The sequence below is a fragment of the Chelonia mydas genome, chromosome 8 (genome assembly GCF_015237465.2).
Source record: "Chelonia mydas isolate rCheMyd1 chromosome 8, rCheMyd1.pri.v2, whole genome shotgun sequence".
NCBI classification, from domain to species: Eukaryota; Metazoa; Chordata; order Testudines; family Cheloniidae; genus Chelonia; species Chelonia mydas.
Genome location: NC_057854.1, coordinates 52,847,771 through 52,903,892, shown reverse-complemented (window position 1 = coordinate 52,903,892; position 56,122 = coordinate 52,847,771). Strand labels below are relative to the sequence as shown.

General features: G+C 46.2%; 2 protein-coding genes across 10 annotated transcripts; both read right to left on the bottom strand.

The window, feature by feature from the left end:
- Positions 1-4,205: 4,205 nt before the first annotated feature.
- LOC102945640 (zinc finger and SCAN domain-containing protein 22) lies at positions 4,206-36,468 on the bottom strand. Of its 5 annotated transcripts, none has more exons than XM_043552579.1 (4): positions 10,851-11,000; positions 10,450-10,525; positions 9,530-9,826; positions 4,206-6,105 (listed from the first exon to the last, which is right to left on the bottom strand). In XM_043552579.1, exon 4 carries the CDS (start codon positions 5,992-5,994, stop codon positions 4,837-4,839), a length of 1,158 nt encoding a protein of 385 aa, XP_043408514.1. In that variant the 5' UTR covers positions 5,995-6,105; positions 9,530-9,826; positions 10,450-10,525; positions 10,851-11,000; the 3' UTR covers positions 4,206-4,836. The 5 variants fall into 5 exon arrangements, with proteins under 5 accessions (XP_043408514.1, XP_037763988.1, XP_043408513.1 ...); XM_037908060.2 differs by having other exon boundaries at positions 9,530-9,821; XM_043552578.1 differs by lacking the exons at positions 10,450-10,525; positions 10,851-11,000 and adding an exon at positions 36,222-36,450.
- On the bottom strand, positions 13,889-21,689 carry LOC102945871 (zinc finger protein 92). 5 transcript variants are annotated; one of them, XM_043552580.1, is made up of 4 exons: positions 20,759-21,688; positions 20,317-20,392; positions 16,902-17,137; positions 13,889-15,798 (listed from the first exon to the last, which is right to left on the bottom strand). In XM_043552580.1, exon 4 carries the CDS (start codon positions 15,681-15,683, stop codon positions 14,523-14,525), a length of 1,161 nt encoding a protein of 386 aa, XP_043408515.1. In that variant the 5' UTR covers positions 15,684-15,798; positions 16,902-17,137; positions 20,317-20,392; positions 20,759-21,688; the 3' UTR covers positions 13,889-14,522. The 5 variants fall into 5 exon arrangements, with proteins under 5 accessions (XP_043408515.1, XP_037763985.1, XP_007061210.2 ...); XM_037908057.2 differs by having other exon boundaries at positions 20,628-20,764; XM_007061148.4 differs by lacking the exon at positions 16,902-17,137.
- Positions 36,469-56,122: the final 19,654 nt, after the last annotated feature.

Sequence of the window (56,122 nt, the reverse complement as noted above, 5' to 3'; positions counted from 1 at the left end):
ACCGTCCATTGCCAGCTAGTGCCTGCTAAACCAACTGGCCACAATTTCTGTATATAATGAGCGTGGAGTGTGGACTTCAGTGGTGGTTAAAGTTAGAGGTTGCTGAATGAGAGAGAGAGAGAAAATTGGTTTTAAGTTGGGAGGGGGGAGTGTTGAACTGCTACCACACCAGGGCGTTGCACGGATTTAGCTCAACCATTTTTTCTACCAAGTTAGTTAAATCTGAAGACGCTCAGGTTAGACCAGGGGCAGGCAAACTTTTTGGCCTGAGCGCCACATCGGGTTTCCGAAATTGTATGGAGGGCTGGTTAGGGGAGGCTGTGCCTCCCCAACAGCCAGGTGTGGCCCGACCGCCCCTGCTTCTCGCCTCCTGACAGCCCCCCCCCCCCCCCGGGACTCCTGACCCATTCACACACCCACCCTGCTCCCTGTCCCCTGACTGCTCCCCACCGCCACTGCATCCAACCTCTCCTCTCATTCTTGACTGCCCCCCTGGGACCCCTGCCCCATCCAACCACCCCTTCTCCCTGACTGCCCCCGGAACCCCTGCCCCTGACTGCCCCCCACCACCCCATTCAACCCCCCCATCCTTCCTGACTGCCCCCCAGGACCCCTGCCCCCATTCAACCCCCCTGTTCCCCGCCTTCTGACTGCCCCAACCCCTATCCACACTCCCACCCCCTGACCAAGCCCCCTGCTCCCTGCCCTCTTACCGCGCTGCCTGGAGCACCGGTGGCTGGCAGCACTACAGCTGCACCACCCAGAGCACCAGGACAGGCAGCCGTGCCGCCCAGCTGAAGCCAGCCACGCCACCGCACAGCACAGAGCACCAGGTCAGGCCACGGCTCTGCAGCTGCGCTGCTGCCCAGAGCACTGTGCCGGTGGCACAGTGAGCTGAGGCTGCAGGGGAGGGGGAACAGCAGGGGAGGGGCCGGGGGCTAGCCTCCCAGGCCAGGAGCTCAGGGGCCAGGCAGGAGGGTCCCGTGGGCTGGATGTGGCCTGTGGGCCGTAGTTTGGCCACCCCTGGGTTAGACAAATCCTAAGAGCTAGCCCCAAAATTTCTTGAACCACAGCTGAACTACAGTATCAAATGCCTGTACGGCCCTACGTACATTGTCCATAACTGCAAAATGTGCCACTGTGACTTCTCACTAGAAACCATTTATATCGGTCTTTAAATATCTACTGAAATCCAACGTTATTCTGATTTGCCATCCATTTAGACTATGAACTAAATGACAGAATTTTAGTGCTATTAAAATGGCTGTAGACTACAGTTCTTGTTTACAAGGGATAGGATATCCATGCATGTGGTGTGGCAGTTGGTAGAATGGGTATTGTGCCGATGAGAGCGTGACAGTGTTGAAAGTGTTCCAAACATTATTTAATCGGAGAATTAAAAGTTTAGCAAAATGAAACCTTTACTAAGCATAATGAACAGGTTAATAAAAAGAAACCTGTCTGGTGCTTTGACTCCAAAGCGAGATGCTTGGGCATGTGAAAGTGCCAATTAACCAAGAATACGATGACTCTTGTGAACAGTATGTTCAACCCCATCCAAAGAAAACGCCCATGACTGCAACTCAAGGAATCAGAGGTACAGGAACTCTCCAGCCTGAGCTGTGAAATCTTACCTAGAGGAATTTACAACATGTGGTTAAAGTCATCTGATCCGCAGAGTGTCTGATGTTTATCGAGCTGAGTAGAGAAGGCTCTGAAATCACTTCCAAACCCTGAATCTGTCATGTGGCACACTAGGACACCACCAAAGTCACCCCATGCTGTTTACGTGGCCAGTTACAATAATAAATAGCTAAAATGGGAGGAGAGAGGGCAAATATAATTACAGTAAAAGCTGTTTTATCCGGCACTTCACCAACCAGAAAGCTCTATAACCTGGCATTTCTGATCTTCATTGAAATTCCAGTTTATAGTCTGGTTTGTGCAGGGCTGATAGGGGGTTGGGGTGCGGGACGGGGTGTGGGCTCTGGGAGGAAGTTTGGGTGCGGGAAGGGGCTCGGGGCAGCAGGTAGGGGCGCGGGAGGGGATGTGGGGTGCTGGATTCGGGGGCTGCTCACCTCAGGTGGCTCCCCACAAGTGGCGACCTGTCCCAGCTGCTCCTATGCGGCTCTGTGCACTACCCCAGCCCTGAGTGCTAGCTCTGCAGCCCCCATTGACTGGGAACTGTGGCCAATGGGAGCTACGAGGGGGGCACCTGCGGGCAGAGGCAGTGCGCAGAGCCACCTGCCATGCCTCCGCCTAGGAACAGTCGGAACAGGTCTCCACTTGTGGGGAGCTGCCCAAGGTGAGAGCCTCCCGGATCTGGCACCCTGCGCCCCCTACTGCTGCCCCGAGGCCCCTCCCATATCCAAACTCCCTCCCACAGTCCACGCCCCGCACGCCCTCCCGCACCTCAGCCCCCAGCCTCGCACCCCCTCCAGCACGAAAACTCCCTCCCTCTTAGTTAACTGGCATTTTTCACTTACCGGCACCCCCCATTTCCCCAACATGCCAGATACAACAGCTTTTACTGTAGTTGGCAGCTTCACTTTCTTTAGGAGGAAGCTAGTGGCCTCCACAGAAATTATTTTTGTTTTGTCCAAATTTGCCAGAGTCCCTCTAGCTCTGGGTCCGAAATGTTCAGAATATCAGTGTCTAAAAGATACGGAAGGACACAGCAATTTCCCTCATTAATACTGTGCTATATGGAGGACTTGTCCAACACACATAAACATACTTTCAATTCTGGGACATTACTGGAAGCAATACAAGAAGGGATAAATTCAGCATCTGAGCCCTGAGCTGGAGAAGTAATCCTGGCTGTATGCGCACTTGGGGTTGTTAGATCAGACTTATGAAGAGTGAAGTATGGCAATTTACTCTGACCTATGCTTTATTTTCTCAGGCTAGCTGCTCTTTTTCTCCTCAAGCCTTACAGTCATGGTTTTACTAGTGATTTTGGGAAGCTCAGAATTTATATTCCACAGTGCCCAGCAGTGTTCCTAGGAGCTGTGGTACTGGCTAATTTTCTAATGCCAGTAACTACTTTGTGGGATGAAATTAAAATGAATTTGAGAAACTAATGGTTGACATCCCATCCACAATCAAGATAAATCACTGTAGATTAAAGCAGTTAAGATTGATCTGAGCTCAGGACCCCATTCCACACACAGCAACAATCTAGCATGACCAAGGTTTGTAAAACAGTTGGGATGGCTGTTTTACGGATACAAGGTATTGTATAGGCATAGCCCATGCCATGAACTTTGCAGCAAGTTTAACCTAAATTCGGTGGCAAGGGGCTTGGAGTCCACAGCTCTTCAGTGAAGCAGAATGGAAAATCAGATCAGTTTAAAAATCGGTATTTTACTAAATTGAATATGCAAATGAATAATACAATCAGTACAGTATCCCTTATGTTACTTGAATTGATACTAAATGTAAGTAACATTATGATTCCCCAAAATTTTACATTGTCAATGTGCTGCAGAACTTCATATTGAAAATGCGTAACTGCACTGTATAATTTGTTGAGGGAAGCCAGTAATTTTGGGATACCAGTATCTTTTGGCATGGGAGGCAGTTTGGAACTGTGGGATGAATACATAAACTGGATGTTCCTGCTAAAATGATCAGCCATTAAATATTTAAATGTTAACATTTTAATGTCCATCATTAGGTTTCAAAGTCAACAGATCCCCTAAGATGAATTGCGCAGTTCAGACCTCCTTTAGAGTTATTGTTTCAAGTATTTGCAGACTCCGGCAGATCTCACTGAGAACTAGGTTTTATTGGGACTTAATTTTTAAAATGACAGCTAAGATTCTAGTGAACACTCTGTGCAGCACACAAGGCCCTAGGTACAGGCACTGTTGAGTTCATGGCATTCAAATGATTTGTTATGATGAATTTCCTCATGCTCACAGGGCCCCAGAAACAAGGAAATTTAAATAAAAATGTAATAATCAGCAAGACGTAATTTTCACTCTGTTGTTTTGCCACTCTTCTGATTTTAAATTCTCAAACATTTGTTACTGTAATGCAGTAGCTGGGAATGGTCTCTCCTCCACTTAGACACAAGTGGCACAGATCCATACAAACAATCCACTCTTCCACACACTTCACAGCCACTCATACAAGTCTCTTTCCACCCACCGATATACATACATAACCATGGACAAAAGAATATGTATTGGCTTCAGCTGTTTAATTAATTGTCAAATTTATTAGGGTCCTGGATTTTTACAGCCAACATACTTCTCTCCCAAACAAACATACTTCAATAAAAACATGACAGAATGCACAGAGAGAAGGTATGGATTGGCCAGCTCTGACTAAATGGACTGTGCAGTCTTTGCAAAGACTGCAATGACAGATCTCCAAATCCAGTGCTGAAGAGCAGTCACAATCAGTTCAGTCCAGGACTGCAGTAGGGCTCCATTTAACATACCAGACCTAGAGAAAAGCTCAACTTAATGCACCCCAAGAAAAGTCCAGCTAGTTATGACAATGCTCACTACCTTGTAGGAGCTTCACTTCCATATATGTCCTTTGACTTCTCTGACCTCATTATTTAATGGACATGGAGCTTTTTCCTATTGTGATTCCAGAGGACAGGTGCCAGGCCGGTCAGTATTGACTACCTGCAGGGATCACGGAGTTCCTTACAAGGCAATATCTCCATAATAGACTTATACAGGCCCTCCTTCAGGAAGAGAGTTGTGGACCAGTTTGTGTGTGTGTGTGGGGCTGGGAGCAATTTCTCTAGGATAACTGAACAGTTCTCGTTCTAGTGACAGGCAAAGAATGGTGACCACAATCATAGAGCCCTAAACACTAAGATTTGTCCACTTTGTGTGTGCGCTCATGCCTCCTTAGAGTGCCTGACTCTGTGAAGGAATGACCGCAGTAAGCACAAGAGTAGGGTTTTTCTCCAGTATGGATCCGCTGATGGCGCTGTAGTGATGCCAGTCTTGTGAAGGTCCCTCCGCACTCCTCACAATAGAAAGGGCGCTCTCCAGAGTGAGTCTGTTGGTGCCGTTTCAACCTCAGTAGTTGGACAAAGGCCATACCACATTCTTGACATTTATATGGTTTGTCCTCTCGATGGATCACTTTGTGTTTCGACAGCAGATTAGGTTTACGGAAACCTTTGCCACACATTGGACAGATGTAAGGTTTAGACTCTTCTTCCCCAGGCTTTTTATTTTCTGAACACTGCTGGTCAGTGTTTCTACCGCCATGCTTGTTTTGGTGCAATGTTGACCATGGGTTCCTAACCATTCCATTTCCCAAAACTACCTTGGAGCGCTCAATCTTGTGCACATTGCGTAGGTGCCTCCAGACATCAGCCGTGCGGATGAAACCCTTGTCACACTCCGGACACTTGTGTGGCCTGTCACTAGAATGAATGAGCTTGTGCATTCGCAAGTTTGCAGCACGGAAGAACTCTTTGCCACAGATGGGGCATTGGTATGAATGCTCTGTCAGATGGATATGTTTGTGTTCTTGTAATTCACCCAGATCCTGGAAAGAGACACCACACTTCTTGCACCTATAAGGCAAAGCTTCTCCAGAGATGGGCTCCAGGTCCTCCTCATCAAAAGCATCAACAAGAATAATGTTTTCATCATCCTCACTTAATCCTCCCTGAGGTTCCTCAGAGGAGTAGAACTCCAGATCCTCATCTTCACATTGCAGGTCAAAGTTGGTGTTGGAAGTGACAAAGACCCCAGCTGTAGTCTCACCTCGCTTCTGGTAGTAGGTCTCATAGGTTTCCTCGTCTTCACACTGCAATTCTACAGGGAGTTCTTGCCTACCTGAAGGTCCAGCAGGGCTACAACCAGGACTGCATGGTTGAGAGTAGTCTATGTCTACCTCCAACTGGAGACTAGATTTGCGACCCACCCGCTCAGAGGAATGACTGGAGTCATCTGAATGCTCCTCACCTGTGTCATAAGTGTCGTTATCAGACTCCCAGTCCACCTCGTCCATCCTGTGGTGTCATATACGGAGAGTGTATATGGCTTACTGTGGATGTAAGTATACTATGTTCTTATAGTCCTTCATGATTGGCTCATCTCGTTCTCAACTCCAATCACAGCCCTTCCGAGAAAAAACAGGTGATGATTTCATTAGCCAACTCGCCAACATTCACATTAAGTAAAATGAAACAACCACAACAGAGATCTTTTTCTGGTGAACAGAATAATACTGAGACTTTGTACATTAGTTTCACTGTAGGGGACACTGGGTAGTTTACTATGATCATCAAATGGAACATTTCTATATCTCCATAAAATTAAATCCTCTATTTTAATTGGATCCTTTTGGCAAATCTGAATAATTAAGGTAACAATTACTCATTTCTCTAGTCTTAAAAAAAAAACCATTAAGAATTTCTACAATTTCTGTTTTAGAATTTAATAATGTGGATGCATCCACTTCACATATTTGGTGATCAGAGATTTGGTTTTGAGTTTTCCCTTGTTTTGTAATATGATTTAGAAACTATTCCCACACTTCTTTGAACCCTTCTACATCTATTCTACTCTTCTCCACAATATGTATATCATGATAAGATGGGACTTGTTAGATCTGAAATTCATTTTCCCTGGTAAACATTGATCCTGACAAACTTTTCCACACAAATAAACCACATGCCCTTTTCATATTAAACGCTCAGTAATGACCAACAGCCTGCCAGGCTACTTAACAGAAGCAGCAAGAACATTTTATCATCTATTTTTGATGCTGTTGTTCTTGGGCCACTCCAAAACATTACTGTACTCTAATTGCTTTCTACTTTTCTAGTCTAGATCATTGTCTCCTTGCTTCGAGCTAGTAGAAGTCCTTCTGGGGTCTAGTACAATTTATAAAATATTTTAAATTGCATCTCTTCAATATTTAAATCCCTGCCAGCCATGTTGCTTCTTTTACGTTATTTGGCCTATTTCTGTGTCAGCCATCTAAAGTTTCCACATCAGATAGCCCTAGCCAATCCTGAGAGAACAGCAAACATTTTTCTTCCTTTAAACATGGGCGGGACTGAGATATTCAAACTTATTCACTTAACTCCCAGGACAGACTCTCTTCACTACACAGGGCTTTATCAGAAGATTCATATTAAGTGTTCTCTTTGCATTGCTAGAGATATATAATTATGTATGAGTGACCACCAGGCACTTTATTTCCCTGTGCCCTGAACCTGCTCCCCAGCAGGAGCGCCAGGCAAGCCTCCATTCCCTGGCAGGAGTGCTAGGTGGGGGAAGCCCCCATGCCCCAACCCCATTTCCCAGCAGGAGCGCTAGAGGGGTGGGGATTGGGGGGGGGGGGAGGGGCCGAGGAAAGTGCAGGCGGAAGGGGTGGGGAGGGGCCCACACTTGCTCTGGCCCAGTGCCCCACAAAACTGTAATCCACCTCTGAATACCAAATCAACAGTCCCCTCCCCCAACTCACTGACTTTCCTCATACATACCCTTCTACTCATTCTCTTACGTATAGTATGTGATTTGCCCCTTGCGTGCCCCATCACCTTCCTTTTCTGTCCCATCTTTCCCCCCCGCTACAGGTGATTCCCCACCTCCACCCTTCCACATCCTCATTTGTATGTATTTGGTGTTCAATGCCCCTTCACTTGAATCCCAGCACTTTCCTGTGTGCCCAGTAACCTCCACCCATCCTAGTTCATTCTTTTTATTGCCTACCCATTTTCTCATTCTCCCACATATGTTATCATCCCATCTTCTTCCACACATTCACATACCTCACAGGGCTAAACCTGGAGCAGTAAATTGTTTAAGGATGTGGGAATGATGTGCCATCCTAACTCAGTATTGTGTGTCACTTACTCCCCTTGGAAGAATCTGGTGCCATACCCCAGTGGAGAACTGCTCTAAATACTGCTTACACTAGACATCTTGTGCTGAATGCACTGCTAGCATATATTAAACAATAAACTAATCTCATAAGAACAGTCATACTCGGTCAGACCAATGGTCCACCTAGCCCAGTATTCTGTCTTCCAGCATTGGCCAATACCATATTCTTCAGAGGCAATAAACAGAACAGGGCAATTTATCGAGTGATCCATCCCCTCTTGTCCAGTGCCAGCTTCTGGCAGTCAGAAGTTTAGGGACCCCTAGAACATGGGGCTGTGTCCCTGATCATCTTGCTAATAGCCATTGATGAACCTATCTTCCATGAACTTGTCTAATCCTTCACAACATCCCCTGGCAACAGATTCCACAGGTTGACTGTGCATTGTACGACGCCCTTCCCTTTGTTTGTTTTAAACCTACTGCCTATTAATTTCATTGGGTGATCTCCTGGTTTTTGTGTTATTTACCCCTTCATATAATACTTCCTTATTCACTTTCTCCACACCATTCATGATTTTATAGACCTCTATCGTATCCCCCCTTTGTTGTCTCTTTACTAAAATGAACAGTCCCTCCTTTTTAATTTCTCCTCATATGGAAGCTGTTCCATCCCTCTAATCATTTTTGTTGCCTTTTGTTGTACTTTTTCCAATTCTAATATATCTTTTTTGAGATAGGGTGACCAGAACTGTATGCAATATTCAAGGTGTGGGCATACCATGGATTTATATAGTTGCATTATGATATTGTCTGTCTTATTATCTAACCTTTTCCTAATGGGACTTATATTCTGTTGGCTTTTTTGACTGCTACTGCACACTGAGCTGATGTTTTCAAAGAACTATCCATAGTGACTCCAAGATCTTTTTCTTGAGTAGTAATAGCAAATTTAGACCCATAGTTTTGTATGTATAGTTCGGATTATGTTTTTCAATGTTGATTGCTTTACATTTATCAACACTGAATTTCATCTGCCATTTTGTTGCCCAGTCACCCAGTTTTGTGAGATCCCTTTGTAACTCTTCACAGTCAGTTTTGGCCTTAACTATCTTGAGTAATTTTGTATCATCTGCAAACTTTGCCACCTCACTGTTTACCCCCTTTTCCAGATAAATTATTAATATTTTGAACAGCACTGGTCCCAGTACAGAGCCTTGGAGGACCCTGCTATTTACCTCCTTCCACTGTGAAAACTGACCATTTAGTCCTACCCTTTGTTTCCTATCTTTTAATTAGTTACTGAGCCATGAGAGGACCTTCCTTCTTATCCCATAACAGCTACTTTGCTTAAGAGCCTTTGGTGAGGGACCTTGTCAAAGACTTGCTGAAAGTCCAAATATACTATATTCACTGGGTTACCCTTGCACACATTTGTTGACCCTTTCAAAGAATTCTAACAGATTGGTGAGGCACAATTTCCCTTTACAAAAGCCGTCTTGATTCTTTGCCCCCAACACATCATGTTCCTTTATGTGTCTAATAATTCTGTTATTTACTATAGTTTCAACCAATCCGCTTTGTACAGAAGTTAGTCTTACTGGCCTGTAATTGCCAGGATCACTTGTGGAGCCTTTTTTAAAAACTGGCATTACATTAGCTATCCACTAGTCATCTGTTACATAGGCTAATTTAAGCAATATATTACATACCACATTTCTGCAGTAGTTCTGCTATTTCATATTTGAGTTTCTTCATAACTCTTTGGTGAATACCATCTGGTCTTGAGGACTTATTACTGTTTATCCATTTGTTCCAAAACCTCCTCTATTGACACGTCAAGCCAGGACAGTTCCTCAGATTTGTCACCTAAACATTCTCTGCAGTGAAGACCAATGCAAAGAATTCATGTAGCTTGTCCACAAGGCCTTATCTTCCTTGAGTGTTCCTTAAGCACCAAAATTGTCCAGTGGGCTCACCGATTGTTTGGCAGGCTTCCTACTGCTGTACTTAAAAAAAAAAAAAAAATGGTACTGTTAGTTTTTGTGTCTTTTCCTAGATGCTCTTCAAATTATTTACTGGCCTGCCTAATTATACTTTTACACTTAACTTGCCAGAGTTAATGCTCCTTTCTAGTTTCCTCAGTAGGATTTGACTTCCAATTTTTAAATAACATCTGTTTGTGTCTAACTGCATCTTTTACTGCTGTTTAGCCATGGTGGCATTTTTTTCAGCTCTCTTGTTTTTTTTTTATTTGATGCACACACATAGTTTGAACCTCTATAATGGTGTTTTGAAAAAGTTTCCATGCGGCTTGCAAGCACTTCACTCTTGTGACTGTTCCTTTTAATTTTCCGCCTCAACCGTAATCTCAGTAGTACAACTACCCCCACAACACTAGTAGTAGTTCCAAAATCAGACACAATAAGTATAGGGAAGCGGAATATAGGAGAGAAAAAAAGGCGAACAGGAGGGGGAAGAGACCAGAGGGGACTGTGGCTGGAGATGCTGAAGGAAGGTGGAGAAAAGACAGCAGGAGAAGGAGGAGGAGGAGAAATCAAGGGAGAAAGATGCCATGCCAAGACACAGAGAAGAAAGTTCCCACCGCGCCAGGCCCGCCCACCAGACACACCTGCCTCCAGCACAGCTCCCTGCAGTCCCGTTATCAGGCAGCGGCTCCAGGGACGGGGCGGGCTACATCCCCCGACCTAAGAGACAGACACCGACAGGGAATGAGCCTTGCGGGGCCGGTCCCCGCGCTCCCTGCAGCACCGTGACCCGCCCCGCCCGGGCCAACACGCTCCCTCTGGCGGCTGGTCCCCGCGGAGCGCTGCCCCCCGGCTGCGGTGGAGCGAACGCCGGCCATTCGCTGCCCCGCCCCGCCGCTGCCCGCAGCGCTCCTCGCCCGGACCCGGCCGCCTCCCGGGCGTGTCCTGCCCCGGCCCCTCCCCCCGCGGGGCGGAGCCCGCCCTGCGCTCACCCGGCCCGGGGCAGCGGGCGCTGCCGGCAGGGGGCTCTGGCCCCGGGGCTCACCGTGCGGGGCGGCCCCGCGCCTCAGCCCGAGGCTGCCGCCCGGAGCTCTAACGGGGCCGGCCCAAGCGGGAGAACGGAGCGGGGTGAGCTCCCCATGCCGCGCCGGGGGGCCGGAACCCTCCGCCCCACTGCGCAAGCGCCGAACTGCAGGAGCGCATGCGCAGCGGCCGCCCCGAAGCCCCTGGCGCGGCTGTTACTGCCCGAAGTCCAACAAGCCGCGGGGGCTCCCCGGGCACGGCGGGTGGGGGTGCCGCCTGCGTGCGCTCGGAGAGTGGCGGTGCCGGCGGGCTCGGGAGAAGGCGGGGTCTGAAGTGGTGCTGGGCTTTTTGACGTGTTATTTTTTGTTTAGCCTTCCCGGTGCTCGCATCAGCTGTGGGCACCGCTTCCCCCCGGGGCCCTCCCGCGGCCAGCCTCTCGTCTCTGTCCACATCCCTGTCTTGGTGACTGCAGCAGCCCCCCGCCCGCGAGTGCTCCACAGACAAGCCCCCCGCCCGGGAAAATACTCTTTGTTTGAGGTCTTTGATCAGCGGTCTTCTTAGTTTTACCCCAACTGGTACCTTGACTCCAAACTTTCTTTTCCTGCTCTATCACCAATCACAAGCTGCTGTCCTAGGGCACAGCCACGCACTGCCCCCCAAAATGTACAGGCAGGGATAGTATTCGCCCACGCTGAATGTTACTTCCAATTTCGGTTGTGTAGTCTCCCCCTCTTTAACCCCTGGGAAGCAGAGGAAAGGTCACTGGCCCCTGCCTCCCTATTTAAGGTGGGCACTTTAGCACATACCTAAGTCCCAGTGAGGCCAATGGAACTCCCACCCATGCTTAAAGTCAAGCATATACTAAGCTGCTTGCTTGAATCTAGACCTCAATGAACTGATTAAACTATATTCTAGTGCCTTTCTTAATGCATATTCGAGGGGTGGATGTATATAAACTATAATTGCAAGGATGACTATAACCATCCATTAGTAAATTTCACCACAAAGATCACCATACTACAGAACTAGAACTTTAACCATTTTGTCCAAATATTGGGAAGTTGTTATATGTTTTCCTCAAGAATCATGTGTGTCCTTCCATCAGCATGATAAACTAACACAAATGTTGATTTCCCTTTTCATAGCAGAAACAAGTGGCCTTTCCACCACTGGTTTGGATGACTATCCATAGGGAAACCTCACTCAAACTCACAGTAATCTCTCTTTGTCCATATTTAATGACACTTCAACCAAAGAAGTGGCATTCCTGGATGAAAAATAAAACCTTCAAAGAGACCAGTTTTCATGACTGCATTTAGTCTCTCCCTTTCAACTGTTAGGGCCATTAACTGTTGCAGGGTAATATTTTCTGGTGACCCTAAACATTTGTATTTTCATTCTGTAAAAATGCAAACAGGATGCTGAAAACTACCCATGGCAACCAGAGACATTATTTCGTGCAACCCCACTTCAAATCTAAGGGAGCCCAGAAGACAAATACAAATGCCTCACACTACAGAAATATATAGACTTTTTTTTATATACAAACAGTGTTTCATAAAAAAAATATATACCATCCCTGCATACTGCAGCTAGATCCATACTTCAGCCTTAGGGGAAAGAACAAGTATTGTGAAGGAGGGTAGCTCAATGAGCTGGAGCAAGAGGACAGTAGAAAATATTTTCATCACAGGCACTGTCTCCATCCACAACCATTCATGGCAATTAGAACAACAAACCCACTAATGATGAGCTGAAATAAACTCTAAAACAATGCATTTTTAGAGTATGAATGTGTAATATAAGCTTATAAGGAATTTTACTCCTAAAGTTTTCACCTTAAATCACTTTTTTTCAACTAGGTGGGCAACAGACTAGACAAGGGAGGGCATGAGAAGAAGACAGGAAAACTGGGGGCATTTTTACTTCATCTGTCCCACCACTCACTGCAAAGAGTTCCTACAACCATGGGTAAAATAGCAGACACCACCTTGGAAGCCATCCTGCTCCCACAGTCCCTCCCCATAATATAGCCAGCTACAGGAGCAGTTGGCATATACAATGTTGCAAGCAGAGGAAGCACAGGTGTGGCTTAAAGGGACATTTATCAATTACATGCTCTCATTAACATCCCTACCTACTTTTAAGATATCTAATAGGCCCTACATAATGGTACTAACTGCTTAGCTGAGTGATTTGTGGGACACTATCAACCTGAAATAATGATTACAGCTAACAATTTTGTACTTACTGTAGTTACAAGTAACTCCCAAGATTTATAGGACTTAAAAATGATTGTTCACACTTGTTTAGTTTACACAAAGTGTTGTCAAATGCCCAAAGTAGAGAGAGTCAAGTTCACTGTTTTTGTGAACAACATTCTCAGAAATTTGAAAAAAAATGGGTGGTTAGCAGTAACAGCAGAAGCAGAGCTGAAATGAAAAAAAGAGAACAATCAGCACACAAGTGAAGTAAAAGGATACAGGAGGAGAGGTGTTCCTCTTAGGCCAACCCAAAAGACCCTTCTGGGACCACCCCCCCCAAAACATAGCAAACCAGAAACCACATTTAAAACATGTTAAAAAACTTTAAAAGGCATGCTATTTTAAGGGTTCAGTAGCTGAAAATTTGGCAAGGGGAGCTAATTAGTCAGTTTAGAAAAGAAAATTAAGTTGACACCATCCCTTTAAAAGTGCCCTAGAATTTCTAATAAAGACAGATACTGCTTAGCATATTGCATCTTCTAGAGTGAGGAACCTTAAATCTAAATATTAACAGTGTAAAAATCAGGAGTATTCTCCTTACTTTTATTAGCATTTTCTGATTTTAAACTTTCTGACATTTCTTACTGTAATGCAGTGGCTGGGAAGGGGAAAGGCTCTCCACCTAGCCACAAGTGGCACAGATCCATACAGGCAACCCACCATACTCATATGCACTATCACAGTGAGCCATACAACACTCTCTCCGTTTATCAATATACATATATAGGACATGGGTTATGTAAGCACATCAAAGATCAATAAATCCACTGGCAAGTGCATGCACAAAGGATGCAACTGAATTAATTATCCGGTTTAATAAAGTCCTGGATTTTTACAAAACAACATGATCCCTCTCTTCAAAATAAAGATACTTCATTAGAAAACACGACAGAACAAACAGGGAGAAGGTACGGATGGGCCAGCTCTGATTAAATGAACTGTGCAGTCCTAGCAAAGGCAAAAAAAATGACATATCTCCAAATCAAGTGCTGGAGAGCAGTCACAATCAGTTCAGAGTCCAGGACTGCAGAAGGGCTCCATTTAACCCATCAGTCCTAGAAAAAAGCTCAACTCGATGCACTCACAGAAAAGTCCAGCTAGTTATGACAATGCCCTGTACCTTCCAGAAACTTCACTTCCATATATATATCCTTTGACTTCGCTGACCTCATTATTTAATGGAAATGGAGCTTTTTCCTCTTGTAACTCTAGAGGAAGGTGCAGGGCCAGTCAACAAAGACTACTTGTGGAGATCATGGAGTTCCTCATGAGGCAATGTTTTCATATTAGAGTTATGCTGGCCGTCGTTGGAGAAGGGGGCTGTGGACTGACCTGTGTGTGTAGGTTGGGGTAGTTTCTCTAGCAGTCTTGAGCAGGTCTCGTTCAGGTAACAGCAAACAACAGTGACCACAACCATGAAGCCCTAAATACTACGATTTGTCCACTTTATGTGTGCGCTCATGCTTCCTTAGAGTGGCAGACACTGTGAAGCGACGACCACAGTACGCACAAGAATAGGGTTTTTCTCCAGTATGGGTCCGCTGATGGCACTGTAGTGTCACCAGCTGTGTAAAAGTCCTTCCACATTCCTCACAGTAGAAAGGGCGCTCTCCAGAGTGAATCTGCTGGTGCCTTTTCAACTTGAGCCGCTCAACAAAGGACTTCCCACATTCTTGACATTTATGTGGTTTGTCCTGTCGGTGGATCACCTTGTGTCTGGACAGCAGATTAGGTTTACGGAAACCTTTGCCACATGTTGAACAGATGTAAGGTTTAGACTCTTCTCCCACAGGCTTTTTATTTTCTGAACACTGCTGGTCAGCATCCCCACTGCCATGCTTGTTTTGGTGCAATGTTGACCCTCGGTTCCTAACCATACCATTTCCCAAAACACCCTTGGAGCGCTCAATCTTGTGCACATTGCGTAGGTGCCTCCAAACATCAGCTGTACAGATGAAACCCTTGTCACACTCTGGACACTTGTGTGGTCTGTCACTAGAATGAATGAGCTTGTGCATTCGCAAGTTTGCAGCATGGAAGAACTCTTTGCCACAGATGGGGCATCGGTATGAATTCTCTGTCAGGTGGATCTGGTTGTGTTCTTGTAATTCACCCAGATCCTGGAAAGAGACACCACACTTCTTGCACCTATAAGGCAAAGCTTCTCCAGAGATGGGCTCCAGGTCCTCCTCATCAAAAGCATCAACAAGAATAATGTTTTCATCATCCTCACTTAATCCTCCCTGAGGTTCCTCAGAGGAGTAGAACTCCAGATCCTCATCTTCACATTGCAGGTCAAAGTTGGTGTTGGAGGTGACAAAGACCCCAGTTGTAGTCTCACCTTGCTTCTGGTAGTAGGTCTCATAGGTTTCCTCATCTTCACACTGCAATTCTACAGGGAGTTCTTGCCTACCTGAAGGTCCAGCAGGGCTACAACCAGGACTGCACGGCTGAGAATAGTCTAAGTCTAACTGCAGCTGGAGACTAGATTTGCGACCCACCCGCTCAGAGGAATGACTGGAGTCATCTGAATGCTCCTCACCTGTGTCATAAGTGTCACTATCGGACTCCCAAACCACCTTCACCTCCATCCTGTGGTGTCATACACGGGGCTTATATATGGCTTATTGTGGATGTAAGTATACCATGTTCTTATAGTCCTTCATGATTGGCTCATCTCATTCTCAACTCCAATCTCTGCCCTCCCTAAAAAAAACAGGAGATGATTTCATTAGCCAATTTGCCAACATTCACATTAGGTAAAGCTAACAACCACAAGAGATCTTTTTCTGGTGAACAGAATACCACTGAGACTTTGTACATTAGTTTCACTGTAGGGGACACTGGGTAGTTTATTATGATTATCTAATGGAACATTTCTATATCTCCATAAAGTTAAATCCTCTATTTTAATTGGATCTTTTTGGCAAATTTGAATAATTAATGTAACAACCTCTGGCTTATCTAGTCTTAAAAAAAACCATTAAGAATTTCTATAATTTTTGTTTTAGAACTTGATAACATGGATCCATTCACTTCAAATATTTGGTGATCTGAGATTTGGTTTTGAGTTTTCCCTTGTTTTGTAATATGATTTAGAAACTATTCCCACACTTCTTTGAACTCTTCTACGTCTATTTTACTCTTCTCCACAATATATGTTGTCATAAGATGCGGCTTGATAGATCTCAGATCTATTCCTCCTGACAAACTTTGTTCCTGACAATCTTTACCCCACAAATAAACTAAATGAAATCCACCTGACCATTTCATAATATGGAGCATTCATAATGTTCCATAGTGACAAGCAGCCTGCCAGGATAATATAAGAGAAACTGCAAGAACATTTTTATTTTTGTTGTTGTTGTTCTTGGGCAATTCCAAAACATTCTATACTCTTATTTTCTTTCAGCTTTTCTAGAACACATCATCATTTCTCACTCCTAGCCAGTGCAAGTCATACTAGGATCTAGTATAATTTATTAAATATTTTAAATTGTATTCATTCAATATTTAAATCCCTACCAGCCACTTTGATTCTTTTACATTATTTGACCTATTTCTTTTCCAGCCATCTAAAGTTTCCACATCATACAGCCCTAGCCCATCCTGAGCGAACAATGAACATCTTTCTTCATTTAAACATGGGCTGGATTGAGATATTCAAACTCATTCAAGTGAAGGTCTTAGACTTAACTCCCACCACACTTGGTTTTGTCGGACGTTTCATATTAAGTGATCTCTTTGCATTGCTAAAGATATTTAATTTTGTATGAGTGAACACCAGACTCTTTCTTTCTGACACTGACCACATAATCATGCAGCAAGCACCAACATCAGGCACACCAAACAGCCAACCATATAGCAGTAAGCAGCCATGTGTGGGGTGAGGGCCGAAAGAAACTGCAGAAGCTCATGTTGTTCACTCTCAAATCACCAGGAACAAGAAAGCATTGTGATTTCTTTAGCCACCTCCAGCCTGTCATCATAACTTGCGTTATTGTGAAGCTCTCCAGGATCTTCCACACTCTTGGGTAACCTCCAGCTGATGCCACAGAGAGAAAACATTTTGGAGAAATAAGTAGGGCAAGGAAAGGATTCTGAACTATCCCCAGAGACAGGTAAAATTACAGTATACGGCCAAGCTGCAAATAGCAAGAAAGATTTTTCAAAGAAAGCTAGCAGAGTGAGGAGGGGACAGTTATAAGGATCAAATCCAGTTCTTAGGTTGAGGAGTTTCTACAATTCTGATCTTTTTGATCAAAAATGTGGGGTTATTTTATCAATATTTTCCTTTCAAGACGATATTCTTTGATGCTGCAGTGTTAGACCACTTTGATCATCCTTTCCACAACAGCAGTAAAAAGTACTTACACTGGCACCATTTGTCAAGAATCAAGTAGTGTGACAGAATTTAGATTAATTCCTGCTATCTTTTTAATGTTGACGGGCTGATAACAGCATCTTGAGAAATAATCCCTACTGCACTGGTTAATTGGGATTTTATTTCCTGAGGGCTAAAATAAATCCTAAATCTCAGAGATTGAGCCAAGATTAATCCAGTAACCAAGATAAATTTTTCACCGTTGCCAATCTATAAAAGAAAGTTTGCAACTAAACCTATGTGCATCATAAACACAGCTGAAAATCCTTTAGCACTGGCCCAAATGAAATAGCTTAATACTCTCTGAAGAAACTCCCTTTACAAATAATTTTCACTGGCAGTGGGTACAGCCTGTCTGAACTGGTCAAAATCAATCTCCCTGATCCATATAAGCTTCTTGTAAGGAATGCACTCACTTTATGCCACATCAAAGTGTGGTTTTGAAGGACATTTTCCAGACCTCCCCCAGCAAGTTCCAGCACCTATCCCACTCCCTCTGCAGTTTCTTTTATTTTCCTGACATTTCCCTCCCACCCCATTAACACTTTTAGTCACCCAGATTTAAGACTGAGCTCCACTCAAATTGCCAGTATAGCCCAGCAAGTGCATCTATACTATTATCCCAGCTGCCCTTGGCCTGTGAAACGAGCTCTTTTCACATTCCTCTTTTCCTTTGCTCTCCTCTCCTTTTCTCCTCCCTTTATTCCCCAACTCTCTCTCCAGTTCCTCTTGATCAACTTTGTTCAGGTTCCACTCAAAATCATTAAGGTTTCTCTGGCTGCAAGTGATTGTGATCTTACACATAAATATCAAGCCCAGGCCAGTCTCATTAATTACACTTGGTGTTTTTCATATCTCAAGATAACTTAATGTATTTAGGTTGAATGCCTTAACTTACACAAGTCTTAAGAAAGACTTGTTTTATTCACTAAACAAACTGATCTTTGTTACTATTTTTCTAATGAAATATTAAATCTCTTCAACTCTTCATTAGTCATAGCCTGGGAAACAAGGGGATAATTTAAGCAGGGCCAGGATTTCACCCAAGGTCTTTATCCAGAATGATCACAAAAATAATAAACCAAAACACATGCACTCCTTCTCAGTATACAGAATATATATTTATTCCAGCAGAGAAAAAAAGAAAAAAGTTATGCCCAAATAATTCTACCTATACAGTACTGCAACAAATCCCTCTAACTACAATATGAGCTCAAATATGCACTTCAGATGCACATAGAGGGGGGCAGTCTTTGTTGACACTATACTTTCCAACAGATAACTACAAAATCAACAGCCTCTCAACTCACTGACCTTTCCCATAATACCCATCATCTCCTCATTCTCTTGCATATAATACGTGATTTGCCCCTGGGTTGCCCTATCACCTTCCTTTTCTGTTTCATCTTTGTCCCCCTATTTCAGGTGATTCCCCAGCTCCACCCTTACACATCATTATTTGTATGCATTTGGTGTTAAATTGACCCTTCACTTGAACCCCAACGTGCGCCTACTAACCTCCAGCCATCACCCACCTATCAATTGCACAAATACAAAATGGGATATGACTGCCTAGGAGGAATTACTGCCAAAAAAAACCACACACACACACCCCATCACGATCTGGCGATTATAGTGGATCACAAATTAAATACGAGTTAACAAAAATACTGTTGCAAAAAAGGCAAAAATCATTCTGGGAAGTATTAGCAAGAGTGTTGTACGCAAGACATGAAAAGTAATTCTTCTGCTCTGCTCAGCACTGATAAGGCCTCAACAGGAGCATTGTGTCCAGTTCTGAGCACCACACTTCAGGAAAGATGTGGACAAACTGGAGAAAGTTCAAAAGACAGCAACAAAAATGATTAAAGGGCTAGAAAACATGACCTCCAAGAAAAGATTTAAAAAACTGGGTTTGTTTAATCTGGAGAGAGAAAACTGGGGGGGAGGGGGGGAGATAACAGCCTTGAAGAACGTAAAAGGTTGTTATAAAAAGAGGGTGATGTCCTGTCTTGAGCGGATAAGGAGAACAGTTTAAGGAATGGGATTAAACTGCAGCAAGGGAGACTGAGTTTAGACATTAGGAAAAATGTCTTCCTTAGGTAATTTGTTCCAGTGCTTAACTACCCTAGCATGTTGTGGAATCTCTGTCACTGGAAGGTTTTAAAAAAAAGTTGGACAAACACATGTAAGTGATGGTCCAGATAATACTTAGTCCTGCCTCAGCACAGGGACTGGACTAGATGACATAGTGGGATCCCTTCAGTCCTACATTTCTATGATTATATTTCATTCTTTTTATTGCCTACACATTTTTTCATTCTACCATGTATGTTATCATCCCATCTTCTGTCACCATACCCACATACGTCACAGGATAAAACCTGAAGCAGTAAATTGTTTCAAGATGTGCACTGCACACACTATCCTAACTCAGTAATACGTATCTCTTACTCCCCTTGAAAGAATCTGATGCCATGTCCCAGCAGTGAATTGCTCTAGATACTAACACTAGACACATCATACTGGATGCACTATAAGCATATATTACAGAGTAAACTAATCCCAACCATAATCTCAGTAGTACAACTACCCCCGCTACAACACTAGTAGTAGTTCCAACATCGGACACTAAAGTATAGGGAAGCGGAATATGGGAGAGAAAAAAAGGCGAACAGGAGGGGGAAGAGACCAGAGGGGACTGTGGCTGGAGATGCTGAAGGAAGGTGGAGAAAAGACAGCAGGAGAAGGAGGAGGAGGAGAAATCAAGGGAGAAAGATGCCATGCCAAGACACAGAGAAGAAAGTTCCCACCGCGCCAGGCCCGCCCACCAGACACACCTGCCTCCAGCACAGCTCCCTGCAGTCCCGTTATCAGGCAGCGGCTCCAGGGACGGGGCGGGCTACATCCCCCGACCTAAGAGACAGACACCGACAGGGAATGAGCCTTGCGGGGCCGGTCCCCGCGCTCCCTGCAGCACCGTGACCCGCCCCGCCCGGGCCAACACGCTCCCTCTGGCGGCTGGTCCCCGCGGAGCGCTGCCCCCGGCTGCGGTGGAGCGAACGCCGGCCATTCGCTGCCCCGCCCCGCCGCTGCCCGCAGCGCTCCTCGCCCGGACCCGGCCGCCTCCCGGGCGTGTCCTCGCGCTCACCCAGCCGGCTGCGGCCCCGCGCCTCAGCCCGGGGCTGCCGCGGGGCCCGGCCCAGGCGGGGGAACGGAGTGGGGGAGGCCCCCCCAGATACCGCGCCGGGAGTGGCAGGACCTCCACCCACACAAACTCACCCTTCGCCTTAGTGCGCAGGCACTTAACTGCAGCAGCGCATGCGCATTGTCCGTAGCGAAGCCGGTTGCGCGCCTGCTGATGCCCAGGGTTCAAGCAGCTCTGGGGCTGGGCGTGGGGGTGGCGCCCCCGGCCGGGCGGGCGGAGAGACAGTGCCCGCGGATGCGTGGGGACGGGCGGTTAACGGAGGGGGACGGAGCCCGGTGGGGGTATGCACAGAAGGGGGGCCCCTGTCGCTGCTGGACAGAGAGATCTGGTGTCCGGTTTTTCCACTTGCTAATTAGCTTTAGCCTCTTCAGGGCTCGCAGCAGCCGTGGGCATCGCTTCCAGCCTGCAGCCCTCAGCCTCTGCCAGCCTCTCGTCTCTTCCCACATCACTGTCTTCTGGACTGCATCCGCTGGCTGGCTCAACTCAGGGCGGCTCTACCTTTTTTGCCGCCCCAAGCAGCAAAGCAAAAAAAAAAAAAAAAACGGCCGGCGAAGAAGAAAAAATTTAAAAAGCTGCCGCCGAAGAAAAATAAAGCGAAGGGCCGCCGACGAAGGAGCGCCGCCGCCCCAAGAACGGCCGAAGTGCCGCCCCTTCTGACTTGCCGGCCGGGCTCCAGCTTACTTAGCTGGTGCCTAGAGCCGGCCCTGGGCTGAACAAGAACTTCCTGCGAGTTAGTGCTCCACAGACAAGCCCCCCCGGCCTGGGAAAATATTTTTAGATCCTTGATCAGCGGTCTTCTTAGTTTTACACCAAGCAGCACCATGACGCCAAACTTCCTTTTCCTACTCTACCACCAATCACAAGCTGCTGTCCTAGGTCGCAACCACGCACTCTTCCCCCTCTACCCTCAGACTGAAAAAATGTAGTCAGGGATAGTGCTTGCCCAGTATGAATGTTACTTCAAAATTTGGCTGTGTAGTCTCCCTCTCCTTAACCTCTGGGGATCAGAGGAAAGGTCACTGGCCCCTGTTTTATCCCTCTTCCCTTGGGTGATGTCTGCCCTCTCTAGCTAAGATCCCATTGAAGTCAACAATACTCTCACTCATGCATAGCCAAGCATATACTATTTTCTTGAATCAAGGCCTCAATACACTGATGAAACTATAGTCTAGTGCCTTTCTTAATGCATGTTAATGAGAGGTTGGTGTGTATAAACACCAATTCCTAGACGGACCTTTGGTCTGACCCAGTATAGCCATTTTCTCAATTGTGACCATTACTATAACAGACAGCTATGACAGGACAGGTTTCTGTCTATTTGTAAATTTCACCACAAAAGTTGCCACACTACAGAGCTAGAACTTTCACCATTTTGTCCAAATGGAAATTAATATTGGGAAGTACCATAGTTACAGGTTTCCCTGAAGAATCATGTGTTTCCTTCCATCAGCATAATAAATACACAGATGGTGATTTCTCTTCTCATAACAGAAACAGGTGGCCTTTCCATCACTGGTGGATGACCATTTGTAGGGAAACCTACCAAAAACCTCACAATTCTTCTTTATCCAGATTTAATAATTCCACTTCAACAAAAGTCATTTCCACTTTATGAAAACTGATCTCTTTGAAGAGCTTATATATTTTCATCCATGGCACATTAATACAGTTGCTATCCATTTAGATCAAGAGCAGAAGTTCTGAGCTTTCACATAAAGATGAATTTCTTGCTTCAACCCCACCACTTCTTTCCCTCCCCTCAGCATGCTGCACGATATTTATTGACAAAATGAGTGAGTGCTTGGACTGTTTTAGACAGTAATGCTATCGAGTCAAAACAATTCAGGTTGTACGATTCTGGTTAAGAAAATCACATGCTCATGTCTGTATTCAACTCTAGTGCCTACTTTCTCATCAGAAGATTACTCTAGTAACTGGAAGAAATAGGTCACAAACTGATTTTCCCCACCCGTTTCCCCCAAGCAGTCTAGATACTGTGAACAAAGTTGATGCAAACACTTTCCTTCAGTCAGCCTCGTGCTAAAGACAGGATCAGAAATCAATTCAAGGATTTAGATCTGACTGCATATAGTCTCCTCCTTGCAGGGCCATTAACTGTGGCAGGGGAATATTTTCTGATGGCCGTAAACATTTGTATTTCCATTCTGTAAAAATGCAAACAGAATGCTGAGAACTCCTCATGGCAACCAGACTTTCAAAAAGTTAGGAGGCATTATTTCATGTGACCCCTCTGCAAAGCTAAGGGAACCAAGTGGATATACACAGATGCCTCACTGTAGCAACACAGACACACAACTTGTATATAAAGAATGGTCTTAAATTTAAAAAATACCATCCCTGGATACTGCAGCTAGGTCTAAGATTCACGTTTCAGCCTAGCCTAGGGGCAGAGCAAGTATTGCAAAGGATGGTAGGTATATCAGCTGGAGAAAGAGGACAGTAGAAAATAATTTTCCATGTCTGGCTCCATCTACATCCATAACCATTCATGGCAAGTAGAACAACGAACCCACTAGTCGTGAGCTTGAGTCAACTCTAAAACAATGCATTTAAGGAATATGAGAATACCAGTGTGTGTAATATACGCTTATAAGGAAGTTTAGGGATAAAGTGTTCATCTTAAGTAAGCGTTTTGTAACCAGATGTGCAACAGACTAAATGAAGGAGGGTTTGGGAACAAAAGAGGAGTAGTGGGGGTGTTTTCACTTCATCATTCAGATCAATCCCACTGCTAGAAGAGCTCCTACAGCCATGGGTAATGCAGCAGGAAACTTCTTGAAGGGCACCTGCCTTATCACCATGCTCCCACAATTCCCATTATACAGACAGCTACAGGAGCAGTTGGCATATCCAATGTTGGAAGCAGAGGCAGCAACAGGAAGGTCAGGTGAGGCTTAAGGAGACTTTTACCAATTACAAGCTCCCTCATTCAAGTCCCTACCTACTATTATGTTATATAAAAGGCCTTACATAATGGTACCAATGGTTAGCCGAGTGATTGAGGAGACACTATCAACTTGAAATTACAAAACTGTTGTATGTAATCGTTCTTACTATAGTTATGAGTAACCCCCAAAATTACTATGACTGAAAAGAGATGGTTCACACTTTTTTTGTTTATTTACCTGTGCATTTGACAACATGTAGTGAACCTGATCTTATGCAGTTTTTGTGAACAACATTCTCAGACCTTTGAAAAAAATGGGTGTTTAGCAGTAACTGCAGAAGCAGAGCCGAAATGAAAAGTGAACAGTCAGCAAACAGGTGTACACATATACAATGAAAGAGCATGCAGAAGGAGAGGTGTTCCTCTTAGGCCAACCCAAAAGACCCTTCTCAAAAAACAAGGTGGGGGAAAAAGCCAGAAGCCATCACATTTTTAAAAAAAGAATGTTTTAAATATTCAAAGGCATGCTATTTTAAGGGTTCAGTAGCGCAAAATTGAGGATTTTTAATTAGCCTGTTCAAAAAAGAAAATTAAATTGCCAGGATCCCTTAAAAAATGCCCCAGAATTTGTGATAAGGACAGATGCTACTTACCATATTGGATCTTCTAGAGTCAGAGCTAGAATCAGGAACCTTTAATCCAAGTACTAAACAGTGTAAAAAACAGCACTATTTTCCTTATTTTTTTTTTAATTAGCATTTTTGTGATTTTAAATTCTAAAACATTCGTTACTGTAACACAATAGCTGGGCAGGGTAAAGCCTCTCCACCTAGACACAAGTGGCACAGATCCATAGAGACAACCCACTGTTCCCATATGCATCATCACAGCGAGCCATCCAACCCTCTCTCCATGCACCAATATACATACAGGTGCCATGGGTTATGTAAGCACATGAAGGATCAGTATATCCATAAGCAAGTGTGTGCGCAAAGGGTACAACTGTTAATTAAGTTTCCAGTGTATTAAAGTCCTGGATATTATTTTGCAACTGACATGATCCTTCTCTTTCAAATAAAACTTCACTAAAAACCATGAAAGAATGCACAGAGGTGTGGATGGGCTACAGCTGACTAAGAACTGTGCAGTCCTGGCAATGGCCTGCAATGACAGATCTCCAAATCCACTGCTGGAGAGCAGTCACTTTCTAGACAGTAGTACCCATCAGTTCAGGGTCAGGACTGCACCAAAGCTCTATTTAAAACATCAATCTTTGGGAAAAACTCAATCTGACACATCCCAAAAGAAATCCAGCTACTTATGACAATGTCCAGCACCTCCAAAGGGCTTCACTCTCCACATTTGTCCTACAGCTTCTCTAACCTCATTCTTCAGTGGCACAGAAGCATTTTCCTCTTCACTTATGTCTTTACTTGTAGAGATCATGGAGTTCCTCCTGAAGCTCTGCTTCCTTATTAGAGTCATATTGGCAACATTTGGGGAAGGTAGCTGTGGAATGACCTATGTGCATAGAGTATGGAGGTTTCTTAAGAAGCATGGACAGGTTTCACTCAGGTAAGAAGGGAAACAAAACAACCACTACAGCAGGTGAGGTATTATAAATTCTAAGACGTCTTCACTTGGTGAGTGCGCTCATGTCTCCTCAAGGAGCCTGACTCCGTGAAGTCTTGAGCACAGTAAGAGCAAGAGTAGGGTTTTTCTCCAGTATGGATCCGCTGATGACGCTGTAGTGATGCCAGCCGCGTGAAGGTTCCGCCACACTCCTCACAGTAGAAAGGGCGCTCTCCAGAGTGAGTTTGCTGATGCCTTTTCAACCTGAGCAGCTGGATAAAGGACTTTCCACATTCTTGACATTGATACGGTTTGTCCTGTCGGTGGATCACCTTGTGTTTGGACAGCAGATTAGGTTTATGGAAACCTTTGCCACATGTTGGACAGATGTAAGGTTTAGGCTGTTCTCCTCCAGGCTTTTGGTCATCTGAACACTGCTGATAGGTATCTCCGCCACCATTTTGGTTCTGGTGCACTGAAGACCATGGGTTCCTAACCATACCATTTCCCAAAATTTTTGAACGTTCAATCTTGTGGACATTGCGTAGGTGCCTCCAGACGTCAGCTGTGCGGATAAATCCCTTGTCACACTCCGGACACTTGTGTGGTCTGTCACTAGAATGAATGAGCTTGTGCATTCGCAAGTTCGCAGCACGGAAGAACTCTTTCCCACAGATGGGGCATCGGTATGAATGCTCTGTCAGGTGGATCTGTTTGTGTTCCTGTAATTCACCCAGATCCTGGAAAGAGACACCACACTTCTTGCACCTATAAGGCAAAGCTTCTCCAGAGATAGGCTCCAGGTCCTCCTCACCAAAGGCATCAATAAGAATGATGTTTTCATCATCCTCACTTAGTCCTCCCTGAGGTTCCTCAGAGTGCTCAGAGGAGTAAAGCTCCAGATCCTCATCTTCACATTGCAGGTCAAAATTGGTGCTGGAGGTGACAAATACTGCAGCGGTGGTTGAATCACGCTTCTGGTAGTAGTTTTCATAGGTTTCTTCCTCTTCACACTGCAATTCTACAGGGAGTTCCTGTCTAACTGAAGGTCCAGCAAGGCTGCGAGCAGGACTAGATGGTGGTGAGTAATCTTCCTCTACCTCCAGCTGGAGGCTGGCTTTGCGACCCATCCGTTCAGAGATATGGCTGGAGTCATCTGAATGCTCCTCACCGGTGTCACAAGTGTCATTATCAGACTCCCAGTCAACCTCCACATCCATCCTGTGGTGTCATAGAAGGTGCTTACTGATGGGTAATCATGGAGACATGTACATATGTTCTCTCATGATCAGACCTTTTCATCTTCCACTCCAATTGCAGCCTCCTGGGGAAGGAGAGAGAGGGGGAAGGGGGAGCGGGGCAAGGAGAGGGAAAAAATATTTCGTTACCTGACTTGCTGAAGTTGATGTCAGGAAAAGTGAACAAACGATACTGAGACATTTGCCTGTCTAAAAAGAAAAGGAGTACTTGTGGCACCTTAGAGACTAACAAATTTATTTGAGCATAGGCTTTCGTGAGCTACAGCTCACTTCATTGGATGCATTCAGAGGATACCCTGCTATTTTACTACACTGGCATATGGAAAATTCTTTTAATTGAAATATTTAATTTGTTTTATGATAAAATCTCATTCTCTCTTATACCTGGATGACCCATATGCAACTACCTCAAATACTTGGTGATGTGGTATTTTGCACCTTCTAATTTTTTTTCTTTTCTAACAATTATTTAGAAGTTAGTCCCACCTCTCTTTGAGCACTTCCGTTTCCATTCTCCATACCCGTATTACATTTTCATAAAACGTGCCTTGTTAGATCTGAACTCTGCTGGCCCAGATATATTGCTACACGATCTCCCCACTTTTCTGACAATTAAGCTAAGTAAAGCACTTTTCTAGCTGTAGTGCATACATGGTCCCCATTAATATTACATCAGTGTCTGAGCACAGTGTCTAACTCTAACATTCATCCTTACAATACCCTGTGAGGAAGGGAAGTGCTATCACCACCATTGTACAGATTGACAACTGAGGCACAGAGAGGCTAAGTGACTTGCCGAAGTTCACAAAAGAAGTCTGTGATGAATCAGGGACTTGAACCCAGACTGCCAAAATCCTATACTAGGGACCTAACCCGCTGACCGTCGTCATTAACCACTGTCTGTTTGTGAAGTGTGTGTCAGCGTACACAGTAGAAGCAGCAGGTACATTTTCTTTTATTATTATTTTATTCTCTGTAAGATTTGAACACTTATTTTTTTAATCTCAGGCAAATCCAAAACCATGTCTGAGTTCTCCATTTTCTTTGAAAGTTCCCCACAAGATATCATCTCTCATTGCTAGCTGGTGCAAGTCAGACTGGGGGCTAGTACTGTATAATTTATGAAATATTTTAAACTACATTCAATCGAGAGCTGCAATCCCTACTGACCATGCACCTTCTTCTACCCACCTGGCCTATTTCTTTTCAGAATATTTTAAAATTTTCATATCAGAGAGCTCCAACATCTGAGCAATTAACAAATGGGTCCCTTTCAGCAGGAGCCAGCTTGAGATATTCAAACTCACCAGGCCAGAACCATAACAAGAGATTTTAGTGCTCAGGGCAAGCAAGCTTATTTGCGCCCCCTAAAGGCAACGTATATGGGGGGGTCACGTGCCCCCCAGATTTCTGCCTTCCATTTAGCACAGAGATTTTCAAACTATGGAGCATGCCCCCCAGGATGCCCATCCCACATTTTGAAAACCATTGCCTCCTGCCAGGAACCGGTGAATCGGAAGCTGGTGGGAGCTGCTGGCCCACTCAGGCCCCTGGCTCTCTGCGCTGTGGGGGTCAGGGTGCCAGCTGACTGCCCTCCCTCCCTTGTTTCCCAAGCTGGGCCACCTCTGCACGGCTGGGCGTTCCCCAGGCAAGCATGGCAGCAGTCCAACCTGTGCCTCATTTGCTCTCGTTTCTCCCCCGAAGGAGCCTGGCGCCGGCCGCCATGAGATGTTCCTGGAGGCAGTCACTGGCTGCTGCCCTGGCACTCCTGGGTCTGTTGCTGCTGAGCAAGTGCCTGGCTGAGCATCTCATGATAGCTGGGCTCCGCAAGCAGGGGTTGGCTCCAGAGGGCGTTGCTGGCTGGCGCGGGCTCCTTCGGGGAGAGGCGTGTGTCAGGGGTTTACTTGGAGCTGTGCCACCCATCCTGCCTGGGGAGCACCTGGCTGTGCAGACGTGGCCTGGCTCAGGGAGTAGGGCAGAGAGGGCTACCAGGCAGCCAGCCAGCGCCTCGGCTCCCACAGCAGAGAGCCAGTGGTCTGAGAGGCTTCCACCAGCTTCCCATCCACTGGCTCCTGGCAGGAGGTGACGGTTTTCAAACTCTGCTAAATGGAAGGCAGATCTTGGCGGGGGGGGGGGGGGGGGGAGAGAAAAGAGGGGGGCACCTGACCCCAGCCTGGTTACTGTCCTGAATTAGGCTACAGCAGCATTTCTCAAACATGGCCACCAGGAGATTTTTGTGTGGCCATGACAGCTTCCAAAGTATGGGCAGAGATGGGGGGGGGAGGGGCATACGTGCAAAGCAGCAGCCCTCCCTGCAGCACCCAGATGTTGCTCCTGAATAGCCATTACCAAGGGCAGCAATGCACAGTCTCGGTGTTTGTGCTGGCGCCGCCTCTTCGGAGGCTCCAGGCTGCACCTCTGGAGACACGTGGCGCCAGTGTGCACGACGTCAGCTCTTCTCAGTGGAGGTGGCTACAGTGTTTGGTCACCAGGGCACTCCCCTGTTCCTGCCTGGGGCACAGGGAGTCTGGGACTCCGCAGGTAACTGGTGAAATCCTGACCCACCTTCCCCGGGAAGAGCTCTTGTGAATGGCCGCGGGAGGCAGGGACAGAGAAACAGGGCAGGGCTTCCCCTTCCGGGTCCACACTCACTGTTTACAGTTGCTGTAGCTACCCCAGCAGCTCAGTGGCTTGGCAGTTCCCCAGCAGGATGAGGGGCTCCCTCTCCATGACAGGCTCTGAGCACGAGAATAGGAGCAAAGTCCAGGTGCACTGAATGGGGAGCTCTACTTCCTACGCCCTCCTACTACATAAATAAATGACAATGATTTGGATGTGTATATATGCATATTTATTCATTTTCCTAAAGTTAATTAAGTACTTTAGGAAAAATTGTCAGTGATCACCAGCAAGAATTGGCAGCTGCACTCTGAGGCCACCAAAATTTTTGTTGAGAACCCCTGGGCTAAAGATCTAATCTTTAATTCCCAGGAACAGAACTCCCAGAGGAAGACAAGCTTCTTTCAGCAAACAGGAGAAGAAGATTCATGTTAAGTATGTTACTAGAGATACAAGGTGAGCGAGGTTTCAGAGTAGAGCCGTGTTAGTCTGTATCCGCAAAAAGAAAAGGAGTACTTGTGGCACCTTAGAGACTAACAAATTTATTTGAGCATAGGCGTTTGTCAGCTCACTTCATCGGATGCATGCAAAAGCTTATGCTCAAATAAATCTGTTAGTCTCTAAGGTGCCACAAGTACTCCTGTTCTTTTTAAGGTGAGTGAGGTAATATCTTTTATTGGACCAACTTCTTTCGGTGAAAGAGACAAGCTTTTGAACTTACAGAGCTCTTCTTTAGGTCTGGAAAAAGTGTTCAGAGTGTGACAGCTAAATAGGAGATGGAACAGATTGTTAAGCATAAGGAGTTCACACATGCTTCAAAGAAGGATTCTAGGTGGACTCCTCCTGAAGGTCGAAACAGCAGACTGGACTTCTACACAGAGTGCTTCCGCCGACGTGCACGGGCTGAAATTGTGGAAAAGCAGCATCACTTGCCCCATAACCTCAGCCGTGCAGAACACAATGCCATCCACAGCCTCAGAAACAACTCTGACATCATAATCAAAAAGGCTGACAAAGGAGGTGCTGTTGTCATCATGAATAGGTCGGAATATGAACAAGAGGCTGCTCGGCAGCTCTCCAACACCACTTTCTACAAGCCATTACCCTCTGATCCCACTGAGAGTTACCAAAAGCATCTACAGCATTTGCTCAAGAAACTTCCTGAAAAAGCACAAGATCAAATCCGCACAGACACACCCCTGCAACCCCGACCTGGGATATTCTATCTACTACCCAAGATCCATAAACCTGGAAATCCTGGACGCCCCATCATCTCAGGCATTGGCACCCTGACAGCAGGATTGTCCGGCTATGTAGACTCACTCCTCAGGCCCTACGCTACCAGCACTCCCAGCTACCTTCGAGACACCACTGACTTCCTGAGGAAACTACAATCCATTGGTGATCTTCCTGATAACACCATCCTGGCCACTATGGATGTAGAAGCCCTCTACACCAACATTCCACACAAAGATGGACTACAAGCCGTCAAGAACACTATCCCCGATAATGTCACGGCTAACCTGGTGGCTGAACTTTGTGACTTTGTCCTTACCCATAACTATTTTACATTTGGGGACAATGTATACCTTCAGATCAGCGGCACTGCTATGGGTACCCGCATGGCCCCACAGTATGCCAACATTTTTATGGCTGATTTAGAACAACGCTTCCTCAGCTCTCGTCCCCTAACGCCCCTACTTTACTTGCGCTATATTGATGACATCTTCATCATCTGGACCCATGGAAAAGAAGCCCTTGAGGAATTCCACCATGATTTCAACAATTTCCATCCCACCATCAACCTCAGCCTGGTCCAGTCCACACAAGAGATCCACTTCCTGGACACTACAGTGCTAATAAACGATGGTCACATCAACACCACCCTATACCGGAAACCTACTGACCGCTATTCCTACCTACATGCCTCCAGCTTTCACCCTGACCACACCACACAATCCATCGTCTACAGCCAAGCTCTGCGATACAACCGCATTTGCTCCAACCCCTCAGACAGAGACCAACACCTACAAGATCTCTATCAAGCATTCTTACAACTACAATACCCACCTGCGGAAGTGAAGAAACAGATTGATAGAGCCAGAAGAGTTCCCAGAAGTCACCTACTACAGGACAGGCCTAACAAAGAAAATAACAGAACGCCACTAGCCGTCACCTTCAGCCCCCAACTAAAACCCCTCCAACGCATTATTAAGGATCTACAACCTATCCTGAAGGATGACCCAACACTCTCACAAATCTTGGGAGAAAGGCCAGTCCTTGCCTACAGACAGCCCCCCAACCTGAAGCGAATACTCACCAACAACCACATACCACACAACAGAACCACTAGCCCAGGAACCTATCCTTGCAACAAAGCCCGTTGCCAACTGTGCCCACATATCTATTCAGGGGACACCATCACAGGGCCTAATAACATCAGCCACACTATCAGAGGCTCGTTCACCTGCACATCCACCAATGTGATATATGCCATCATGTGCCAGCAATGCCCCTCTGCCATGTACATTGGTCAAACTGGACAGTCTCTACGTAAAAGAATAAATGGACACAAATCAGATGTCAAGAATTATAACATTCATAAACCAGTCGGAGAACACTTCAATCTCTCTGGTCACGCAATCACAGACATGAGGGTCGCTATCTTAAAGCAAAAAAACTTCAAATCCAGACTCCAGCGAGAAACTGCTGAATTGGAATTCATTTGCAAATTGGATACTATTAATTTGGGCTTGAATAGAGACTGGGAGTGGCTAAGTCATTATGCAAGGTAGCCTGTCTCCCCTTGTTTTTTTTCCTGCAAAACCCACCCCAAGACGTTCTGGTTAAACTTGGATTATTGCTGTGCACATTGTAAGATGAGCTGTTGCCAGCAGGAGAATGAGTTTGTGTGTGTGGTTTTTGGAAAAGGGGGGGGTTTGGGGGGGGGTGAGAAAACCTGGATTAGTGCTGGAGGTGACCCACCTTGATTATCATGCGCATTATAAAGAGGGGTTTCAAAGGGGGATGGGCTGTTGCCAGCAGGAGAGTGAGTTTGTATGTGTGTGTGGGGGGGGGGGGGGGGGGGGGAAGGGTGAGAAAACCTGGATTTGTGCTGGAAATGGCTCCACTTGATGATCACTTTAGATAAGCTGTTGCCAGCGGGGGAGTGGGGTGGGAGGAAGTTTTGTTTCATGGTCTCTGTGTGTATATAATGTCTTCTGCAGTTTCCACGATATGCTATGCATCCGATGAAGTGAGCTGTAGCTCACGAAAGCTCATGCTCAAATAAACTGGTTAGTCTCTAAGGTGCCACAAGTACTCCTTTTCTTTTTACGAATACAGACTAACAGGGCTGTTACTCTGAAACCTGTCACACATGCTTCAAGAGACCATTTAAGGTGAAGTGGGCAGTTAACACCTTTGCAGTTGTAGGACAAAAGAGGATTAATGGGTTACAAATTTTCCTAGGTTTCAGAGTAGAGCTGTGTTAGTCTGTATTCGCAAAAAGAAAAGGAGTACTTGTGGCACCTTAGAGACTAACCAATTTATTTGAGCATAAGCTTTCGTGAGCTACAGCTCACTTCATCGGATTAGTCTCTAAGGTGCCACAAGTACTCCTTAAATTTTTGTAGTGAGCTATAAATCCAGTATCAAGTATCCATTATCAAGTAGGGGGTAGCAGTGTTAGTCTGTATCCACAAAAACAACAAGGAGTCCGGTGGCACCTTAAAGACTAACAGATTTATTTAAATTCAGTATGTTTATGAAGTCTGTGATTTTTAGTGCTTAGCAAAGTTACAAATTTAAGCTCCCAGGCTCATCTTTTGAAGGTGTTGTGCAGATTTCCTTTAAGAAGGAGGACAGAGATCAGATATGGAATGAATGCTTTATGAGAAATGTTCGCCCACAGGCGATATGGTATTTTGTTTTTGTTTTTAATCAGTTTTCTGTGCGAGTTTGACAGCATAGTGATTCTCATTTCACCCACACAGTTGTTATTGGGACAGTTAGTGCACTGGAGGATTTACACCAGATGTTAAGCCAATTACCTCACCCACCTCATCTCTCTCATATCCTGGGACCGACCCAGACTACACTACCATTGCACGCCACGTTGCTAGAGACATTTAATTTTTATGCGTATCACCAGGAAGCTTTGCTACCAAGTATTTCTTTCCTGATACTAATTATAGAATGTAAGCTACAAGCTCCAGCCACCGTAGAGAGATTGTACAGTCAACCCCCATAGCAATGAGCAGCTGAGGATGGGGATAGGACAAAAGAAGTTGCCGAAGCTCGTGCTGTTCACTCTCAAAATTACCAGGGGCACGAAAGCATTGTGATCTCTTTAGCCACCTCCAGCCTGTCATCATAACTTGCATTATTGTGAAACTCTTCAGGATCTTCCAGACCATTGGTAACAATCAGCTGGTCCCACAGAGAGAAGAGATTTTATAAAAAATGAACAAGTTGAGAAAAGGTTTTCTAACTATAACCAAAGACACAAAATCTATGGCTGAGCGATATATAGCAGGAAGTTGTGCGGGGGAGGGATGAAGAGGAAGAGAATTAGGAAAGAATTGCTGGAACACTTTGACCAGGTGATGATGCGAGTACTCTGATTTCTCAAACCTGTGGTTTTTTTCTTAACATGTGCAAGTTTAAATTGTCAGTTACTTCCACAAGCAAATGGTTCCTAACTCATTTTGCCAATATCCACTCTGACAGCTCAACTCTGACAGCTCAATTTATAAGCCGGGTCCAAGACTGTTAAGTCAAGAGAGGTGGGTCTATTGCTTTGCAGACTTCCTTAACGTATGGTAGGACAAGGAAAGTGCAGATTCAATAATTTCTGCACAGCCTCTGACACTTAAAAAAAAAAAAAAAGCGCGGTGGGGAAGAAGCTTTTCCTCCTGATTTACACAAAAAAAAAAAAAAAAAAAAAAGGAGTACTTGTGGCACCTTAGAGACTAACCAATTTATTTGAGCATAAGTTGTCATGAGCTACAGCTCACTTCATCAGATGCATTTAGTACATATTTAACGTTTGATTTAAAAAACAAACATGCACAAATCTAACCTTAAAAACTAAGACAGACTGAGATCCTTGTATACACTGAAGGACTACCAAATATTTTTGATCTATATTTTTTGGTATCATAATTGTCATCTACTGATTCCAGAAAGTATCATCATCTAATTATGTGTGCATCCAAAACACAAGTGGGATTTCTCTAATTCTTCCCTATGGAATGTCTAGATTCCAGGGAGGAACTTTTAACAGCTTCACTTGCAGTGGACATGGGTTTTCTGCACAATTGGACATAAGTAATTTCCCCAAACCAGACAGGCTTCCTGTAAGGATTGTGCACTCATTTAAGGCATATCAAAGATCAGTTTGTAGGGAACTCCTCCCCAATGTGCCCCCAGACTTGTCTTGTTGCCTCTGCAGCTTCCCTCCCCTTTTCCTGACACTCCTTCCCGACTATTCCTTTTAGAAGAGTCCAGTGTCCCACTAGAATGAACACTAAGGCCTGGTTTACCCTAGGAATTTACATAGGTATAGCTACATCTTAGGGGTGTGAGAAATCCACACCCCGAGACGCATAGCTACACTGACCGAACCCCCAGAATACTTCTTTCGTCGACTTAGCTACCGCAGCTCAGGGAGGTGGATTACTTACTCTGAAAGAAGAATCCTTCCCATTGGCGTAGGTAGTGTTTATACTGAAGTGCTGAAGCAGTGCAGCTGAAGTGTTCTAAGTGTAGACAAGCCCTAAAATAAACCCAAATTGCCAATCTAGCCCAATCTCTTACAGATTAGGATGAGTTCATCACGGGGACAGATTATCCCACATCTACCTCCTGGGGTTTCTTGCCCTTTCTTTGAAGCATCTGGTAATGGCCACTGTCAGAGACAGGATACCCGACTACGCGGACCACAGACCTGATCTAGTATGGCAATCCCCTTGTACCTAACAGACATCCTACACGTACCTCAGCTTCACTTTGCTTATGTAACATGCTCTTCCCACACCCCTCTCCTCCTACATTCCCTTTACTTCTCCCTTTATTCCCTGCTGTCTCCCCATTTCCTCTTGCTGAGTTTTGTCCAAGTTCCGCTCCAAGTGATTAAGATTTCTCTGAGTCCAAGTACCTATTTCTCCCAGACAGAAAACCAAGCCTGTATTTTAAAAGGCACAATGAAGCTCCCAAAATACTAGTCACTTGAGAGCTCTCCCAACACTCTCTGGCTTTGCCCAACTACCACTTATTTTCTCCCCCTCTAGACCAGGGTTTACCTCTCAATTTCCTATCCCTCACCTCCCGGTTGGACCAGTTTCCCTGGCCCCTCTTTTCCTTTATCTATCTACAGGGAGTTTCAATGGTGAAACTAACATACGTTAATGAATTTATTCCTCAGTGCCAGGCAGAGCTCTTCAGGACTCTTGGACATCTTTTTTCCTATTCTAGCAGTGCTTTTGATACACCTGCTGAAAACGCTCATCTTTTAGACTGTGTCTGCCTCACGCCTCTCTTCTTTGCTGACATTACCTTTGGCTAGCCTTTCTATGCAATCCTCCCAGCCACTGGCATAGCAATGCCTGTATCCTCACAGATGCTAGAACTAGGAGAGCTACTGCACCCGTTGGCTTGAAGTGGTTTCCATTATATGGAGCATTTATAGTTTGGTTCAATGGCTCTCAGCACCCTCACTGTAGACATTTATTCCCGCACGCCAGTGTATACTGTCACTGTGCACCACCTACTCTGCCCATGGTCTGCAACCCCTCCCCACACTGCTACAGGCAGGCCCTTCCTGCAGAACAAGGTCCACTCTTGTACCCCCTTCCCCACACTAGCATGGCACACACATCTCCTGGCATCTCCCCCCACCCTTGCTAGCAGGACCAGTCTCCTGCGGGCTGCGGCTTCCCTCCTGGGCCCAGTGGCATGCAGGGCCAGGCCGAGGACGGGGAAGGAATGGGGTACCCTGGCGTGCTCCCCAGCCCGCCGGGGCAGCCCCAGAGCTGCCAGCTTGTGCCCGGTGGGGAGGGGGCAGCAGCCCGGCCATGGCCGGGCGGGGAAGGCACCGGGCCAGGCAGCAGCTCCCCGCCGCGAGCAGGGGAGGGGGTGACCCAGGCTGGGGGGGAGGGAGGAACCGCGGCTAGTTACCAGCGCTCCCAGGACTGGAACCGCTGACACGGGGGAGGCCCCCGCTCTGCAGCCGAGCTCCGCGCGGCGCCGGCCGGCAGACCCAGCCTGCCTCGGCCCGACAGCCTCCCCCAGGCGCCGCTTACAGCCCGGCCCGGCCGGCGGAGGCCATTGTCTGCCGGACCGCCTGCAGGAAGGAGGAAAACAACCCCCCACCGTGTGACTGACAGAGCCAGAGACCGCCCCCCGCGCTGCCCAGCCCCGTCTGACTGACAGAGCCAGAGACCGCCCCCCTCTGCCCGCCCCCATCTGACTGACTCAGCCAGAGACAATCCCGCCCTGCTGTGACTGACAGCCAGAGATCAGCCCTCCACTCCCCACTGCACAGCCTCCTCTGACTGACACAGCCAGAGTCTGCCTCCACCCACCCCGCCATGACTGACAGCCAGAGACCAGCCTCCCCCGCCCCACGCCACTCTTCCCAGCCCTCTCTGACTGACAGAGCCAGAAACCACCACCCATCCATAGCCCTGCTGTGACTGACAGCCAGAAACCACCCACCTCGCACCCCTCTGCACAGTCCAGGTGTGACTGACAGAGCGCCGGAGACCACACCTCCCGCTTCCTTCTGTCCAGGATGGATGTGACTGACACAGCCAGAGACCAGTCCCCCCACCTGCCCCTCTGCATGGGCAGAGCCAGATACCATCCCCCCTCCTCCCACCTCACAGCCCCCGTGTGACTGACAGAGCAAGAGACTGGCCCCCAAGACCCCAGCCCTGTACACAGCCCCAGTGACCAGTCCCCCATCCCCACTGCACAACCCCACTGTGACTGACAAAGCCAGAGACTGCCTCCCTCACCCTTGTGCACAGCCCTGCTGTGATTGACAGGCCCAGATCAGTTCTATCCCACCTCTCTGCCCAACCCTATTGTTACTGACAGAGCCAGAGACCATCCTCCCTTCTGCACAGTCCCAGAGTGACTGACAGAAGCAGAGATACAACCCTGCCCCCTTGCACAGTCCCAGTCACTGTGAAGGAGCCTGATATCAAGACAATCACAGATGCATCTATATTAGCAAGATCAGGACCAGACTAGTCTGTGGAATCCTTGATAAAGAACAACAAAATACTTGACCAGGAACAACAAAGAATGTAAAAGCCAAATTGGATTCCCCCCTGAGAAATAAACCACCAACCTTTTACTCTAAATACAGTTAAACAAGTTGAAAAACATAATTTCCTACCCTACTACATAAATGCCCCTGAAAGGGGAAGATATGTCTGTTCCATAACCTTTAAAAGTATTTGACTCAAAAGGGCACTCTGGATTTACCTTTAAAGTCTCTGAACAGAACTGATGGGAAACAAACTAAATCTATGTACAGTGCAACCAACCATCCCTGATCCCTACAAGACACAGAGGAATAAAATAGATGCAACTTCAGCCCTACACTTCACAGCATATATATCAGTGCACTATCAAATCTATTAGAGAACTCTCCAAACACAGGACTCTATATTAAACCGACTCAGATGTATGATGCCTGAACTATGCAAGTAAGCTGTCATATTATCACCCACACAATATACTCTGCAAAGGAACCTACACCTGCTACAAATATACTGCAACATATGGATTCTACAGGTCAACCTTGAAAAAAAAAAGAATAATGATTGTCCCCAAAAAAAGCTTTAAACAACCCAAATAAATTTAAAAAAACATTATTTTGGAAAATGCAGAAATAGAACAGGTTGAATTATACATATCTGAGTTCCATCTTCGAACTTCAGGCTTTCTGTAAAAACATTAGGAGAAAAAATATGCTTTCAGGCCTTTTATACCATAAAAGAAACCAATGAGTAAATAAAATACACCAATAAAACTACTAATGAAATTATTTGACAGCACCCTATATTATGGGAACAGAGTCTGAGGCCAAACCTATTACAGCCAAAAATACCAAGTTGAAACTTTGATAGAAATCCCTCAGTTTTGCAAGCAAGCGTAATGTCTACATAGCATTTCATCCAAGAATGGCTGCACAACAGAGATGAAATGTTTATTACCCTTTCCCAAGCCATCCTAGAAAAAATATAATTTCTGGTGCCACCTGTATGAAAGCAACACATACATCCTCCACAGCAAATCACTAGAAGCTTAACAATTCAAACCAACTGACTTGATCGACAGAGCCTGAAACCAACCTACACTTCAAATTGTGGAGATGCAATCTGGTACTCTTTCATCTGTGGCAGATATTTGTGTTATGCTGGTGCACAGTTCTGACCATCATTCTCAACATGTTTCTATACCTTTCGTCTCTGAGGATTGGGAACTTTAAACCCACCCCCCTGATAACTGATGCATTGCTTTTCAACAGATCTGAGGGCATAATTAGAACAACAGGGAATTCTTAGGACGTTTTCTTTAAAATTTGTATATGGCATGTTTAAAAATAAAATATCTTTATTAAAGATAATCAATAAATCACAGTTACTATTTCCAGAGTTGGTGAAAGAGAGCACAGTACTGACTGGAAAAAATATATCTGCAAGGAAGAATTATGCTGGTGAGGTTACATGGAAAGGGAAGAAAATAGAGAGTAAGCCACCTGATTAGACAGAGACTTCTGCCTGCTTTCAAATCTCAATCCTGTACCTGGCAAATCACAATCCAGACTAAGGGGGAGCTGTTTCACCCTGTACCCTGCAACCTTGGGTGCCTTATAATGCCTTTCTGAAATAGCTCATACCTGGACCACTCACAAACAGGTTTCCCTGAGTGTCTGTGTGCAACTGCAGTCTGACAGTCACACTTGGGTTACACTTTGGCTCTCACCAGCCTTGGTTATATGGCAGGGTGACCCCAACACACCCAGTATGCCCTGTACTGTCCAACCCTTTCCCAGACAATACAAGTTATATTAAGTGTGGAAGTAGATAAAGGGAATTTGGGTGCAGGCCTCTGAAATGAGCAGGAGTCAGGCTAACTCTAGCTTTAATAACGCGAGATTTGTAGAAGCGGGGATAGTGCGAAGCGAGTGGGAAACGAACTGTGAAAGAGGCTGTTGTGACCTTGTATTAGATAAGAATAGAATGTAGACTATAAGAGAAATTGGTGAGAAAAATAAGATATCATGAAGGAACATGTATAAACAATATGCAGCTGTTGCTTATTATTGTCTGTAATAAAGGTATAAATGCTTGCTCTAATTGTTTATCTTTAGAGAGACCTGCCTAGGTGGGGGAAACCCTGTGTTCTAGTGCACTCTCTCCCTCTGTGCAATTGCTTGAGATAATTAAGTGTATCTGATTTGCTGCACCTAACCTGAGAGTGAGAACTGTGTTTTTCTCCGACAATTTGGGGGCTCGTCCAGGATGGCAACACCTGTGGAGACAACGGCAGCTGCTGCGGACCGTTCCCCTTCGAACCCCATGGCGCCACAATAGAGGTAAGAGACCTTTTGAAATCTCTATTGGGGTATCGGAGGAGGACTGCCCGTGAGGCCGTCTGTCCCTTTTGGGCTTACACCATCCGAACTTATTGATTGTGCAGCAAGATCAGATACAGAGCGGTGCTGGGGAACTGTTTTGCCATCCCCAACAAGGTTAGTTTGATGTGGTGCTGGGACTTAGTTTTGCCACCCCCAATAAGGTCAATGCATAAGGTTAATGCATTAGGTTATTGCACCGGGGCTGAGGGGTTGCTACCGCCTCAAAGGTTATATTAAGTCTGGACATAAAGCATTAAGATTATTGTACAGGAGATGCATCGTGGTGTGAAGATACTGAGGTCTTGGTGTGTGTGTGTGTTAGTGTGAATGAGGGCCATCGAAAGACGCCCAGAGCTCCCTGTGAAGCTGTAAGCTCGTGACCGGGGATATCGCTAACGCAAGCTCAGTGGCCGCATCTTAGTGGATCGGTAAAAGATCTGACCCAAGGCGGCTGTCTCTGCATGGCATGACCGGCGAGGGGTCTGCCTGGGTCTAGGATTGTGTGACCCCATCTCTCCTCCCACTTCTCCTCCCCGTTTGAACCACTGACTAGTCTAATCACCTCACCGGAGGCAATTAGAGTATGCGGCATCGTCTTTCTGAGGCTAGCCGACGCTCTTTGCTGAAGGGGGTGTAGGAGGGTCGTGGACATCCTCAATAAATCTTTCCTGTGTGAGTGCCTGAGGAGAGAGAGTGAGAATTCCTTAGCTCATGAGCTGCTGAGCAGACAGGGCGCCTCCCCCGGTGTGTGTGATTGGAAAATGGGTGGGGGGCAGTCTAAGAATTCCCCTTCACCCCCTAAGGGTACCCCTGCGTACCACATGTATGTGTATTATTGTCCCAAAACCTGCAGGTATTTAGAAAACTGGAATTTTTGCACGCGTGATAATCCATCTAAACAATTCCCACTAGAAGGTACCTTCAATTTAGATAAACTTACATACCTCAGAGGAACCCTTACATCATCAAAAGCCTCTGATAAACAGTGGGAGCAATTTGTCTATTGGTGGGAGGAAGCGACAAAGAGACTCCACGAGTCTCGGGTGCGGAGTCTAAAGGACTCCCAGGAAAAATTAAAAACTCAAGTACAGGACTTAAAACATAAATGCAAAGCATCCGGATGCCTCCCTGCCCGAGCAATTCCCTCTGTTCCTGTATATCCCCAATTGGTCAAGACTGAGAACAAGGGGGAAGCTGCTGAGGACACTGTGGATTTTTTCAGCAATGTTCCACAGCAGCCGCCATTGCCTCCTCCCCTTCCGCAGGCTGTGCCTGCTAATGATCTCCCCGCAGCAGCGTCAGTCTCACCCACCCATGTATCGACTAAGCAGATTACTTCTTCTCCTGGGGGAGGGCCTTCCTCTTCACCACAGAAAAGCGATTCCGATACCAGCCCCGCAACTAGCTCACCTGATCCTGATCCTTCTGGTCCAAGAATCTACCACACAAGGAGCCAGGTATCAGCGCTCCAGGCTCCCTTAAGAGAATTGCCTGGTGCTGGAGGGGATTTGGTTACAGTTCATGCCCCGTGGACACCAGGGGACCTTAGAAACTTGGTAAAAGAATTTCCTAATGTCAGAGAGGAGCCAGAAAAGTTTAGAGAAGAGCTCCGGACAGTGATTCAGTGTTATAATCCATCATGGGCGGATGTTAATCAGCTCTTGCAAGTAATTATGCCAGCCGAAGTTCGACAACGGCTTTCCAGGCAGGCTGATTGGCCCGATGCTGACCCTGGAATTGAACGTGATTTAAGAGAGGCTAGAGACCGTCTTTTGAACTCCATTGTGGAGGTTTGCCCTAAGAAAACGGATTGGACAAAGATTAACAACTGTAAACAGAACAAAGGAGAGCCCCCTGCTGATTATCTAGACAGACTGACTAAGGTATTTGAACAACACTCAGGAATTGCCCAGCCAGCTGAAAATGCCAGAGAGGCAGTAGGGGCTGCCTTTGTTCAGGGACTCTTGCCTAAGGTCCAGCAGCAGTTAAGGACTATCTGCATTGGTTGGCAGACTAAACCCCTTTCTGAATTGGTGACAGTTGCCAACCATTGTACAGCTTGCATAGAGCAGAAGAAGGAAAGTACTGAAACAAAACTTTTGGCTTTGCAATTGCAAACTTATCAATATAGAGGCCGTGGGGTAATGAGCGGAGGACGAGGACGAGGTCGGGGGAGAGGGAAAGGTCCCTCATATCCTGCCCCGACAGGGAATACTGCATGCCACTTTTGTGGCCCAGAGGGACGCTGGAGGAACGAATGCTCAAACCGACCATCTCAGAATCCTTCACCCCCTTTCCCAAATCCTGAAGCACCGGCCTTTCCCCCACCAATTCTTATTAGGACAGCCTGAGGGAACGTAACTGCATCATGAATCCTTTAATTCCTATTAATCAAGAAGGCCCATATGTAAATTGTAAAATTGCAGGACAATCTGTTGCTGGTCTTGTGGACACTGGAGCTAGCTGATCAGCCTTAAGATCCTTAGAATTTCCCTCTGTTCCTTTGTCATCTTCATCTATTAATGCCATTGGCATTTCAAAGCAACCTGTTCCACATCCTGTCACAAAAACCCTTTCTATTTCACTAGGGCCCCTTTCTGACCAACACAAGTTCTTCCTTAGCCCCTCCTCCCCTGTGAATTTGCTGGGAAGGGATATTTTGTGCAAATTAGGCTGTACTATCTACTGCACACCAGATGGCGTATTCTTACAAGTTCCTGATGAGAATACCAATCTGGTGTTGGCCACACTTCATAGAGCAGTGCCAACTAAATTGCAGACAGCTCTCAGCCCTGATTTTGTTTATTTGCTATCACAAGTTCCCCCTTATCTTTGGTCTCGACATGCAAATGAAGTGGGACAGATTCAAACAGCCAAACCAGTTAAGATTCTTGGTTTTTTGTTTTGTTTTTTTTGTGTGTGTGTGCATCACGGTGTTATTTCAAACAGCAAAAAACTTAAATTCAGCTCTCCCCACCCCAAGGATCCAGCTTCCTCCAGCACCAGCTCATGCCTTAGCCGTCCCCTTGCTCTGGGCTCGCTGATACTCCTGCTGCAGCCGGGCCAGCACCTCCCTCTGCTGTTCCGCCTTCTTCTCAGACTCCTGCATCTGCAGATTCTTGTTGACCCTTCTAAACCACTACCAAAAGTACCACAATACCCACTGCACCCTGAAGCAGAGGAAGGAATAGCTCCAGTAATGGATTCTTTATTACAGCAGGGTATTATTGTTTCCACTACTAGTTTTTGTAATACACCTATCTTTCCTGTCAAGAAGACAGGAAAGAACACCTATCGCTTTGTTCAAGATCTCCGTGGGTTAATGCTGTTGTTTTGCCCTCTTTTCCTGTGGTTCCAAATCCAGCTACAATCCTTTCTTGTATTCCCCCTTCAGTCACTTACTTTACTGTTGTGGATCTTTGTTCAGCATTTTTTTCCATTCCCATTCACCCTGATAGTCAATATTTGTTTGCCTTTACCTACAAAAGACGTCAGTATACCTGGACCCACCTGGTATACTGAGTCTCCATTCCTGTTTTCCCAGATCTTAAAGAAGGATCTGGATGATGTGATCTTTCCAGGCAAATCTGTGCTTATACAATATGTAGATCTTTTGTTGGCATCCCCTTCCTTTGAATCCTGTAAAGTTGATACTTTGGTTCTTTTGATTGCACTAGCTGCTAAGGGTCACAAGGCATCCAGGGGTGGCAGGTTTGTAGAAATTTTGGTGGTGTCCAGAACCCTCTGACCCCCCCAAACTCCACCCCCTACCTGCCTAAGGCTCTGGGAGGGAGTTTGGGTGGGGGGAGGAGGTCTGGGGCAAGGGGTGGGGGTGCAGGAGGGGGTGAGGGGTGCAGGCTCTGGGGGGGAGTTTGGGGACAGGAGGGTGTGGAGGGCGGGGGTGCAGAGGTGAGGGCTGTGGGGTGGGGCTGGGAATGAGGGGTTTTGGGTGTGGCCGGGGATGAGGGGCTTGGGAGGGGGCACAGGGCTAGGGCAGAGGGTTGGGGTGAGGGCTGTGGGGTGGGGCTGGGGGGTTCATGATGCAGTAGGGGGCTCAGGGCTGGGGCAGAGGGTTAGGGTGCCAGGGGGTGAGGGCTCTGTCTGTCGCTGGGGATGAGGGGGTTCGGGTGTTGGAGAGGCTCAGGATTAGGGCAGAGGGTTGGGGTGCAGGAGGGGGTGAGGGGTGCAGGCCCTGGGACAGAGTTGGGGAGGGAGTTTGGGTGCAGGAGGGGGTGGGAAGGGGGTGGGGGTACAGGCTCTGGGATGGAGTTTGGGTGCTGGGTGCAGGTTCCAGGCTGGGGCATGGGGAGGGCGTGCAGTATGGGTGGAGGGGTGCAGGCTCTGAGAGGGAGTTTGGGTGCAGGAGGGGGTGTGTGGGAAGAGATGGGGGTGCTGGGATAAAATGATGCTACAGTGTGCCGGCGCCACAAGTTTACAAGGGTCAATTAAAAGTGGAAAGTCAGAAGCAGCACTTGCCTGCTTCAATATATTATATTTTGTTGTATCTGTTGTGACGAAGTGGGAATGTTCTTAATGTTATCCCTTATCCCACCACCTAGATCCTTAAGAAATACATAGGGGAAACTGAGGCACCCACACAGTATTCAGAGAAAATAGTAAGAACATTCCCACTTCGCAACACCTGTATTCAACCAATTATATACTTTAAAGGGTGTAAAATAATCAAGTATTGTGCTAAACACAATCATACCCCAAACTGCCAAATTTAAGTTGTTTTTCCGCTCAGGTGAGGGCTCTGGGGTGGGGCTGGGGATGAGTGGTTCATAGTGCAGGAGGGGGCTCAGGGCTGGGGCTCAGGGTTGGGGTGCTGGGGGGTGCAGGCTCTGGGGTGGGGTAGGGCCAGGGATGAGGAGCTTGGGGTGCAGACAGGCTGCCCCAAGGTTAGGGTCAGAGAGGCCTCCCCCCCCACCAGCAGCAGCGAGCTCCGGGTGAGGGACCCCTCCTCTCCCCTGCTGCCCCTCACCGTAGTCTCACTGGGGGTGGGGGATGGGGCTGCCCCTTGCCCAGTGTGGGACAGGAGTGGTGGCTGCGGGGCAGGGCGGGGAGGGCAGGTTGTCACAAAATTAACCCAAGCCCCAGCTGCTCAGGTCCAGGAAGCTCTCAACCCTATCTCCCCTGCAGAGGGTGAGTACGTGCTGGGGGGAAGAGGACTGCCATCACATGTGGCTTCCTTCCTCCCCTGCTGCCCCTCACCATAGCCTCACTGGGGATGAGGGATAGGGCTGCCCCTTGCCCAGCATGGGGCAGGAGTGGTGGCTGCTCGGGGGGGCGGGGCGCATCAGGGGGTCAAACACTCACCGAAGCCCCAGCAGCTGCTCAGGTGAGTGAGGTCCACTCTGGATGGTCATGTTTCCCGAAAGCCCCCTCGGCATCGCCTCCTGGTGGGTGCCGGGGGAGGGGAGGGCTGGCAAGCACGTGTGTGACTCCTCTCCCTCCCCCTGCTGAGGTGCAGCAGCCAGCTGCCCCAGCGGTGTCCCTTGTGCTGTTGCCATAGGCACCAACAGCAGCAGCAGCTGGAATTGCAGGCAGACAAGGGAGAGGCATGTGCCACGCTTTCATTCGGGCAGGGACGCTCCACGGCTGGGAGGGGCGCGGGGTGCTCCGGGACTGGGGCCCGCTCCAGGCAGGGCTGGGGGAGAGACCCAGCTCCAAATATTGGTGGAGCAGGGCCCCCAGCCGTGAATATTCCTGGAGCCCGGGCACCACGAGAGAATATAACTCGCCGCCCATGAAGGCATCCCAAGACAAACTCCAGCAGTGTCAACCCAGAGTTCATTATCTTGGGCATGATATTTCACCTGGCACTCGCCATTTATCAGACTCTCGTATTTCAGCCATTTTAAATGTGCCTAAGCCTGGTACTGTTTCTGAAATGCGAACTTTTCTGGGCATGACTGGGTACTGTAGACAGTGGATTTTGGGGTACGCAACAGTGATTAAGCCCTTACAGGATCTGACTAAGTCAGGCACCCCTGAGCCACTTTCTTGGTCCCCACAGGCTGAACAAGCCTTTGTAGCTATTAAGCAGGCACTCTCAAGTGCAGTGGTCTCCAAACTTTTCGGATCGCGCACCCCCAGGGCCAGCTCTAGGGAAGCAAAAAAAAAAAAAAAAAGACCTGCCACCGGCGTGCCACCGAAGACGGAGCGGGGAGAGCCGAGCTGCCACCACCGTGGCAGTGGCGCTCCTTTGGTGGCACTCCTCCTGCTGCACACCTCCAAGAACGGTCTTGTGCACTCCCTGGGGTGCGCACATCCCACTTTGGAGACCACTGCTCTAGTGCACTGGCCTTGGGGCTTCCTGATTGTGCTAAACCATTTATTCTTTTCTGTCATGAGCGTAATGGGTTTGCTTTGGCTGTACTAACACAAAAACACAGAGATAAACACCATTCAATTGCTTATTACAGTACTGCCCTAGATGCTGTGGCAGCTGGGTTTCCTCCCTGTCTTTGGGCTGTGGCTGCATCAGCCTTGTCTGTTCAGTTATCTGACTCTATAGTTTTAGGATCACCCTTGACTGTCGCTGTACCTCATGCTGTGGCAGCACCTCTGTTAAAATCTAAGACACAGCATCTGTCCACTTCTTGCCTCACAAAATATGAGCTTGTGTTGCTGCCTTCGTCTCATATTACCTTGTCTCGCTGCCCCGTTCTAAATCCTGCCTCCCTGTTGCTTGGGCCGGAGGATGGGGAGTCACATGACTGTGTGTCTGTGATGTCAGTGCTTACCCACCCAAGAGATGATTTAATGGACGTACCTTTGCAAAATCTTGATCTTATTTACTTTGTGGACAGCTCATGCTTGCAAGATTCCAAGGGCAAATTGGTTGCTGGTTATGCTGTGTGCTCTTCATATTCTGTTATTGAAAGCGCTTTTCTTCCTTCTAAAGAAAAGGAGTACTCGCTAAGGTGCCACAAGTACTCCTTTTCTTTTTGCGAATACAGACTAACACGGCTGCTACTCTGAACCCTTTCCTCCTTCTATGTTTTCAGCCCAGGTGGCTGAGCTCATAGCCTTGACTCGAGCCTGAATTTTGGCTCAGAATCAAGCAGTTACTATCTATACAGATTCTCGCTATGGCTTTGGAGTGGTACATGATTATGGTCTGCTTTGGAAGTACAGAGGTTTTCTTACATCCTCTGGTTCTCCTATTAAGAATAGTTTGTATGTATCTACTCTGTTGGATGCCCTTTTATTGCCCAAAGCTATTGCTGTTGTCAAATGTACAGCTCACCAAACCCCTCATGATGAAGTTACATGTGGAAATGCTTTGGCTGATTCTACAGTCAAAACTGCAGCCCTTTCTGCCCCTCAGGCTGCATATACTTGTGCCTTAATCGAACAGCCTCCGTTAGCTTCCCTTGAAGATCTTGCCAAGATCCAGGAGGCAGCGCCAGAAGCCGAGAAATGTTCTTGGAGTGCTGCTGGATGCATTTTACACACTGATCACCTTTGGCATTCTCCAGATGGCTGCCTGGTGGCGCCTAAGATGTGTTTCCCCTATTTTGCTCGTGTATACCACAGAATGGCACACATAAGCAAAGGGGGGATGGTTGCTGTAGTTAAACGAGACTGGTATGCACCGGACTTCTCCTCTGTGGACCAGCACTACTGCCAACAATGTGTGATTTGTCAGCAACACAACATTGGTAAAGCTGTTAAAGTTAAGCAGGCAGCCCATCCCCCTCCCTGGGGACCTTTTGTAAATATTCAGATTGATTTTATTCAAATGTCTAAATGTTGTAATTATGAATATGTGTGAGTTTTAGTTGATGTATTCTCAAATTGGGTTGAGGCCTTTCCCTGTGGAAAGGCAGATGCCAAGACTGTTGTGAAGCTTCTGCTTAAGGATTTTGTACCATGATTTGGCATCCCTGTGAGTATCAACAGTGATCGTGGAACTCATTTTACTGGACAGATTGTAAAGGAGTTATGTGCAGCCTTACAGATTCAGCACAACCTCAACTGCCCCCACCATCCGCAGTCTGCTGGGACAGTGGACGTCAGAATGGGATTTTGAAAAATAAACTGGCCAAGATCTGTGCTGAGATGAACTTAAAGTGGCCAGATGTCCTCCCACTGGCTTTAATGAGTATGAGGGCCACTCCCAATCAAAAGACTGGACTCAGCCCTCATGAGGTTCTGACCGGGCGCCCGATGCGACGACCGGCTGCGCCCCCGCTGACCCTTACCCAGATGGACATTCATATAATGGATGACATAATGCTTAATTATTGTCAGGCACTAATGAAATGTGTTAAGTCCTTTTATACACAGGTGAAAGAAGCCCTACCCAAGGATCCTGAGCGCCCCTGCCACTCGCTGGAACCAGGAGACTGGGTCTACATAAAGGTCCATCAGCGAAAGACCGCCCTGGCCCCAAGCTGGAAAGGTCCTTACCAAGTCCTGCTAACCACCAACACCACTGTGAAGTGCCAAGGACTGACTACCTGGACCCATGCTTCTCAGTGCAAAAAGGCCCCTCCACCTCGGGATGATTCCCCGACTGATAATCAGTCTCTCTCTCCTCCTGATGCTGCTGTTCCATCTGGACAGCAGGAGAAAAGGACAAGGTGAAGTGCTAGTAACCTCTCCCTTGTCCACTGACAGACCTACTGCGCCTTTGAATTTTGCTAGACGAATCAAAGCATTTCCGGGTGATGTGCTAGTAACCTCTCCCCTGTATAATGCAAAACCACGACTGTTCCAAGAGAGAAAAAGGAACACCCGCTCTGCTGAAACCACCAAGATCCAAGGATTCCTGACTACAAAAGACATTGAGAATTGGCCTTGGTGGCGAAGACGGAGCATTGTACATTGGCAGGGAGGGAGTTGCGGGATGTATTCTTGGGAATGTGGAGTGAAGTGGTGGGGTGGGTTTATTCCAGGGGCTGGAATCTGTGCTTATGGGCAAGTACCAGCAGAATGCACTGCCCTCCCTAATTGGCTTCCGGATGATGAATACCAAAAACGCCTTACTGCCACGAACATTACTCCCACCATCCCCTCCACCTTTGCCACCACTCCTGTAAGTTATCCAAGTACAGATGATACTGTGTATTCTAATGAAACCTATTGGCCAAGACCTTCACATCTGAGTGACTTATTGAAATTTTGTTCAGAAAACCTATTTTTTAAGGTTCAGAATAGTTCATATGAGAGAACAATTGAATGGAAAACAAATGGATCAGTGGAAATAGAAATATATGATATCACTACAGATGAACCCCGAGAATCAGAAATTGCGATTAGTGGGTTCTATAGCGAAGTAGATATGATGGTCGTTCCTGGAGTCTGTAAACTGTTAGATGAAAGAGGCCCTCATTGTTATTTGGTCACCCAATTAGTGAATAACCAAACATATACCCAAAGAGTTTGTTCTCTAACTGGAAATTTTACCTGTACTGAAATTATTCCAGTAAATAATTTAACCTGTACCATACTGCAATATACCCCCTCTTATGCCATTGATGCTAATGCCTCTCGGAAGTATATAAAGGTGTTTAGCCAACAGATGTGGTATAGTACTGTACCAGAAAGAGATGTAGTAGGATATCGATGGACTGTGATTAATACTACACTAGGGACTATAAAATTCACACTGCCCTTGTCCAGTTTTCAGATCACCTCTACATATCCAAATTGCTCAAGAGGGGCTGCCATTAGGTTAGCACAACAAAGGGCCTTGGTTTCCTCTAGAAAGAAGAGGGACTTAGATGGATCCCTATGGGATGGGGCCAATAGTGCAGCAGCAATTTGGAATATTTATAGAAACCAAGAACATGAAGAGAAATTAGGACAATTGGAAAAAGCCACTGGCCTTATAACTGGAGCACAACTAACCCAGGTTCAGGCTGGAGTTGGTGAATTACGTGTTATCTCCGCCCTTAGTTCAATGACCCAGAAGCTGTTGACAGAGATGGTACTGAATATCACTGAGGCTGGGAAGGCATTGCAGTGGGATCTGGCTTGCTCAGAAATCCAGGATTTCCTGAATGACCAGCTGATGGCCATTCGGAGTGATCTAGAGCATCAGGCCTGGCCTACTGCCCTTACAGACACTTCAGGCGTATCATCTGATCTGTGGCCATGGAGACACACTTGGAGATTTTCTGGGTGGAGGTGCAGACGTTCGCAGTGTTCCTTCCAAGCATACGGACCGGTTGGAGGGATGTGGGCTCCCACATACCGAATCCTGCCGGGTCCGTGGGGAGGATGCATGTGGGACTGGGTAATTCACCGAGACATTTGGGAACTTAGAGTACCTGGTATGCCTAATCGATTTTTAGTCAGTGCTCCCAGAATAACACCCGACATTTGGATAGGGATAGGGAGTCAATGGACATTCTGGCCATTAGAACCCCCACAGCTTCAGTGTGTACGTAAACTGAAGCCAGGGGAAGTTGTTACCATTCATGACAACGTTTGTTGGGAGGGTATGGGACAAGGAACTACCCTGACAGGACACCTACTCTTCCAAGCTAATGATAGCTGTGTGCATGTTGAGGCCACCATGTTACAAGATATTCATTTTAATCTCACCACTGCTGCAGGCAACCATATTATTTATTGGCCTGCAGATAGAATTTTACAATCAGCCCTTAGGTTTCAGATACCCTTGAACTGGACCACCCTAGTACCTGATCGATTTCAAAATTTACTTTCAATCCTACCAGAGATTCAGAAAATTACTGAATTACAAGGGCAACTTCATATGCTTCAAAATATATATCAAGTTGAAAAGTATGCCTTTCATACCGCTTATAGAGTGTCTACTTTATGTACTAAGTATGATGTACTGTGTTTTGTGACTAAAACTGTGCAACAACCCCATCATATTATCACTATGGGAATGTTATTGCTTGTATTGTTGTTATTTGGTTTAGGGTTATGTTACTGTTGTTGTAAAGGACGTAACGATAATAATACTTTCCACGTCCATACTAACCATGCATTGTCATTGCATCCAATTAAAACCCCTAAGGTTGACGTATTTGATGCAGAGTTTGAAATACAAAATTTAATGAAAATGGAAATTTAAAATTGATAGTTGTGCTGGAAGCACAAAAGGGGGGAATGTGGAAGTAGATAAAGGGAATTTGGATGCAGGCCTCTGAAATGAGCAGGAGTCAGGCTAACTCTAGCTTTAATAACGTGAGATTTGTAGAAGTGGGGATAGTGCGAAGCGAGTGGGAAACGAACTGTGAAAGAGGCTGTTGTGACTTGTATTAGATAAGAATAGAATGTAGACTATAAGAGAAATTGGTGAGAAAAATAAGATATCATGAAGGAATATGTATACACAATATGCAGCTGTTGCTTATTATTGTCTGTAATAAAGGTATAAATGCTTGCTCTAATTGTTTATCTTTAGAGAGACCTGCCTAGGTGGGGGAAACCCTGTGTCCTAGTGCACTCTCTCCCTCTGTGCAATTGCTTGAGATAATAAAGTGTATCTGACTTGCTGCACCCAACCTGAGAGTGAGAACTGTGTTTTTCTTTCTATATGGCAGGGTGACCCCAACACACTCAGTATGCCCTGTACTGCCCAACCCTCTCCCAGACAATACAAGTTATATTAAGCCACTTAATCCTTTAAAAGAATAATATGCACACAACTCGTCGCCCTAAATGGAGTTACCCAGACACATCAATTTAAAATACACTGGATTAGATAAAACAGGTTAATTAACTACAAAGAGATCAATTTTAAGTGAGTACAAGTAATGAGGAATAAAAGTCAAAAAATGGCTACAAGTAAAACAAAGATATGATGTTTACTATTACCTGATTTAACAAACTACATTAGATTCAAGCACAGTTTCTCACCACATACTTTCAGCAGTCTTGCTGACCCAACCCTGTAGGTCAGGATCCCTTCTCCCCATAGTCCAACAAATGCTTCCTTTGTTGCTTCAGGTGCAGTGAATGTGACGGGCTGGGGTACCTTGGGCTGTTTGTCCCTCCTTTTTATAGTTTCAGTCCCCCTCTTGCACAACATTTCCAGATGGGCAGTAGGAGACAAAGAGTGTATGTGGAAGGATGTTTCCTGCTGCTTTTGCTCACCCCTGTGAGCTTTCTTTTTTCCTCTTGCTGCTTGATTACTCTGTTTACTACATAAATGCAGGAGAGACCTCTTTGCCAGCCTAGGTTTGGGCAGGGCTGTAGGGTTTGGAACATGTGTTAATAACACCATACAGTGGAATCTTATAACTTCACATTTCAATGTTGCCAAATACTGACCACAGACCAGCAAATTTTGAGGTTTCAAATGATACCTTACAAGGCATATGTTGTACCAAGATGATTACAATAGTGTGTATTCTACCACAAAACCCATCTTTCAGCTGAATGTGTGCAGAAAGGGATTTTATTCTTTTTAAAAGGAGCTAAAAAGGCGGGAGCTAGGAAAAGATTACAAAAAAACTCCCTTCCCCTATCTTCTGTCTGTCATAACTATTTAGGTTGGCTCTGATCCTACAATCAATTGGAGCCATGCCGGTGGTCACTCACATCCCCATGGAGCCCCTCTGAAGTCCAGGGATGCAAGGATCTGCCCACGCAGACCTGATGGCAGCATCAAGGCCTTATCTTGGGAGTTCTTCAGGGCAAGTCCTTCATCTTCATAAGACTGCAGCAATCATACCTAGCACATTGTGAGCACTAATGGAATACAAATGATTACAGGGAGCTCCTTGTGGCAGAGGGCCTGTCTTAGTACATCTTTATTAATGGGGATTGCTCTTTATTTCTCTCTCCCTCCTCATCTACACTAGTAAGGCTCTAGCGATGAAGAAAGGAGGGACTGCGAGAGAGATTTGTATAAGAATAGGAGGGGGATAAAGGTATCCTTGGGCCTGGTTAACTAAAATTGTCTTTCTTCAGGGAAGAACTTTATATTAAAGGGGAAGTGTCATCCACACACTGAGTCAGCCATTTCCACCCTTCTAGCTTTCCTTGTGAGAACCTCAGAGCAGAGAGAAATACAAGAGAATCCCTTGCAGAAATGCAGCTCCCCAGTTCAGATGATCTGACTTCATACCAGCTTCCGACCCTTACTCTGTGCTCTACAATCCCAGTCTCCCACAGAAGGGAAACCAATAGCACACATGACATCTTACACATGACGGTGATGGGCACCTTAGAAATACCATAGAGGGATGTGCTTAGGCTGGACCCAGCCTGTGGCCTTCATTGGCTAGGGGAGGGGAGCAGAAACAGCAGGAGGCTACCACCAAGGCTAGAGTTCAGCAACTTAGTAACAGTTTCCATAGCAACAGAATTCACTGTGGTACAAGGCAGCAGCTTTTGTTTTCTGGCCGGAGGACTGCAAGCCTCTTTCTCTCTGCAATGTTGATGCAGCCCAGACCTTGTGCTAGGTGAGGTTACTCTGAGCCCTGGTCTACACTAGGAGTTGAGGTAGAATTTAGCAGCGTTATCTCGTATTAACCCTGCACCCGTCCACATGACGAAGCCCTTTTTTTCGACTTAAAGGGCTCTTAAAATCGATTTCTTTACTCCACCCCCGACAAGGGTTGGCTTACAGGGAATTAAAATCAACAAAGGGGGTGGCTTCACATCAAGGAGAAACAAAAACAACTGTCACACAGAATAGCCCCCTCAAGGATTGAACTCAAAACCTTGGGTTTAACAGGCCAATGCTCAACCCACTAAGCTATCCCTCCCTCTCATACTTCAGGCAGGACTGAATCTCCATTAAACTTTTCAAGGTGCTCCTGACAGGCCTCACCAAAACGATTGTTGGCCGTTGATTTCACGAGGGAGCAAATGAATACAAAACAAATCTGGTGTATTTCTTGTTTTGATCCACTCCATCTATCTTTTACATCTTTGGCTGGCAGCAGATGGTGCAATAGGACTACTAGCCGTCCTCATCTCCAGCCTGCTCGCCAGAAGACAATACAATAGGACTGCCGGCAGGACTAAAGAGAATGACCAGGTCGAGTCACTCCTATTTTAGTCCCTGCACCCATGTCTGCCCAGGCGCTCCTGACTGACCTTACCGAGGAGGCCAGGAGCACCTCGGACATGATGACGATGGTTATTGCACCGTCTGCTGCCACAAGGCAATGTGTTGCTGCTGTGTAGCAATGCAGTACCGTGTCTGCCAGCACCCAGGAGACGTACGGTGACAGTGAGCTGAGCGGGTTCCATGCTTGCCGTGGTATGGCGTCTGCACAGGTAACTCAGGAAAAGAGGTGCAAAACGATTGTCTGTCGTTGCTTTTACGGAGGGAGGGAGGGAGGGAGGGCCTGACGACGTACCCAGAACCACCCGCGACAATGTTTCAGCCCCATCAGGCATTGGGATCTCAACCCAGAATTCCAATGGGTGGCGGAGACTGCGGGAACTGTGGGATAGCTACCCACAGTGCAACGCTCCGGAAGTCGATGCTAGCCTCGGTACTGTGGAAGCACTTCATTGAGTTAATGCACTTAATGCACTTAGAGCATTTTGTGTGGGGACACACACAATCGACTATATAAAAATGTTTCTAAAAAAACGACTTCTATAAATTCGACCTAATTTCGTAGTATAGACATACCCTGACTCACATGTCTCCAGAAGCCTGAGTTCCAATATGTGGGGAGCTTTTCTTAGGAAGCCTTCTTTGCTCTACAATGCATCTCCATGTCAGTGCTTTACCCTCAGCCACCAAGGTTATCCACCCACACTTCTCCAGGAGGCAGCTGAATCTGTACTGCCCTGATTGCAGGAGGTGATCACTGCAGCTCTTGTAAGGTGTGAGCACAGCCTAGAAGAAACTAAAAGCTCTGCACTTCACAATGGGGATAGGGATTTCAGATAGTTGATCCCTTTCATATCATCACCATTATTAATTATTTGTATTAAGCCCTTTATTTTATCAAAAGGCTTATCATTGTTAGATCCTTTTTCTGTACATTTTTTTCTTGCTGATCACTGAGATCTAGTACATGAGACAAATTCTCAATTGGTGCAACACTGTTGTCTTCAGAGGGGTTACACTGGTTTAATCTGGAGCAGAATTTGGCCACCGGTATGTAAAACACACACTCTGCGTTATGGTCTACCTGCTTGATTTCTTCAGCAGCCACAACTTCGGGGCACACTGCGCTTAGCCCTGAAAAGCTGCGCAAGGAGTCTCCCTGTGCGGTCGAGCACATAGGCCGACCAAATTTCCGGGGGGCCGGGGAGTGAGCATGGGCCCTGCTTGTTGCTAAGTGCCAGTGGTAGCCGCTCAAAAGGGTGGGGGAGAAAGCAAGACAAGGATCCACCCCCCTGCATGACTCAGCTGAGCTGGTAAAACATTGGAGGAATATGGGTGTCGGGGCCACTCCATCATGCTACTGATTTTAAAAGACAGAGTCCAGCCCCCATATTTAATCACAAACATTGCAGAGGGACACCCCTGTAGACTATAAAGCCACAATAGTACATTCATGGGTTTGGATCTGGTAGTATCCCCAACTCAGACCACAATAAATGCAATATTATCCTGTTATGACTAGGATATCACAGTAAAACACTCATCTGACTTTGATGCCTATGATTTCTATACAGTAAGAATATAAGTCTAACCTTTAAAATTGTCCACAGGTGGGGAGGAAATGAAGTGGTAGGTGAGTAAACAACAGAAATTAAACAGACATAACAATAGTATAGCTGAAAACAGGACCAAAGGCTGGCTTAAACTGATTAATTGCAACAATATTGCTTTAGACACAATGGTAACATGCAGTTTCCTTTAGTACATCCCTGCCTCTGTTCTTTCACAACCCCATAGCTGTTCAAATTACAAACACACACTCATAACCTGCACAAAGCCACCTAATATTCACTATGCTTCTATACAAATGTACATTATTATTTATATTACCATAGCATGTAGGAACCTGAACAGTTGTCTCCATTAGTTTGGCATGAAAGTAACCTTACAAGTTATACTAAACCTAGACAAGTCGGCTTAAAGTATATTTTTAATTGTTCTGCACATTCTCTGTCATTTATATTTCTTGCATGGAGCTATGAAACTCAGGATGGTGAGTCTGGATATTGACTAAGCAGAAGAAATAAAGTGAGGGTGCACAACCGAGAAAATAAAATTCTGCTCGTTTATCCAAAGTATCCATGAATTGTCTGGCCTGGATTTTCCATTAGTCATTTCTATGGACATTGTCTAGCTCTGCACAAACACTGCTTACCTGCATAGCCAGCTCACCATTCAACGGATAAAATATTGCTACATATTAGAGCTGGTTGAATAGTACTTGTTCACTTGTGATGTTTGTTGAATACTTCTGAATAGTTTTACGAAAACCAGGATTTATTTGCAAAGCCACCAAGTTTTACAGTTAACAAGTGGCAACCTATGGATTATTTGCAAAGTATCCAAAGTTAA

Coding starts and splice junctions, on each gene's coding strand:
- LOC102945871 (XM_043552581.1), bottom strand. CDS start 15,683: ATGGAGGTGAAGGTGGTTTGGGAGTCCGATAGTGACACTTATGACACA.
- LOC102945640 (XM_037908055.2), bottom strand. CDS start 26,384: ATGGATGTGGAGGTTGACTGGGAGTCTGATAATGACACTTGTGACACC.